The sequence below is a fragment of the Fundulus heteroclitus genome, chromosome 20 (assembly GCF_011125445.2).
Source record: "Fundulus heteroclitus isolate FHET01 chromosome 20, MU-UCD_Fhet_4.1, whole genome shotgun sequence".
Taxonomy (NCBI): domain Eukaryota; kingdom Metazoa; phylum Chordata; class Actinopteri; order Cyprinodontiformes; family Fundulidae; genus Fundulus; species Fundulus heteroclitus.
Window position 1 is genome coordinate 45,768,270 of NC_046380.1, and position 72,089 is coordinate 45,840,358.

General features: G+C 42.2%; 1 protein-coding gene across 2 annotated transcripts; it reads left to right on the plus strand.

The window, feature by feature from the left end:
• Positions 1-4,577: 4,577 nt before the first annotated feature.
• Positions 4,578-59,781, plus strand: phf2 (PHD finger protein 2). 2 transcript variants are annotated; one of them, XM_036151367.1, is made up of 22 exons: positions 4,578-5,098; positions 24,019-24,104; positions 27,361-27,475; positions 29,059-29,219; positions 31,204-31,345; positions 31,429-31,615; positions 31,703-31,865; positions 32,120-32,207; positions 33,281-33,387; positions 37,465-37,556; positions 37,633-37,722; positions 38,165-38,491; positions 41,242-41,358; positions 44,071-44,186; positions 44,362-44,540; positions 45,535-45,602; positions 49,153-49,322; positions 50,311-50,603; positions 54,822-54,917; positions 54,986-55,095; positions 55,169-55,484; positions 58,064-59,781. In XM_036151367.1, the coding sequence occupies exons 1-22, from the start codon at positions 5,001-5,003 to the stop codon at positions 58,150-58,152; spliced, it is 3,210 nt and encodes a 1,069-aa protein (XP_036007260.1). In that variant the 5' UTR covers positions 4,578-5,000; the 3' UTR covers positions 58,153-59,781. The 2 variants fall into 2 exon arrangements, with proteins under 2 accessions (XP_036007260.1, XP_036007261.1); XM_036151368.1 differs by having other exon boundaries at positions 4,579-5,098; positions 49,156-49,322.
• The last annotated feature ends 12,308 nt before the right edge of the window (positions 59,782-72,089 follow it).

Genomic DNA, 72,089 nt, shown 5'->3' on the forward strand with positions numbered 1-72,089 from the left:
TGTGGTTGTGACAGGATGACCTCCAGCACGGCAGCACCACAGGGAAGTGTGCTGGCACCGTTTCTGGTCTGCAGACTTCTCCATCAGCTCACCAGGTTACCACCTTCATAGTTTCTCTGATGACTCTCGTCACAGTTGAGGACGAGTCAGAGTACAGACAGGAGATCCAGAGCTTTGTGGACTGGTGCCAGCAGAACCTGTTAAATGCAGCAAAAACTAAAGAGCTGCTGGTGGACTTTTGCAGACGCAGACCCACATCTCCAACACAGCTGAACATTCTGGGAACTGATGTGGAGATATTGGACTCCCAGTACCTGTGTGTTCACCTGAACCATAAACTGGACTGGACTCACAACACTGATGCTCTTTACAGGAAAGGTCAGAGCAGACTCCACCCGCTGAGGAGGCTGAGGTCTTTTGGACTGCAGGGGGCGCTCCAGAAGACCTTCTTTGACTGCTGGCATCAGCCATCTTCTATTCTATGGTCTGTTGGAGCAGCAGCTGATCTGTAGCTGAGTAGAAGCGGCTGCATAAGCTCATTAGGCGGACCAGCTCTGTCCTGGGATGCATCCTGGACCCATTACAGGTGGTGGGAGAGAAAAATCACATCACTGATGGACAATGTCTCCCACCCCATGCATGGAGCTGTTGCAGAGCTGGAGAGCTCTTGCAGTGACAGACTGCTGCATCCCAGATGCTTTAAGGAGCGCTTCTGCAGGTCCTTCGTGCCCAGCTACTCAATAAGTGGTTACAACATGCTAATAGTTGCACGTCTTCTGATCTGATCAGGAATTGCTTACACTGTCCCTCAGATGCTGATGTCCATTTGCACACCTTTTAGCTACTCTGAGGGGATGCTGTACAATCATACATATTGCATATTTTTCTCACATCGTTGTGTAACTCGGCTGTTGTTTTCACCGTTTAACTTTAATATTAAATGTTTTACTTGAATATGCCATATTATCATAAACACAGTACTTACTGTGGTTGTATTTTTACTTTTTTGGCCTTTCTAGTTCATGCTATTGCTGTAGAACTAATGTTAGCTGTTTTTTCCCCATTACTGATTTAGTGTGCACATGTGTGTTTGCCACTGTCATGGCCGAATCTGCCCATTGTGGGACAATAAAGGAGTTTCTTTTCTAATTTATTTTTATTTTTTATAAAGAAGACTGCTAGTCTGATCATGGTCCAGCAGAGTCACTGACACCCTCCACAAAGACGGAATACAACAAACGATCATTGCTAAAGAAGCTGGCTGAGCACATTGCTGTTTCCAAGCAAATTAATGGAAAGTTAAGTGGAGGAATAAAATCTGCACAAATCTGCCTTGGGAGGAGTTTGGTGGAGATTCACATGGTGAGGACTTGCGCTGGAGTCAGCTTCACGAACCACCACACGCAGAAGGATCATGCACTATAACAGAGGCAATGCCAGTAGCATCTTAGCCAAGCTAAGCACTTTATTTTCTAAGGAGAAATCTAAATGCTTTGTATCAACAGTAGGTTCTCCTAAGCTGATCCTCACACTTTTCAGGCAGTGTAATGTATTTATCTTGTCTCTGCAAGAGTTGTCCTGATTACAGATGATTCAGAGTCTCTTTTCAGATGAAAGTAAAGTTTGTATTTCATTTGGAAATCAAGGTCCCAGAGTCTGGAGAACAGTGGAGAGGAGCAGAACCCATGTTGCCTGAAGTCCAGTGTCGAGTTTCCAGTCGGTGATGATTTGGGGTGCCATGGCATCTGGTGTTGGTCCACTGGGTTTTAGCAGGTTCAAAGTCAAAGCAGCTTCATGGAGATGCTGATTTCATTCTCCTGCAGGACTTGCCACTGTTCCACACTGCAAATAGAACCAATACCTGCTTTAATTAACATGGTAACTTCAGCCAACGAGCTTGACCAAAGCCTCAAAGACAAAGTTGAGAGACACTGGAAACCACAATGCAGGCGAGCTAAAGGCTGCTATAAGAGCAGCATGGGCTTCCTGAACACCTCAGCAGAACCACAGCCTGATCAGCTCCATGCAACACAGCATTGATGCAGTAAATCATGCAGAAAGAGGCCCAACCAGGTACTGGGTGCACTACTGTACGGTACGTGGAGCTAGAATCCTCAAAATGAAACCATATAGTGGAACTATATCACTCTGTGTGTTATCAGTCTATATCAGGGGTTAAAGTTCTCCATTGCTGCGACGGATTTCCGTCATTTGGAAAATGAGCGCAAAATGTTCCGTGTAGACTTTTTATTCAAGATTTTAAACAGACGCTGCGCTCAACCAATGAAATCTGGCAGAGCCAGGACATTAGCCAATCAGAAAGAGAGTAGGGCGGGTCTTTGCAAAGCGGAGATCTGCCCTGAGGTTTATCGGTGTTCAATAATTTTAACTTTTGGAAGAACATCTCAAACTGACCACAGATGCATGAATGAAAGTAGCGGTGGTCAAAGGTTCAGTGGATAGAACAGCTGACAACAACTTCCCTCGGTAAGTGTGTCTGTCGTTGCTCCACCAGCTAATTAATTAATTATTTCCACCTGTGGCCATGTCGCCTGTCAGTGTTTATTCCCTCCTTCCAGTACTTTAGCTGATAAACGCAGCGACTAACCAGGGATCTCCCCGTGATTCACTGTTACGTTTTATTTAAAACTGAAAGAGTAACGCTCTAGCTCGGCTAATTTAGCATGACACACTTTTTTTTGAAGAAGAAGAAGAAGGGTCGGAATGTGAAACGATGTCCCGGTTTGACTGGGTCTGATTCGGAAAAAGTAAAAAGAAATCATAAATATTATTCCACCCGCATTTTTCTGTAACAAAGAAGGCAGAGCTGCAGTCAGAGCTGCAGTCAGTCAGTATGCAGCAGCTTCCACCTCATGAGCCGCTGAACCAGGACACTAGTTAAATAAAATGATAAGGATTTTGATGCATACAGATTATTAAGGAACTACATCAAAAATAAAACAAATAAACTGCTGCTACAACATGGACTGGAGAACGGGTTCTAACTGTGTGAGACCAGAGAAAGGCGATTCTCAGAGTTTTTGTAGTTATTTGTTATTTTTACATGGAGTGGAGCGCGATGTGAAGAGACACTGTAGAAGCGAGTCGCACTAGAATCATGTGAAAAAGCCTGTGGATCTATGGACTCAACAATATTTAACTTAATGCAGAAGTTTAATAACATTTTTCTAATGAAAAATGTTCATCTTTAAAAACAAATTACGTTTTTTCTGATAAACTTTAAGCAATTTAATAAACTTTTTAAAAATGTAACCTCCCATCCATGGATTTTCTATACCTGCTTTTCTGTACAGGTGTTACGTCATGCCGTATCTGATTGGAAACACAGATGTAACACAGGGTGGTGGAGGAGCTGGTGACTCTCCAGCAGTCAATGAGCGAGAGGTGGGGACTCAGAGTCCATCCTGGACAGGTCACTGGGCTAAAATATTACCGTTTTTATAAACTTCAAAAAAGTTAATGCCTTTTTATAAACTCATGAGTTGTGATAATTAATTGTTGAGCAATAATGGGCAAAGCAGAGACTGATTATTGTAATGTGCGATCTGTGTCGTGTTGGTTTTGTGTCCCTCTTTGTCCATGGCTGTTGTTGGCCTTGTATGATCATAGGATTGATTTATATTGAATGTTACAGTGGAGTTAATGTACAGGTGTGAACAAGATGATGTAATGATGCAAGCTGCTGTCTTTTGAATTAGCTGCAGTTTATGGAGGGTTTTGAAATTGTAAAGTGGAAAGGTGAGTGGACTGTGGACCAGTTTGGCAAAAGTGTGAAGGAAGAACTTGCTTGATGCTGCAAATATGAAAGTTAACCAGGTGATGTTATGGATGTGGAAAGTGAAGGAGATTATGCAGAGGGCTGTCCTTGATGGTGCAAAGGCTCTGAAGCTGGAAGGTGGGAGAGATACAGGAATTGTCAATGGAACTGTCAGATTTGTTTAATATGCAATATAAGAAAATTAGGTTACTAAGGTGGCATGACGTCCACGGCCCGGGAATATATGGGCTGACTAGAAAATGTTTTCAGTAAAATTGATTGTTTTTGCTTTAACCCCTGGTCTATAGAACACAAGTTTTCCTTTTACAGTTTTTTTCATGTTTTATATTCATATTTATGACTTTTACATGAGAATGGATAGACGAGGAAATTAATTGACGTTTCAATGTACATTAGGGGACAATAACGGAATACATTGCACTAAACATAATTTAGATTTATTTTATGCAGACAGTACAACTCTGGTATTTGTACTTTCCTCTGTCATAAAAATGTAATGAACAGGTGAGATGAACTAAAAGCTAAAAACATGTTTAACCGTGGTCAGTTTCTTACGTCTACTACTATTGTAATAAAGCTACAGATTTAATTTTCATTGTAAAACAGGTCTATGATTATTGATCATTATAAATATAAATAATTTGTATTTATTCACACTTTATAAAAAAATATAAAGTGTGTGTAGCAACATTGTGAATGCATTAACTGAGTGGCATGTCTTTGTGTCTGCTCTGAACGGTTGGCTTGTGGTCCAGAACCAACCGAGCAGCTCGCTGATGTTCTGTGTTCCTGCAGGAGAACGGCAGCACACTTCTGCTCTCATTCATCACATTTGCAGCCGCTCCCTGACGTAACTTTCTCTTATCTCGTTTATTTAAGGCTGTGTTTCCCTCTGGCTGCTGCTGAGAGCGCCTCGGTGCCGTGCAGTCAGCAGGGGGCATGCACAGGGCTGTAATATTAATAAAAAAGAATGCATTTGAGGAAAAGCAGCTGAGACGAACCTCCGCCGCTTCAGCCGCTCCGCAGAAACGCAAGCACGGCTGCGGCGTGATGGAGCAGGGGGCTTAGCGTGCTTCATGTGTCCGGCGGGACTGCCCCTGGCTTTTTTCTGGGGAACATCATATTGGATCATATTGTTTGCAGGACGTTGTTCCTCCTGCAGCCCCCCCCCAGTCTATCCCGACGTAGTTGTGAATTGAACATGGCGACTGTACCAGTGTATTGCATCTGCAGATTACCTTACGACGTGACCCAGTTTATGATCGAGTGCGACGCCTGCAAGGACTGGTTCCACGGCAGGTAAGGCCAGACTGCTCACCGAGCTGTGTTTTTGTGTGTGGCGTTTGAGGGGGACAAACAAAAATGGCGAAGAGTCGGCTGCGTTTGACAGCTTTGTGGCTCTCCGTCGCCCGTCTACATCTGAGGAGAGGCCGCTTGGAGAAGAAGAAGAAGGCGGAGTTAAATAGAGCCGACCGGGGCTGGGACATTTTTTCCGCAAATACAACTAAACAGATTCCCGTGAATGAGAAACTATTTGAAGAAATAAATGTGTTTTGCTCGGGGCTTCGCTGCTTAACGTCCCCCAGTATGGCCAAACTAAACTCTGCCTTCCCCCCGTCAGCGGCGGTCAGCGGCGGGGGAAGCCTCGGCGGAGTGGCCGCTCATTCGGAGCTCATTTCCCCGCTCCCCCGCCGCTAGCAGAGCCTTTTGATCAGCCATATTGTGACTAAATGCTGCCACTCATGAAGCGCTCTCTGGCTCTGGTTCCCCTCGCCGTTCTAGCGGAGCGGGGCTGGAAATCACGACCCGAAACGGAGCTCACAGCCCCGGCTCTGAGCCTTCCTGCCAGGCGCCAGCTATGGCTGACTGCAGCCCGGGCTGGATGTTGTGACCGGTCACCGGGCAGAGCGGTGCCGCCGCTAGCGCCGACCGAGCCGCTAGCGCCGACCGAGCCGCCGCTGGGTTGTCTGTCCGACCCAGCGGAGCCCCGTCGGACCCTCCGCTCATCACTCCCGGTGGACACGAGTTGTGCGGAGTTGTGAAGCAGAAGCCCGGTCCCCACATGGCATTAACTGCCTCCGTCCCTTTCCTTTATCCACACGCCGCTCTGGCCGAGCACTGGCGGTGGTTCGGGTGGGATTCACACAGTTCGGCTTCAGTTTGGGCTTCCTGGCTTCATTAGATCATTTGTTTAAAGTGTTAGTTTGAGCCAGCAAGCCTTGGACAGTATTTACGCGCCTGAATGTTAACCCTTTAGTGCTCCCCTGGCCTGCCTGCCTGCCTGCCTGCCTGCCTGGGGCTTTATCACAGTCAGGAGCTGCTGCTGGGAAAGAACCGTGACCTGCTGTCAGGCATCAGCAGAAATAAAAGATTACCTTTGTTCAGAGCAACACTGACCTGTCAGAATTACACCAGCTAGATGCTGATCACGAAAAACTAAACGTTCACGTTCTCCCGTCAGGAAACTGGAGTAAAGCCATGATTTAAATGTCCTACATGGTTCTGATAACTGGCAGCATTTCTAAAGATGCTTTTCTGACATTCATACTTTTAAAGAGTGGGATGCAGTAACAGTAACAACAATTTGTGCCTTTCGTCTGAGCACCATGATCCACTGAGTGGATGCAAAGTTCCAGCAGTCTAAATAAAGTTCTCAGCAAGGAAGCAATATGTTAATCTGACCAAAGTTTGTCTGTCCAAAGTCTCCTACCTTGGCTGTCCACACCTATCTAAACACTAAAGTCATGATGAGCATGAGGTCCAGATACTGGACCATGTAGATCATACTGCTTCATTAGAGCCTATAAGGGGAGGTTTAGGACTCAGGCCTTGTTCACACACAGCCGGGTCTTAAAACAAATATCTCCCCCACATCGTTTTTAAAAATATGGTACACACGGTGTCATATTCAGAAAAGTTTGATTGGAGATGCAGTAGATTTTTTAGCACTGAATTGGTCCGGTTTAGTGTTGACTAGACTCATGCTGTCAGTCAGCACCTCTCTGATAGCATTCATTTTTCCTCCAATGCATGGTCAAGTTTATAACAAGACTATGTCAAAGACTGTGATACGCCAGACCCTAAAACTCTGTTTTGTCATGCAAGCACCGAAAAACTATTAAAACAATGTTTTTAGAAAACTTCAATGTTGGCCGGAGTTTTCAGAATTGTTTTTAGTGATGTAAAACAGAGTTTTTGTGTGGATTAAAGGCCAAAATGCACACAATTTGTTTTCCAAGACATCCAGCTATGTGTGGACAAGGCCTCAGTCATGGAGCAAAATAAATGAATGATACACTTTGACACTTAATAACACACAGGAGCAGAGGTATCACTGATGCAAAGGTACCCTCTGCATCAGTCAATGGATTTAGTTGAAAGGATGGAGGAGTTTGGGACACGGCATGTTTGCTTTCACACAGTCCAGCAGGAAATGCAGAAGAGCTGGAATAGCTCTGACCCACTGCAGTGTTAAAGGCATTTTTTAGTTTGTTTTAGAAGTTCTTAACTTTGTTGTTTTTAACATTTGAGAAATAATTATTGCCATTTTGAATGTCAATGATGATAAGAGGAAGTTGTCTCATAAATTAAGTTTATACAATAATTGTTCCTAGACTCACAATTATTTTCAGCAACATTTCAACTTCATGGCACATGTAGAATTTTGGATCTATGAATCATTTATAATTTAATGAAGTCAGAATTCCTGCTAGGTAAGTTGGAGGCTTCCCATTAACCCCTCCTTAAAATCAAATACAGCCTCTACATGTAAAAACTCTACAGGTAGCTCAAAGATTAATCTGTTTATTTCAATTTATATCCTATTCAGATGTGGCACATAGCAGTGAGCAACCTGTGCTTGTGAACACTTTTCACCAGCGTTTGAATCCATAACATGCTGGATAATACATCTTGTCAGCTTGTTTTGCTAATAGTAGTGAGCTTGTGACTTGTCATTGGAACATGGTTTAGTAAAGTGTGCCACCGTTTGGTGAGTCTGGCTGGGGTTCCTGAGGTAACTGGAGTGCAGCAGAATACCCTGACAGAATGTTTGCACCAGTTGCAGTGTGCCATCACTAGTGTAAGCTCCACCCCGGCCTCCCTCTGGCTGCTGTGTTCAAGTGGAGTGACTCAGAAAATCTCCCAACTGAGTGTAAAAAGTATGTTGTTCACTGGTTAAATAACTACCTACCCAGCTTATGTTTAAATTGACTAGTTTTCAGTGTTTTCTGATGTCCTGAACTGTAATCATTAATCCAGGTAGTCACAGCCTCAGGTAACTCATATTGCTTTAGCTAGGTGCAGCTAGAGCTTAAAATGTTTTTATGTAATCTAAAAAACTCAGCAGTTTGGTGGGGGATATGCAACACCATTTCAAATCACCTCAACAGGCTCTCTACGATGCAGAGAGCAGCAGCTCTACTTTGAGCTCCCCCCGGATAACAGAGCTCCTCATCCCATCTCTAAAGCTTAGCTCGGCTACTCTCAGGAGGAAGCTCATTTTGGCCGCTTCTATCCAGGATCTCATTCTTTCGGTCATGAGCCATACCTGATGACCATAGATGAAGGTCAAAATGTAGATGCTCTTTCTTTACCACAACAATTCAATTCAATTTTATTTATATAGAGACAATTCTCAACACATGTCATCTCAAGGCACTTTACAAAGTCAATTTCAATCAAATCATATAGACAGATTGGTCTAAAAGTTTCCTATCTAAGGAAACTCACTAAAATGCATTGAGCCTTAACAAGCAGCTTTCACTCCCTCTGAAAGAGCATATAGCCACAGAGGAGAGTTGTCTGTATTGTCAATGGCTTTGCAGCAATCCCTCATACTGAGCATGCATGTAGCGACAGTGGAGAGGAAAACTCCCCTTTAATAGGAAGAACACCTCCAGCAGAACCAGTCTCAGTGTGAACGACGAGCTACGAGCGACCAGGGGTTTGAGAAGACAGAGCAGAGACACAAAACAGCACATCAGCATAGATTAATCCAGGAATATTATGTTAGAAAGGGTAATGATGATTTGCCCCTTGGATGGTGTCACAGCTCACACAATGCCAGACCAGATGTACCTACTATAAAAAGAAAACAGATAGAGAGAACATGACGTTAAACGTTGAAATAACAGCAAACAATGCAAAACTGGAGAACAGTAGGAGAACTCAGCAGTGACAGAAATAGATCTTGATGTCCTCCAGCAGCCTAAGCCTATAACCGCAGCAGCGCTTGCATTACTGCATAAGCAGCTCCAATCAGTCTGTCCCTCTCTTGTTCCATCCCACCATAATTTATGAACAAGATACTTGAACTTCTCTGCTTGAGGCAGAGACTGATCCTCAACCCAGAGGGAGCAATCCACCTTTTCCACTTGAGGATTATGGCCTCAGATTTAGAGGAATTGACTCTCAACCCGGCCGCTTTGCACTCAGCAGTGAACCACTCCAGTGTACGCTGGAGGTCACACAATCTGCAAAAAGTAAAGATGCAATCCTGAAGTTCCCAAACTAGGCACCTTCTCTTGGTGACAATGCTTTGCCATCTGGTCCATGAACACCACAAACAGGATTGATGACAAGGCTTTGGTTTCCGGGGTAAACCAAAGCCTATGTGGGTGGTAGTGTTAGCGTAAGTATTGTGTGATGCAGCTCAAAGGAGGGGCGCTGCCAGGTACCGTAGTGTTCGTCAAGCTAATAACAACTAGCATGTTAGCTTGTGGAGGTTTTCTCCAAGACAGGGACTTTACTGAACGTCTTATGTTGCTCACAACCATTGAGAACATCAAGAATTTCAAGTAAACAAACAATGCTTAGCCTAGTGGGGGGATAGATTTTCTACAGGGCTAAAAAACTGTGAGATGTCCCAACACAAAGAAGTCAGCCCAGCTTTTATTCCTTACATGCATCTTTTTCTGTATTATGATTCATATTCTCTAAATGATGCTCTTTAAAATATTTTGTGATTCATTTGAGTACTTTTTATGTGAGTACTTTGTTTTTTTACACAGAGTATACTTTTATATTTGTAGAATATTTTGTTGCGGTACAAAGTACTACCACTTTGATGGACTGGTGACCGGTCATTAGTGTACCCCTCCTATCCAATGACATTACTAATCTCTTTTGGTACATTACTGTAGAGTCTAGGTGTGTGAACTCAAAGCCAAAGAGAAAAGACATCAGACCTCAGAGACACAGCTGTTGTGTCCTAACAATTTGGGAAGGTTATAAGGCCATTTTCAAACTATCTAACTTTTATCACTCTACAGTTAGAAAGGTTATTCACAAGTGGAAACGTTTATACAGCTCCCAAACTTTCCAAAAGTGAAAATTAGGATTACACATAATCAGGAAAAAATGGATTATAATATTTGACCAATTCTGCAAAAATATCTATTATATATGTTTGTTTAAGCAAAGGTTCGACAAGCAATACATACAGCTTATGTTGCGTCACTATGTAGTCAGTGAGGAGAACAAGGAGGCAGAGCTCTAGTTATTCAGATGCTGCAAAGGAAATAAGAGCACAGATGTACCAGCAACACTCAGGAGTTCTTATGTCTTATGTGACATTACAAACATGTACTTCTATTCCAGTGGCGTTTCTGGCATGATAAGCTAAGTGGGGCACATAAACCCAACACCTATTAGCAGCAACACACTTCTTTTCTTTTTTGTGATGCATACCACCTGACTTTGATCAATGTTAAACAGATACATTTGCATAAACCAACGCACTAGAAAATCCATTTTATATAAGCTAAGTGTAATTTAATTTTTATACATAAAATTACAAATAAACGCTCACTCATACTGTTAATTTATTGAATAGAAAAGACATCAATCATTCAATAAGCTAGCAAGGACAACCAATGCTAGATTAATATTTGCCTTTTCCATGTTTTCCTATGTTTTATTTTGTTTCTACTACCACTACTACTACTACTACTACTAATACCACTACTACTACTACTACTACTACCACTACTACTACTACTACTACTACTACCACTACTACTACTACTACTACCACCACTACCACTACTACTACTACCACCACTACCACTACTACTACTACCACTACAACTACTACTACTACCACCACTACTACTACTACTACTACCACTACTGCTACCACTACTACTACTACTACTACCACTACTACTACTACTACTACCACCACTACTACTACTACTACTAGTACTACTACTACTACCACTACTACTACTACTACTACCACTACTACTACTACTACTACTACTACCACTACTACCACTACTACTACTACTACTACTAATTTATTTATAAAGTACTTTAAAACATAAGCAGCTGCGACAAAGTTCTGTACAGGCAATAATCAATAGAATCTAAAACGGAAAGAAACAAAGATTACAATAGAAACATAATAAGGAATAAGAGCTTAAGTCTCAACATGTGTTTAAAGCCAAGAAATAAAAATGTGCCTTAAGGCGAGTTTTAAAAGTGGACAATAAAGGGACACTTCTAATATGGAACGGCAAAGCGTTCCATAACTTAGGAGTGGCAACACAAAAAGCTCTGTCTCCTCTGAGCTTAAGTTTAAGCTGGTCAGCTGACCTGAGACAACGAGCAGGAGAGTATGGGTGACGCAGCTGGGGCAAGACCGTGTAAAAACAAATTAAATAACCTTAAAATAATCTGTAAAATGCACAGGGAGCCTGTGGAAAGAAGCCAGGATAGGGGTGATGTGCTCCCACCTCTGAACTGTACGTAAAAGATGAGCAGCAGCGTTCTGGACCTACTGAAGACCCTTAAAGAAGGATTGGCTGAGTCCAATGTAGAGAGCATTACAGTAATCAAGTCGAATTGTAATAAAAGCATGAATTACTGCTTTGAAATGTTGTTTTAAGAGAATCTGCTTTATCTTTGGTTGCTGCCTAAGGTGATTAAAAACTGGACTTGACCACTGCTCCAACCTGGAGATCTAGTTTAAGGTCACTGTCTATTTTAAAACCCAATTGAAAGAGGTGAAAGAATGTCTCCTCTGTTACCTATTAGTTAGTTTTAGTGTTGAAGACCAAGGTTGTTGCTAAATAAACGGCTTGCGATGGCTTTGTTTTTGCATGGTGTCACTGAAAAGCCAGAGATTGTCTTTGTATTTACTAGGCACGCTGTTGAAGGTGTTGTAGACCACAGAATTATGAGTTGGGGGGGATCCATGGCTATAATGGCTAAAAACTGTAAAGTACATGTTACTAAATAAATACATGAACTAACTGCATTTAATAATAATAATAATAATAATAATAATAATAATAATAATAATAATAATAATAATAATAATAATAATAATAATAATAATAATTGAACTTTATTGATCTCACAATGGAGAAATTCACTCCTGCTTTTAACCCATCCCCTTAGTGAGCAGTGGGCTGCCACTGTGTGCCGCCCGGGGAGCAGTATGGGGTTAAGGGTCTTGCTCAGGGACCCAGAGAGCCAGTCTGTGGGAGTTGAACTCAGAACCTCCATGACCCAAGCACATTGCTTTAACCACTAGGCCACCACTCCCCAATAATGGTACAACTTATATCAAACAAGGAGCTAAATCTAAGCTGAATAAAAAACACAGCAAAACTCTTTACCAGAGTAGGAAAATATAACAGAGCATTATATTAGTATTAGTATTAGTGTTAATATTTCAGTTATTAATACTATATACAGCAAATATAATCTGTGCTTTGTTTTGAATAAAACTATATCCTTGTTTAATTTGTTCACTTTATATAATATTACATAACATACATATTGTTCAGAAAAACAAGAGTTAATTCATGGTACATTTGTGATCAATTGTTATGGTTCATTACTTTTTAATACAGCACCTTTAAACACATTTTAGAGCTTAAGAATCAGCACAGAGAAAATGGAAGAGAAGAGGGAGCCTCACTTTTTTGCACTCACTACTGTGTCCTACTGGCAACACTAGATACGTTATACTTTCCTGGTTTGTAGAGTAAAACTTTTTTTCATGTAGAATTGGACCTGCTGCAGGGATGAGAGGCAATAGGCCCGTTTACACTACACTTTTTTAACCGAGCCGAGACCAGTCCCAGTTCGGTAACTGAGATAACTCTCGTGTGTAAATGGTCAGCAAACATAACCGGACCGCGCTAACTGCAGACCAGTTTCTGAGCAGGTCTCAGACTGTTTTTTTTTTTATCCCGGTTATCTGATAAAGAGTGCATGAGCAGACCGCGTCATGCCCTTACAGCCAGCTGACTGTCTGCGGTTTTTCTGGCGTGTCTGGCTGCACGTCCCGATTCACACTCTATTCAGACAAATTTCAGACATTCATATAATACTAGCTTCCTTACCGTGCCACACGGTTTCCAGAGATGATTCTGCTTAGCAGTGTGGTGAACCTCAGCGTCTGTTGTTGTTTCCTGCGTCTGTAAATCCTTATTAGACGTTCGTTTGTCTTATCCACGTCCCAAAAGCCGACTCTGTCCAACCATAACATCCTGAATGTTACGGGCGCCGCCATTTTGATTTGCCCGGTCCCGCCTTCAATCCCAGAGAGTAGCAGTACCGCAGATCGTCACTAGGAGGCGAGGAGCAACCAAGGAACCGGGATAGTGTGGTGTGTAAACGGTCGTCTCGGCTTGGTTAACTGATCCAAGCTCAGACTGGTCTCGGCTCGGCTCGGTTTAACAAGGGTAGTGTAAACGGGGCTAATATGTGGTGATCTTGGGCCTTTTAAAATGTTTAGGTACTTTAAGAATAAATGCTTTGATTTTCATTGAACCAAGCACCAGATATTTTTTTAACATGTCGCAAATCCAGCTAGAAGTTCCCAGGAATGGTTCCTATTGTTAAGTCAGAGCTTTTAAGTCTACCTGTATATCTGCTGTCTGTTCCACATGATGACTCTGGTGATGCTTGTTAGAGTAAGCCTCCACCTCATTTCTTGCTGGGTGAATAAGGGTTTAGCTTTAACTTCCAATCAGCTCATTTTGAGTCTACATTCGGGTTTTTAATGCTAATTTCAGCCTGGGTTATGCAACTTCCACCTGTTCCTGTGCACCACACACACCAGGCTCCCCTCTCTGGTCGGCTCCTTGGCCGATTGTGTTCATGTTCTTTGGAATAAGCCGTTACCCCTATAGTAGCCCTGTTCGCGTAATGAACCTGGGCCTACATTTCCCCTATGTGAAATAGGGATTTGCGGGGACAGTCCCCATTTTGGATGACCAATTCCCAGCAAAAGCTGTCCCTGGAAATATCCTGAATTCAGTTTATCATGATGAAGTAAAACTGTTTAACACAGCAAAAGGTATTTACCTGGTCTTGCTGCTGTAGTAGAAGAGGTGAGCCGAACTCACCCTCCCCACCCCATCGGCAGAGACTCTGTCGGTGTCACATGTGCCCAAATAACCATTTTTAGTCTTCTTTTTCATTTGACTCATTGCAAGGTTAAGGTGGTGCAGGTAAGTATAATAAAACGGCCCATTTTGTTCCCTCTTCCCAGTCACTTGTAGCTAGTGCCTGGCCAGCAGTCCAAGTAACACAATGTTTGCAAGCTGACCATTAAATTACATGATAAAAGAGCTGTAGGTTCATGGGTATACAGCTTTCTATGAAATGTTTGCTATGAAGCGCAGATCCAGGGCCAGTTTGATTGACACATAGCATGTATGAATGAACGCTTCGATCTGACTTTGGATTAGATAAACAACCACAAAATGTGAATCAGTAATCATCAACACACAATATATGCAGGCGGAGAGAAGATGTGCCTTATTTTATAATCAGTTTAAGCTGCTCTGTGATCCAGTTATTTAACCTGGTGGATTACTTTGTCCTTAAAAATATTCAAGACAAACTTGCATATACAGTAATACAAACATTTGTATTCTTAGTTTTATTTGTTTTTATTTATTAAGATTTATTTAGTTTTTTATTCTTTACCGTTTCTCGCTGATTTCTTTGTGTTAATGTTGCAAACAACATATGGGACAGGGGTTAAAGGTCACACCTCTAGGAGGTATTTTCCTCTTCCAAGCATTTCTAAGCCAGTTGAAAAACAACCGTTCTAATTAAAGCAGCACAGTGTAAGTTTTGACCAAAATATTAGCTTAATTTGAGATATATTTAATGATTTTTTAGGTCAATGTACAAAGCTTGGCACGTATGGATGCCCAATGCAGGCTGCCTTTCTCAAAAACTCACCTATGTAACATGAGAGGTGTGGATCCGGCTCTGAATGGGTCGTTTGACCTAGAGCGCCACTTTACGGCAGTCTGAGCTCCCCTTAAACACAACAGCTAACCTAACCTGCTAGTACTTTTCTCATCCTCGAGTCAAAGTTTGTCATGGACATGGTTAATATTACAAAATTCAGCAACAATGGTTCACAAACCTGCATGTCAGCTATTCTCCTTTGTTGAAGTTCCTGCAGCCTTTCATAATCAAATGATTGAACCTGTGTGGCCTTGTCTTTACAACTAACTCCATGACTTCTCAATCTGCTGGTCCAATGTAGTCTGCTATCAGAATCCAAAACACTGTGGGAGACTGTTTAGTTTTGTGACTGTGCAGTGTTGCCAGTGGCCTATAAGCAAGGCAAGGCCAGGCAAGGCAAGTTTATTTATAAAGCCCTCTTCAGTAACAAGACAATTCAAAGTGCTTCAGGGGTGCCAAACCTGGAAATTATAGGCCTAATGCCCCTTAGTGGCTCAAAGTTAAACAGTGCTGCTTTAAAGTCGAGCAGGTCGGGGTGGAGTAGGACCGGCAAAATTGAGTAGGGCCAGTGGAGAAGGGGCTTATTGGTTCCTGAGCAAGACCCTTAGTCCCAGTTTTGCTCCCTGGGTGCTGTAACATGCCCACTGCTGATGTGTTAAATGTAGAAGACACATTTTATTGGAATGTACAATTTCAGTGGCAAACAAAGATTTCATTTTCTGCTTCTAAAAAATGCAGACGTCCTTTCAAGATCTGGTATTGGTTTTAAATGACTTAAAATTTTGATTGAGACATTTGGACCCATGTTCTTCAAGTTTAACATTCCCAAGCCTGCTTCTGAAACAGTGAAATTGAACCACTTCCACAGACTCTTTTCATCTTTATTTTATTTCTAAATGGATTTTGCTCCAAAAATGTGCTTGTGTATTCTGTAAACGTATATTGTTCCAGAAAATGTCATGTTTCCCAACAATTTCTTTGTAGAGGATTTCCTCTAAGTCCCTTAGTTAATGATGTAATGAGCTGCGCAGGCAGTGGAACATGTGGAGTCCCCAGGAGGGACACAAAGGGAAACATTTTGGGGAAACTCCCAGTTCTCTGGGTTTGAGAGCAGCGGCGCCAAAAGGGAGGAATGTGTCTGTGCAGGACGCAGCAGTTTACAGACAGCAGTATTGTGTGGTTAAAGAGTGATTAATGGAAGACGTGAGATGTAGAATGTTCTTCACTAAATGCTCATGAATATCCCTTTTTTTCAACATGGTGTCAAATCCATTCAGCTCTCTAAGTTTAGAATCTGCAGATTCAGGAAAAGCTTCCCTTTTGCTGCAGCTTAACAATAACCTAAACAGAGCTACAGAAATGATTGCATGTGCAGTAAGTAGCAGATATTTATAGGCCATGCACTGGTGCAGGCCCTCCGCTGTCCTCTCTGTCCGCTCAGGTTTACCTGCAGTGTACTGCATGCCCCTGGTCTGGCTGTTGTTCTGCTCACAATGCTGACAGTTTTTTTTTTTTCTTTTTAGGTGAGTAGTAGTTCAGTGGTGAGGATCTTCTCCTCACATCAAACCATCCTGGTCCTAAACCCACCGGTTGACTTGATGCGGTGTGTAGATTTTGGATGCTTCTCCCTGTGATCTGCTTCCAGTATACCCTCCTCATTCATTTTTAACTGCTCTCTGCTTGCCAAAGGGAAACATTGCCCCTCCATCTGAGAGCTTAACTCTCACATGAGATTATGACTTCCAACAAATTGAAATAATCTTGGAATAATGTCCAAGCCTGGGGTGATGTGGGGAAAGCAAAGTACACTCAAGTCACCTGGAATTGTTAGGGGACTTCAAAAGTTAGAGTCAGAAGAGCTACATTTCTGTCTGACCAGCTACAATAGTTTCTTGTTTTATCTGCATTAGGAGGCATGATCAGCAGGCCAGTAAAATTGCGTAAAGCTATAGTTGGTAATCCTGTTCAGAAACACTTTTTGTTATATATATTTTGTTGTCTTACCATCCTGGCAGTAGTCAATACATTATGTATTCAGAAAAACAAGGTTAAGAAAATGTATCTCTGTAGGACCTGCAAGCCTGTAAAAACTCTAACCAATCCTTGCCGTTCGATCCGAATGGCAGGGATTGGTTAGAGTTTTGGTCCTGCTCTCCACCCACTCTGTCCCTAAATTCCGGGGTTATCTATTGGTTGTCTCACATGCCAATCATTCTAACGTGCTCACGTAACGCCAACAGGTGTGTACGTTCCTTGTTAGTTTCCGCTTGCTGGCTGTGCATGTGCACTTCTAGTGTTTATGTATCTGCCGTTGTGCCCATTATGCACTGTTTTAAGTTATTTAATGTTTAATAAATAACTCTCGGTCTGTTAGATCATTTCCGATGAATATCAGCCCAAACAGCTGATGTCAGGACAAGAGTTGAAAGGGTGATTCAAGCACTGGCATTATTTTAACAGCAAATTGCACACATATAGAATAAATGAGTGACAACTTCTCTTGAAGTTCAAGAATTTATTAACAGAAATAAAATGAGCATCCAGAGAATACCACCGTAGAATGCTATCTATCTAAAGTAAAACTATATTTCAATCAACAAATCCTCTCTAATAGGCTAGTGAAACTCAAATAAACTACTAAGCAAAATGAACATAAAAAGAACTAACTACATACACACAAAAGAAACAAAAGAACAAATAAAATAGTTGCAAACCATCATTAGAATGATTTAGTGAATCCTGGTTCACTGAAGATCCAAGTTAGAGAACTAAAGTTATATTAGTTATAAAGATATATTCCACTATCTTTAAGTTATATTAAAGATAGTGGAATGAGGTTAAATTAATTAATTTAGAAAATATTTGGTTTCAACCCATTCACAATGCAAATCTGAGTTAAACAAAACATTATCTGAAAAAAAAACAACATTTTGAAGAATAATTTGTTCAGTAAAATCAATAACTTTATGACACTTGATTTTATTAATGCAATTATTTCTCCTAAACGATTAAGGCTCGAATTGGTAACTTAGGATTAAAGCATTAAGTTAATAACGATCAACCAGAAATTACGTGTCTGGGCACTTCCTGTGGGCAATGTTTATATCAGCTTGAGTTTAATTCTAACATTACACAAGCACCATTAAAATTAACATTAATGTTCCCTATTAATGCTGTGGTGCTCATAGCACTATTGAACGATGGCGGAGCTAAACGTACAAACATTATGTTCAAAAACGAACTGTAGTTGCATCTACTTGGGCCGTAGCACTAATGTTAGCTAATGGAAGCTAATAGCACTAAGGCTAGCGGACATTCGGGGCAAATTAAAAAGACTTTTCAGTTCTATTTGGTCATAATGAGCAGACCGAACAACACAAACATTAATATCCCAACGGTGTATAAAACCCTTCTGGAAATAAAGTTTGTTATAACCTTAAAGACACACTCAAACCACATCGACAATGCTTGGTTTACACAATGCTAGCGAAGGTGTTAGCTCGCTCAAGCTTTAAAAACACAATGAAACACATTACGTAAACCACTTTACTTTCCCTGCCTAACTCTGCCAAAGATGTCTGTGCCTCTGTGTCAGTTTGGTTGACTTTGGGCATCCAGTTGGATGAAGTTGGGCCAGGGTGAAGGCTGGCTGTCTGTGCAGCGAGCAGGTGGCTAGCTCGAAAGAGGAAAACAGCCGTCATTTGGGAAGCCAGGCCTGGTTGGGCGAGCTGTACATGGCTCCGGGGAGGAGCATGGACTATTTTCACAGCCTATCCACCTTATTTTCAACGGAAATAGGGAGTGTCACTACCCGATCCGTATCGGTAGCACGATCCGTTCCATCAGCTCATCTGCGCAAGCGCGAACAGAATAACTTCTGGGTCGGCAAAAAAGTTATGTAATTACAGTACTGAAAATACTTATTTCTATACTTAAATAATTAGAGAATGCTAAACTATATCGTATAGAAAATACTGTAGACTTTTCTGGAAGAAATTGATGCGTTTTACATTCTCTCCATTGTATTGCTTGACGTCGCCATCGGATATGCTCAGAAGTCCGGGAAGATATCATTGTTTAACGTTTATTTGTATTGTCTGAATGCACTCTATTAGTTTTATTATTTGTTCAAACAGGACTTGAAAAAATATTTTCATCCTTAATTATACGGTGAATTTTGTTATACATATAATCTTGTACTAAACATTTGTTTTATTAGAAATTTAAAATTATCGATTGAGATTTTAGCGCCCTCTGGTGTACACAACATAAACTAGAGAAGACCTCGTCATTATAGCAGCTGCATTGTTTATTTTTTTGTTCGCGCACGCGTAAATGAGCTGATGGAACGGATCGAGCTACCGGTATGGATCGGGTAGTGACAGGGAGACAGCGAGTTGACGTTTTTTTGTGTGAGACTTCCGGTCGGTCACTTCCTGTCACTGTTTAGCTGGCTAAAAAGCGATTCATGCAGCTACTTCGTACCAAATTACTCGTCATTATGATTTTGAGGAAGACTGGGAATGTTTGTACAGTTACAGGTTGTCATAATAACGGCTGGCATGGGTGGCTTGTCTCCTCAGTGTAGAAGTCTCTCCTCAAGGGTCCATAGGCAAAGAGAGCTGAGTGTGTTCTCCCCAATGCTCCCCAAGCAGTGGGCAAAATAGGGTGATAAAACTGGGGAGCTGGTCTTTGTACAGTGAGCCCCCCTGCTGTGAGAGGCAGTCCCTGGGTGCCTGTAAAAGTGTCACTTTTCATGTAGTTTCCAACTCAGTCCGTTTTATTCCACAGGGCAATTGCACAACACCGGTTAGCTTAGCGCTTAGCTTTAGTGTTAGCTGTTCATTGTAGCTCTGCTTCTCTCACTGTATACTTTGAACATGGCTGAGAGTCACAAGAAGCAAACTGTCTTACAAGTTTATGTGAAGAAGAGGAAAGCTTCAGTAGAAAGAAATAAGACCAGAGTGGATTTAGGAGATTTTCTTCAAGCAGGTCAAAAAGGTACTTGGGGAAACTTCCAGAAAAATCGCCAACTCTACCTTTAAGGGGCGATGGTTTGTAAAGAGTAAATCCACTGGGGTCTGGACAGAGGCCTCACTAACAACTAAACACAAGCTCCTCTGGCCATGGCCCCAGAACCACCCATCTGTGGATGGTTATCATTCTGTAGCAGCTGGTAGAGGTATACAGCCCGTCTCACCAGGAAGCTATTAGAGGAACATCAGGTGGGATTTAAGTCTGGGCGATATGGCTTAAAATAAAATCTCAGATTTTATTATACCAAATCCGATGAATCGATTTATTTTCAATTCCTCGTTTTCATTTCACAAAAAAAAAAAAAAAAAAAAATTAAACTTGCTTTTATGTCAAGCATTTCATCTGGGAGTTGTTACAAGCTGTGAAACATGCTTGTAAAACAAGATGGTATGCCCTGTCACTGTAAACAATGAAAATGTTTGCTGCTAGTGGTATTACACAATGAGCTAAGAACAGGCTTCACTCACTTGTGTAACTTCAAACTAACTTAAAAAAAGTAAATTAATAAATCTAAGTGTCTTGTGTTACGGTAAAAAGAATGTTTTCTCTTTTCAATTCTAACAATATATTTTCCTAAACATACACACACCTGTCCAACTGCTCGTTAATGCAAATTTCTTATTACCAAATCACATGGCAGCAACTCAATGCATTTAAGGATGTAGACATGGTGAAGATGATCTGCTGCTGTTCAAACCGAGCATCAGAATGGGGAAGAAATGTGATTTAAGTGACTTTGAATGTGGCATGGTTGTTGGTGCCAGACGGGCTGGTCTCAGTATTTCAGAAACTGCTGATCTACTGGGATTTTCACCCAAAACCAACGCTAGGGTTTACAGAGAATGGTCTGAAAAAGAGACAATATCTAGTGAGCGGCAGTTCTGGGCGCAAATGCCTTTTTGATGCCAGAGGTCAGAGGAGAATGGCCAGACTGGTTCTAGCTGATAGAAAGGCAACAGTAACTCAAATAACCCCTCGTTACAACCAAGGTATGCAGAAGAGCATCTCTGAACACTTAACACATCGAATCAGGCCTATAATACGGTGGGGGAAACTCTGCTCATAGATGTTGTCTGCCCCCCAGATATGAAACTGTTGCAGAGCTGGAGAGCCCTTCAGTGACAGACTGCTGTATCCTTGGTACACAAAGGAGTGCTATCACAGATCCTTACTCCCAGTTGCTGTATAAGAATAATACAAATTATTATTATCTTTATTTGTCATTGCAACATACGTTCCATTAAAATTCATCCTCTGCATTCAACAAACCCCTCCCAGGGGTTGGGCTGCCACTGCGCATTGACCAGGGAGTCATGTGAGGATAACAGTCTTGCTCAGGGATCCAGAGTCTGTGGGATTTAAACCCAGAACCTTGCAGCCTCTCCTCAATGCAAGAACTCCGTTCTTTAACCACCACTCCCCATAAAAGCTCTATTCACCTCAGATGGGCGGTGAATAGAGGTGAATTAAACATGCTATAACCACGTGGAGCAAACTGGTTCTCAACAGAATAAACTCACTGAGAGTCTTTTTTTTTTGCAGTATTATTGAATTGCTAACAAAGGTATAAAAAACATTTCTTCAGCCTTTGTTTCATTGGAATGCAAATAGAATTGAATCCTCATTTGGCCATTTTAACATACGCAGCATGATTAATTAGTATGTAAACAATCCATTGAGCCAGTTGTGTTTTATGCAAAAAGCATAGTATAGCTGATGTATAATATAGCCATCCATCCATTTTCTGACACGCTTATCCCTGCTGGGGTCATGAGGGGTGCTGGTGCCTATCTCCAGCTGTCAATGGGTGAGAGGCAGGGTACACCCTGGACAGGTCGCCAGTCTATCACAGGGCAACACAGAGACAGACAGGACAAACTATTCACACACACAGTCACACCTAAGGGGAATTTAGAGAGACCAATTAACCTAACAGTCATGTTTTTGGACTGTGGGAGGAAGCCAGAGTACCCAGAGAGAACCCATGCATGCACAGGGAGAACATGCAACCCCATGCAGAAAGACCCAGGGTGGACTCGAACCCAGTGTGCAGCCATAATAGTGTAGCCATAGTATTGCCAATAGTTTTTCATAGATTGTATGAAAAGATGCAAGGCATTCATTCCTCCTTTACTCTAATGCCTTTAATTGATTAGTTAAAATTTTGGGGTTCTGTGAAGTCAATCAGAGTTGACTTACCTGTAGTAGATTGATTTCCTCTCACTGTGAGCATGTTGGAAATGAAGTAAATCCTCATTTACACTGCTGACCTCAGCAGTTTAAACTGCTCAGATCAGACTGGGACAGCACTATGTTAGCAGGTTTTACAAAGACTCTTGCTACCTTTGGTGCTGATTGGCCCAGTTCAACACTGTCCCAGTTTCAGTGTGAGGGGACTCTGGTTGAACCTGCTGATTGTGTGAATCTGCGGGATCAGCTGCGACTCATCGGTGCGCTCCGATGAAATAAACTCTTTGATTTTTTGGTCAGTGGTGCAGCAGTATTGAAGCAGGGTTGATCCTGTGCTTTCCAGGTTCTGTAGTTCTTTGATGACCTCGTTACAGCATCCATCTGATTAGCCGGTTTCTGGGTCTTGTGCATATTGTTAATGAGTTGCTGTTGGATTTATGACAACAGAAAACATTTCCTTGGTTCTGCTCCCTCATAACAGGGCAGGGTCTCTTGCTGTTGGCCCCTTCTGTCTCCTTTATAAGTAATTAAAACTCCAGACATTGCTGAATAAATACCGCTTATTGCTGGTGTACATTTCTTTTCCATTGGCTCTTTGTTCAACATATATTTAAAAATGTTCAATATCTTAAAACCTTTGTTTAATTGAGTCAGTTTTAACCCTTGGTTCCTCACAGTGAGACCAACCTCCTTATTAAACTACTGCACATGTAATGGGTGACGCTATTCAGCCAAACACAGTGTTCCGATTTAAAACGTTTATCAAAGGGATTGAGTTTTGGCAGGTGAGGCAGGCAAACAGAACCAAACTTGACAGATGAAATAATGGCTGATGGTGCAGGCAGGCAGGGATGCAGCATGCAGACACAGGCGACTGTAACAGAAGAGTTAAGCTGGCTGAGCACACAGGAACAGGTAGAGGCAGGGCACATCACACTTGTTGAGATGAGACCAGGCGTTCTAGCAGGAATATGTAGACAGGTGACCAGAGTTCTCTAATTAGTGCAGCAGGTGGGAAAAGTCCAAAATAAACAAAAAAACCTAAGTCATGACAGCGTAGGATAGGCTGCGGGCCTTTTTAGTTTGCCACTCCTTTATGAAAATCGTCAGCTTAGTGCAGTTTGCTGCATCAGTGGTCAGTCCTTGTTTTTTCTTCGGCCTCTCCCTCTCTGCTCCCCTTTCTCTTTTTCACTTTTTCGCTCCATTTTACATGGTCTACAAGGGGTCCGACATGCGTGCTTTCACTGTGAAATCGGCAATAACACAGAAAAAAGACAAGAAGTTGCTTTCTTGAAAATGAATAAATTGGTGGAGCAGAGGTCTGAAAAGTTGCTGGCAACAGTGCTGTTATGACAGAGAGCGTTAGCCTCCTCAGAAAATGAGAGGGGCGTGTCTGTCTTTTCCCTCTCGTAACTGAAGGGCTCTCCATCTGTGGGCCTTTCAGGCAGGTAGCTACCTGAGTGAGCTACATGAACGGCATGGATTTAAAAAAAAAAATTAAGAACAACTAAAAACTCTGCACTCGCTGAGCGGGTTGGGCTGGGAAAAGCGGGCCAGGCCACCGGAAAAACTCCGGATACCCCCGATGGCCAGTCCGCCTCTGATATATCTGATGTCTGTTACTTTCTAGGTGTTGTTGCTGCTGCTGCTGCAGCATTTTACCTCAGCAGACTCATTCCACACATGTTCCAAACTAGAAAACATCAGGAAGAACAGAGGCTCTTTTGTGTCATCTGTTTGTTAACACGCTGCACTTCTGCTTTCAGCTGTGTTGGGGTGGATGAAGACGATGCTCCGGATATCGACATCTATCACTGCCCAAACTGTGAGAAGACCCACGGCAAATCTACGCGTGAGTAAACGCACTGATTCCTCTGGTCACTGGCAGTCAGTCGGGATGGAGCTCAGCATTTAAAGATGGAGTCTATCTCTTAAGACTAGGAAAAGCATCCGTCCGTCTGTCCGTTGTCTTCCGCTTATCCGGGGTCGGGTTGCGGGGGTAGCAGCTTCAGTAGGGAGGCCCAGACGTCACTTGGGCCAGCTCCTCCGGGGGAATCCCAAGGCGTTCCCAGGCCAGCCAAGAGACATAGTCCCTCCAGCGTGTCCTGGGTCTTCCCCTGGGCCTCCTCCCGGTGGGACGTGCCCGGAACACCTCACCGGGTAAATCGAGAGCTTCGCCTTTTGGCTCAGCTCTCTCTTCACCACAACGTATCGGTACAGCGCCCGCTTCATAGGAGACGCCGCACCAATCCGCCTGTCGATCTCCCGCTCCATCTTCCCCTCATTCGTGAACAAGACCCCAAGATACTTGAACTCCTCCACTAGGGGCAGCACATCCTCCCCAACCCGGAGAAGGCACTCTACCCTTTTCCGGTTCAAGACCATGGTCTTGGATTTGGAGGCACTGATTTTCATCCCGGCCGCTTCGCACTCGGCTGCGAACCGCTCCAGTGAGAGCTGTAGATCATGCCCTGATGAAGCCAATAGGACCACGTCATCCGCGAATAGCAGAGACGCAATCCTAAGGCCACCAAAACGGATCCCCTCAACACCTTGGCTGCGCCTAGAAATTCTGTCCATAAAAGTTATGAACAGAATCGGTGACAAAGGGCAACCTTGGCAGAGTCCAACTCTCACCGGAAACGAGTCCGACTTACTGCCGGCAATGCGGACCAGACTCTGACACCGGTCGTACAGAGACCTGACAGCCCTTATTAAAGGGTCCGGTACTCCATACTCCCGGAGTACCCTCCACAGGATCCCTCGGGGGACACGGTCGAATGCCTTCTCCAGATCCACAAAGCACATGTAGACTGGTTGGGCAAACTCCCATGCCCCCTCCAGAATCCTGCTGAGGGTATAGAGCTGGTCCAGTGTTCCACAGCCAGGACGAAAACCACACTGCTCTTCCTGAATCCAAGATTCGACTATCCGACGGACCCTCCTTTCCAGAACCCCTGAATAGACCTTACCAGGGAGGCTTAAGAGTGTGATTCCCCTGTAGTTGGAACACACCCTCCAGTCCCCCTTTTTAAATAGGGGGACCACCACCCCAGTCTGCCAATCCAGGGGAACTGCCCCCGATGTCCACGCAATGCTGCAGAGCCGCGTTAACCAACACAGCCCCACAACATCCAGAGCCTTAAGGTACTCAGGGCGAATCTCATCCACCCCTGGGGCCTTGCCACCGAGGAGCTTTTTAATAACCTTGGCAACCTCAGCACTAGAGATGGGAGAACCCGACCCAGAGTCCTCAGGCTCTGCTTCCGCAATGGAAGACGTGTTGGTGCGATTAAGGAGGTCTTCGAAGTATTCCGCCCACCGAAACACGACGTCCCGAGTTGAGGTCAGCAGCACACCACCCCCACTGTAAACAGTGTTGGTACCGCACTGCTTCCCCCTCCTGAGACGCCGGATAGTGGACCAGAATCGCTTCGTAGCCGTACGGAAGTCTTTCTCCATGGCCTCTCCGAACTCTTCCCACGCCCGAGTTTTTTCCTCGGCGACCAGCCGAGCCGCCCGCCGCTTCGACTGCCGGTACACATCAGCTGCTTCTTTTTTCTTTTTTTCTTTTTTTTTTCTTTTTTCTTTTTTCCCCGGAAACACATCAGCTACTTCCGGAGTTTCTTCTTCAGCTTGACGGCTTCCCTCACCGCCGGTGTGCACCAGCGTGTTTGAGGGTTGCCGCCGTGACATGCACCAACAACCTTGCGGCCACAGCTCCAACTAGCTGCCTCAACAACAGAGGCGCGGAACATGGTCCATTCAGACTCAATGTCCCCCGCCACCCTCGGGACGTGTTCAAAGTTCTCCCGGAGGTGGGAGTTAAAGCTCCGTCTCCTGATACGTTTGGGCCTGCCAGATCTGACCGGCTTCCTCTCCCCACCATCGGAGCCAACTCACCACCAGGTAGTGGTCGGTGGAGAGCTCCGCCCCTCTCTTCACCCTAGTGTCCAAGACATGCGGTCGCAGGTCAGATGAAACGACAACAAAGTCGATCATTAAACTACGGCCTAGGGTGTCCTGGTGCCAAGAGCACATGTGGACACCCTTATGCTTGAACATGGTGTTCATGATGGACAATCCATGACGAGCACAGAAGTCCAACAACAGAACACCACTCGAGTTCAGATCAGGTAGGCCGTTCCTCCCAACCACGCCCCTCCAGGTCCCATTGTCATTGCCCACGTGAGCGTTGAAGTCCCCCTGCAAAACGAGGGAGTCTCCAGGAGGGCCACTCTCCACTACCCCCTCCAAGGACTCCAAAAAGGGTGGGTAATCTGAACTCCTGTTTGGCGCATAGGCACAAACAACAGTCAGAACCCGTCCCCCCACATAAATGCGGAGGGAAGCCACCCTCTCATTCACTGTGGTAAATCCCAACGTGCAGGCACCGAGATGAGGGGCAACAAGTATGCCCACCCCAGCTCGGCGCCTCTCACCAGGGGCAACTCCAGAGTGGAAGAATGTCCAACCCCTCTCAAGGAGACTTGTTCCAGAGCCAGAGCCATGCGTCGAGGTGAGCCAGACTATCTATAGTCGGAACCTCTCAACCTTGCGCACTAGCTCAGGCTCCTTCCCCACCAGAGAGGTGACATTCCACATCCCAAGAGCCAGCTTCTGCAGCCAAGGGTCAGAACGCCAAGGTCCTTTGGCCACTCCGATAGGTGGTGAGCCCATTGGAAGGGGGACACATGTCACCTCTTCCGGCTGAGCCCGGCCGGGCTCCATGGGTAAAAGCCCGGCCACCAGGCGCTGGCCAACGTGCCTCACCTCCAGGCCTGGCTCCAGAGTTGGGCCCCGGTGACCCGCGTCCGGGCGAGGGAACACAAAATCCATTTATGTTCATCATAAGAGGCTTTTCGGGCTGCTGTTTGTCTGGTCCCTCACTTAGGACCTGTCTGCCTTGGGTGACCCTACCAGGGGCGTAAAGCCCCTGACAGCATAGCTCCTAGGATCATTGGGACACTCAAACCCCTCCACCACTATAAGGTGGCAGCCCAGGGAGGGGCAGGAAAAGAACAACCAGAACCAGGAAAGCATTTGTTTTTTTAAATCATGAATTCACTGTTATTCTGCTCGTTAATGAGTGTTTGGGACTTTTTTAGTGAAAAAGAAAAAGAACTGGAGCAAACATGACACGGGGCAAAGCACAGACATCCGAGCTGTTCAGAACGGCAGTCAAGTCTTCATCAAGGAGCTGCGCAGCCGAACATTTCCAAGGTAAGCGCCTCTTCTACCTGTTCATGTGTTTGGAGAGAAGGACCCTCAGACTCAGCTCATATTAACATGACAGAATGATAGTGTTTCATATCTTGGTGGAAGGTTCAGGAAACCAGACTGTAAATGAATCTTGATCACACTCCTTTCATGTTTTCTCACTGAAAGCCTTCACATCGCTTTCTTCCCACCTCTTCATGCAACAGGAGTTCCTGACAGGGTGAGCTGTTTGGAGGGGAATATTGGAACTAACAACCTGTGACTGCTGACTTTATGTTAGGGACCAGGGGGTCAGTGGTTATGGCCTAAAGCGGTCCTTAAGACTCAAACAATCATAGGGCCTTACAAGAGTTTGTATACTTTTGAACATTTGGTCTCTTTACATCCACAACCATCAAAGGTTGAATGTGACAGACCAAAACAAGGTAGCACAGGGATATAAAGGGCTACAGCCACAGACTGAAAACCACTCAACACTAGTCAGATTGGAATGAGACCATCTGGGAATATAAATATTCATTTCTCCTAAGTCTAGACTTTGATTAGGCCATTCTAACATGGATCTGCTTTGATGCAAACCATAGTACCGTATCTCAGGCTGTATGTTCAGGATGGTTGTCCTGTTGGAAGATGAACCTCCACCCCAGTCTCAGGTCTTCTTCAGCCTCTAACAGCTTTTCTTTCTGGATTGTTCTGGATTTAGCTCCCTCCATCTTTCTATCAACCCAGACTAGCTGTGTCCTGGCTGAAGAAAAGCATCCCTGACCGTGATGCATTTACGTGTTTTACTATGACAACAACATGTTCGGGGTGTTTTGCAGTATCATATATGGTGTAGGCCAAAAAATAGGATCCGGATCAAAGCTCCTTACCACAGTTACCCCGGTCATCTTGGCTGCTTCTGAGATTAAGGCTCTGGTGGACCTCCATGTCGTGCTAGGTTCACAGCTGGTCCACGTGTTCAGATGATGGATTGAACAGAGCACTGGGAGATTGTTGTAGAACCTAACCCTGCTTTTATCTTCTCCACAACATTCTCCCTGACCTGTCTGCTGGGTTCCTTGGTCTTCATGTTGCTTATTGTTCTCTAATGTTCTTAGAAATCTCTGAGGCCAGAAACAGATCAGCTGGATTTATACAGAGATTCAAGAACACACAGTTGGACTCAGGTGACTGATTAGGTAGCTTCTGAGGGCAGATAATACTAAATACAAATACACACCACATTTATAAAAATGTTGAAAACAGTGTATGTTCAATTTTCTATGTAACAATTATGCGCTGCTGTCACATAAAATCCTTATAAAAAATACATTGTGTTTGTAATATGACAAAATATGGTCAAGTTCAAGAGACACTGAAGCTTCTGGAACCACAGCTAACTGTGGATGAGAATGCATCTCATCCACTAGTTCATTCTGTTTTGTGAAACAGGTGGCCTCCTTTGTTGATCCACAGCAATGTCATTTTTCTCATAGTTGCACCACCACCAACAACGTCCACTTGGGGCGCTGTTGTCTGCCTTCCAGTAGTTGTAGAAATGACCTGAGTCCCTCTCTCTCTCTCTCTCTCTCTCTCTCTCTCAGTGCCGAAGACATCGTGGTGAAACTGAGCGGCAGTCAGCTGACCATGGACTACCTGGAGGAGAACGGCTTCAACGAACCCATCCTGGTTCAGAAGAAGGACGGTCTCGGCATTTCCATGCCTGCCCCTACCTTCTACATCAGTGATGTAGAGAACTATGTTGGTAAGAAGAAACTCAGCCTAAATAAAGCTACTTATAGCCACTGTTCCTACATGTCTGCTAGGCAATAGTGCTACCGACTGCGCCCTGTGCCGCCCCAGGTTGAACTAGGTCAGTTTAGATGACAGCACGGTTCATGTATCCTCCTGTTATATGGAAACCCTAAAGGCTATAAACTGGGGCTGCAACCATAGCAACGCTTCAAACTACACTTGTCATGCAGCAGAATACACAGCATGATCCCCAGCCCAGCCAGGCTGCACAGCAGTGACGTTCACTGCATGAGTGGAACAACTCGCTGGACCATGATCCCTGCACATTTGGGCCACTCCTGCTGAGTGTACACTAGCCCCGCTTTAGCAAAGGGAAATAACTTATCTGAAAGAGTGAAACATTAATTTCACTTACACTACATTTCATGTTATGCAGTGTGTCAAGATTTTGTTTACCGATAAACTCAGGATGCACACACGGGACTAAAAGTTTGAGAGTATTTATTACAAGGTTGATGGGTGGAGGTTTGATGAGGCCAGAGGAGCTGGTTGTACAGGAACGGAGAGAAGGTGATGGCAGGAGCTGACGGACCGGAGACAGAGAGTCCACCCTTGCTTGGTGTTGCTCGGCTAGTAGGCCTCGTAGCACTCAGGTTAGCAGTTCATAGAAGACACCAGGGCACAGAGCTGAGCTTCACCAGGGCGGCTAGTCAGGTTAGCCGAACTTGAGAGACACCAGGGCTCAGAGCTGAGCTTCTCCAGGGCGGCTAGTCAGGTTAGCAGAACTGAGAGACAACAGGGCACAGAGCAGAACTCCTCCAGGGCGGCTAGTCAGGTTAGCAGAACTTGAGAGACAACAGGGCACAGAGCAGAACCTCTCCAGGGACAAACAGAGAACAAACAGTCTTTAGAGTGACTGACTGGACTAACCTTAACAGGAGCAAAAACAAAGCTTCCAAGGTAAACGGGGACTGGCATGGAGAGGTGTGGAGTGATGATGACGGCCCAGTGCTGAACTAAAGACAGAGGGAGGTTTAAATAGAGAACTGACAGGTGACACCAGGGTCTGACTAATTAACCAGCAAATGATATCAGGTGTGACTGACTGCTGAGGAGGAGAAGTGAAAATTGACAGAAAATAACTGATGACTGAAAACTAACAATAAATAAAGTCAAACCTAACCCAAAAGAGATGAAAAAATGAAAGTAACAGAAAAACAAAGCCAAACCAAAACTCAACCATGACACAGTGTATGTGAAAATTTGCTTTTACTTTTCCCCGGCCAGGTCTCCCCAGAGTTAGCATGTGAGGGAGACTCTTTGTTAGCTTAAGCAACCTGTTGACATTCCACCGAGCGGACCCGATCACTCTTAACACTCCACACACGGCAGAATTATCTTATATTATCCTAAGAGACACGGTAATCGCCGCCTCTCGAAAAGAGGAGATCGGGGCGGAAATCGGGCTAAAAATCCTGCCGTGTGAACCAGCCTTTATTTGTAATAATCTTTCTGGGATTTAAACAAGAAAATGATGCGTAATCATACCAGCTGAAGGATTTTCATTTAAAGCGGATCATTCCTCTGCTGGTTCAAAGATAGCCATAACAATGTTAGTTACCTGATTGTCTTATCTGGCTTAACATGTTATGTGTGCACTGTGCTGAACTGCCAAGTAGAAATTGCTGTATGATGCTAAATAGAAACCGTTATCCATCCCGTAGGTTAAATAGAGCAGCAGGAGTAGGGCTATTACCAATAGTAAGATGCCATGCAGTGATGTCCCAGCTGGGAATCTGCTCTGCATGCAATTATTGCTGATTTCCAACAGAGGGAGCACATGTTCTCTCTGCACACTGATGACAGGTGTAATAACAGAAAGCCACCAGGGATGATTTGGCTCAACTAGCTCCATGAAACATTGGCCTTACAGTTGTTTTTTTCCTTTGTTTTGTATTTGCTGAGTTTTATTGTGTCTTCTACTGTACTCTCAGGTCCAGATGTCACCGTGGACGTCGTGGATGTGACCAAACAGACCGACAGCCAGATGAAACTCAAAGAGTTTGTCGACTATTACTACAGCACAAACAGGAAGAAGGTTTTAAACGTCATAAATCTCGAGTTCTCAGACACGAGGTACCAGCTCACTGGGACTGTGAAGTTTGGAAACGGTGATCTTACTGCAAATCTAAAACCCTTGTTCTCCTTGTGTTCCCCAGAATGAGCTCTATAGTGGAGAGTCCACAAATTGTCCGGCGGTTGTCCTGGGTAGAAAACTACTGGCCTGATGACGCCCTGCTCGGAAAGCCGAAAGTCACAAAGTATTGTCTCATCTGCGTAAAAGACAGCTACACTGACTTCCACATTGAGTGTGGCGGCGCCTCCGTGTGGTACCACGTCCTGAAGGTCAGTCAGGATGGGAACTCAGCTTCTGTAGCTTCCGTTTCTTATGCAATCAAAGCCATGATGCTGAAAATCTGGTCATGTTTGCAGGGAGAGAAGATCTTTTTCCTCATCAAGCCCACCTCTGCCAACCTGTCTCTGTACGAGCGCTGGAGATCGTCGTCCAATCACAGCGGGATGTTCTTTGCCGACCAGGTGGACAGGTGTTACAAATGCACCCTGAAGCAAGGCCAGACCCTGTTTGTCCCATCAGGTCAGACTCAGCTCCACCCAGCTCTTATGAGCACCTCATGACAGCACTATGAGGGACTTCAGGAACATGTTCTCTAAAAGCCTTTTAAAGTTTTCTGAATTTGAATACATTACCAGAGAAGGGTCATTGTTGGATTATTACTTATTTGATGAAAAATGAAACCCATATTATTATATTCTTTTTATTATCTGTCTTGAGTTCAGTCCTTTTAAGATCTTAAATGAGCTTTAATGTGTTGTTTCTTGCTGAATCAGGGTGGATCAATGCAGTCCTGACTCCAGTCGACTGCCTGGCTTTCTCCGGACACTTTGTTCATAACCTGAGCGTGGAAATGCAGATGAGGTTTGGCATTCTTTTTTTATGACACACATTCATCCATCTGTCACAAACATTAATAAAACAATCTATGAGCCAGCTAATGAATATCTGCAACTTAAATATCAGCCTCACCTGAGCTGATCCACTGCTGTGGCCATCTGGAAACAGCTCAGTGTTGCTCTGAGCTTCTCAATGGTAAAAGTGTGAACTATTACAGCTTCATGTTAATCAAAAATTAAAGAGAAGCCCCCCGGGTTTAACAGGATGTTTGTTAGTGGTTCAAAATGTCTCTGTCACCATTTCTCCTTATTGGCCTTAACTTTGTTTGAGAAAAGACAACCAGAAGAACGGTGTACAAGCTAACAGGTTGTGGGCCTTTAGCTTGTTAGCTAACTAGTCCATCACAGTCTAGTCCAGTGGTTCCCAAACTTTTCTTGGTGGCCCCCCCTTTCTTGCACCCCCCCTCCAACCAATCTTTTTGACAGCTGAACAAAGAAAAGCCAATTGCCGTAAAACATGTAACAATAAAATAAATTGCAATGTTCTTTAAATCACAAAACTACAGCTTTTACAGTCTAATTGTTTTAAGTTTAATTTTACTAAATGGATGCAACATTGCCATCAAGATATATCTTTTGAATAACCTCCCTGCAATTGCACTAAGCACCCCCTAGGAGGCGCACAGGGCAATACAGAGACACCTTGGGTCAAGGATACCAAACACACTTGTACCTCATTGTTAGGTTTTGGACTGTGGGTGGAGGCTGGACTATGAAGAAAGAACCCAACCACCCCCCCCCCCCCCCCCACCCCCCCCCCCCCCAAACACACACACACACACACACACACAGGCCAGGATTTAACCGGGACTTTCTAGCTGTTCCACACCCAACACATTTCTGGGCTAACATTGGTTACTTATTTAGGAAAAGTTGGATATCCCTTTTTCTTTGCTTAGTGGTTTCCCTTTGGCCTCTCTACCTGAACATTGCACATGTGCTGTTCCTGTCTGGAAGGGCCTTGCTAATTACAGTTAGTTGCGTGTAAGCTGTCAGTAACATGTGATGTTTAGCTGAAACGTGCTTTACTCTCCTCAGAGCGTATGAAATCGAGAAGAGGTTGAAGGTGAAGACTCTCACCCCGTTCCCCAACTTTGAGACAGCGTGCTGGTATGTGGGGCGGCACTTACTCGAGCGGTTCAAAGGTGAGCTCTTAATCAATTGGATGCATTTGTAAAAAGTATGTTTTGCAGCAGTTTGTGCCATGTTCACAGGAAACTTCCGTCCTGTTTAATTTGTCCTTTTTTCCAGAGGAATGCATGAAGCAGAAAAAACACAAACAGTGTCAGAAAAGATTTTTTTTTCTGCACCGCACATTCAGGGTCTGGCTGTGTGTCTGCTGTGCAGATGACTAGCTGGATGCTCTGATATTATTTCAGTCATTAAATCAACGAATGGGAGAGTGCACAGATGATTAGCATCAAAAGTTTCGGCCCTGTTAGAATCACTTGCTCCATTACAAGCCGGAGTATAAACTCTCCTCAGCTGGCCTGGACCCACTGTTTATGCTTGCTGCCTTGTCGGTGTATGACTTCCTGCGTATTAAAGCTCAACTGCTTTTCTGTGTACTGCACAGCACTTCAACCCCTTAAAGCTCTGCTGTTTTTACACCATCATTCATTTTATTCTCAGGCTCATGTTTTTCACCGCAGGGAAACGTCTTGAGAAGTTAGAACCTGTAGCTTTATTCCTCAATAATGTGTTGCTTCAGAGACACTGTTTTACTACTAATGTCCTCGCCAATATCTTTGCAAATCATGCAGCACATCTCAATGATCTGCTACAAACCATCCATCCACTGTCTGTAGTGTCTTTTCCTTGCGGGTTGCCAGGGAGAGATAAGAGAGAGCGGCAACCTCCAGCGGTCATCGGCCGAGAGGCGGGATACACCCTAGATCAGGGGTCACCACCCTTTCTGAAACTGAGAGCTACTTCATTAGTACTGTGTCATACAAAGGGCTACCAGCACTGACCATTCAACTAGAAGAGTCAGACCTCACCTTAATGTTACATGAAAAGTAAACATTTTCATGCTTTTATATATTTTAAAAAAAATCTATATAAATACAAGTGTGATTAAAAAAGGAAAAGTAACAAGATAAAATAACATTTTTGATGCAGCAGGTGGGTCGTGCTATATTTTGAACAGGACTGAGGGCACCACATTAGTCCATGACAGGGACACTAAGGACAAACGAACCATACATGCACACCTAAGGGGAATTTAGTCAGTCACGACTGTGAGAGGAAGCTAGAGTATCTGGAGAGAACCCACACATGCACAAAGAGAACTCCACGCAGAAAGACCCCAGGCCGGGATCTGAATTCAACAGTGATGCCAACTGCTCCACGCTGTGCCGCCATTTCTACAAACTATTGAATGTGGCCCATAAGAAATCTAATAAGGTTCTCCATACTTTTTCTAACCAGATAGGTCATTTTCTCCAATAAAGTATAAGACGATATTTCTTTCACCCACATACTTGGTTGGTGGTGAGTCCATTTTTATTTGGTAGAGCTTTGATTCGTCTCACCTGTGGAAGTCCAAAATCAATTAATATTTAATAAGCAAGGTTCTTTGGGTTGAGACCCAGTAGACAGGATTTTCCCAAACCCCCTCTACTGACACCTTATGATGCGGAGAAGTAGCAGCTCTACCTTGATCTCCCCCAGGTAACAGGGCTCCTCCCCCATCTCTAAGGCTGAGCCCAGCCACCCTCCTGAGGAAGCTCAGTTTGGCTGCTCAGGATCTCATTCTTTCTGTCATGGTCCACACCACATGACCATAGGTGAGGGTCAGAATGTAGATGGACCAGTAAATGGAGAGCTATGTTTTTTGACTCAGCTCTTTCTTCACCACAACAGACCGGAGAAGGACCCACATTACTGCAGATGTTTTCCTAAACTTTTAATCATGCCGTTTCTCATGTATCCTATCCTGTCTTCCATGCCTCAAATCTGTTAGTGCTAGACTTTTTGTCATAGGTGGTGAGCTCATTATAAAACACAGGAATTTGCTTCTTCTTTCCCCACAAGGTTTTCAAGGTGTGGGAGTTTTGGTTCAGATGTGTGAATGATTGTTATTTGGTTTGAATAGTGTTTCAGCTGCATGTACTTGGAAAAAAGGGCTTCTTGTGAATATTGCATTTTAGACAGAGTTCCTCATAATATGTAATAAAGGTGCCATTTGAATGAAGATCTTGAACCCCTTTACTTGCTCATATTTTAAAGCCTCCTTCAGCTCTGCCTGCTGACAAAGATTCATTTCCATAGACTGGTGAGAAAAATGGACGTTGTATCCTTAAAATGTTTGAACTTTGTACCAAATATCAATTTTATTTTAAGGAAATTGATTCTTTATTGATTGTTTTAGTTGTTTGAATTGCACTGTTCTAAGGTGAGACAGATGGGAGAAGGTGTTTAAATACATCCTTTTAAATAAAAAGGTTAAATCTGTCAGTATTTTATCTATTTTTTTATCAAAACTATTCTGTCCATACGGTGTATACAAAACCAGAAAATTTACTGTGCAACTTATCAAACTCCCCATTTTTCACGAGTGCAACATGATAGGGGTGGAGACTCGAGCCACATGGGGCCTGCTGTCCATGTTCCCACACCCCAAAAAGGTTCTGCCCTGATAATGAGTTGAGAACAAACAACATGAACTCCCCAGAGCAGGGCTACTCTCTTGCATCTGGGGGAGCGAGAACCCATTTCTGGCTTCACGCGGCGTATCTAACAGCCTTCAGCCACCGTGGGGCTATTGCTGCTCAACTGTTCCTCAGCTAGCATTAGCCGGTTCTCACTCTCCACTAGATGTGTCGTGTTGTCACCCACTTTCTGTCTGACCCCCACCAAACTCTTCTCTGGTCTGTTTACTGAATTGACGGTCATCAATGTTGTCCAGTGGAAAGCTAAACTCTGAGCGGAATCCCCTGAGTTCTGTTAGCACAGCTTGCTAGTCAGCCATGTTGCTAACGTTTTCACCTTGCTTCATTTGTGAAGAGGTCATTTTAAGCTTCTGCGAGGCACGTTGCCGGGCAAAAATGTCACAATCATTGATGGTAGTCAGTTTTGACATGTTATTGTCCGGTCTCCTGCAGCTTTTATTTATATCCCCGGTCCAACACACCCGAGTTAAATAATCAGGTCATTATCAGGACTCCAGTGAACTTGACTTCATGCTGAGGAGCTAATTCAGCCATTTGATTCAGGTGTGTTGAACCAGTGACATCTCTAAAAGCTGCAGGATGCCGGACCTCGAGGACTGGAATTAAAGACCCCTGCCCTAGCATGATGCTGTCACCTACGTGTGTCATTGTGGCAATGATATGCTCAGGGTGTCAATTATAAACCAGAATAAAAATTCTAATCTGGTCTTATCTGAGCAGAGGACCTTCCCACAGTTAGATCCTTCTCTGATTAATGCTCACTTTGCCCCGCCAGATTATTGGGACGTCCATGCCCTGGTAGGTCTGCAGGTGGTCCATCCTTTCTCCATATTCAGATGGTGGATTGATCAGAGCTCTGGAAGAAGTTCAAACCGTGGGACACTGCCATATAACCTGACCTGGCTTTAACCTTTCTTTATGACTATCATGTGTATGAATGACCTAGTAAAAGTCCAGACCTAAATCCAACTGAGAATGTGTGGCAAGACCTGAAGATGGATGTTCACCGAAGCTCTCCATCCAATCAGACTGAAGTTGATCTATTCTCTAAAGAACATGGGAAAAGATGTCCGCCTGGAGGCATTCAAAGCTAGTAGAGACATACCAGAAAAGACCTGTAGCTGGAACGGCAACCGGAGTGAGTTCTGACTTGGAGGCTGAGGATAAATACACACCACACTCTTCAGATTTTTGTTTGTTCTCCCTCCCAAGGATCTCATTTCGCTTCACAGTTTCCCTCTGCTAATCACAATAAATTACATTGGAAGTTTGTGGTTTCTACTATACAAAATGTGAAAAAGTGTAAACTTCTGCTATCATACCTCGCACCAAACATGTCAACCTTACAAACATGGGGATGTGTACAACCAGTGAATACAGCACTTCTTCGTGCCAACAGAGCCTGTGCCTCCATCGGCTCCTCAGTTCCATCCTCTTGATCATGAATTTAATCAAGTTACACTCAGGCATTTCTTTCATCTTCCTTCCAGTTCTGATCCCAACATGTTTAATATGCTGGCTAATTCAGTGCATTTTGCCCTTTGGCAGGTTTACACAAAGCAAATAAGCAACCAGCTCCTTACCTGATACATGGTGCCAAAATCATCAATGGAGCCTTCAGAGCGTGGACTAAAAAGCAGGTAGGAAGGGTCACTGTTACCAGTCTTCATTGTAGTACCACATTGCTGTGACACTGCTTTGTGCCGCTTGGTACAGGCTCTACTGGAACATGAAGATGAGCTGCCAGAAAACATGAAGCCATCACAGCTCATTAAGGACCTGGCCAAAGAGATCCGGCTGTCAGAGGTAAGTTAATTTGAGGTTATGAGTAGCATCAGAGAAGATTTGTAGTGTGGAGAGGACTGAGCCTTTACTATGTCTACACTCTGCCAGAGGACACATTTCACACACAGCACAATGTTTCCATCCGTGCAGAACCCAGTTCATCTCAAGTTCCTTTAAACACATTGAAACTAAACATTATAAAGCCTGTGGAGAAAAAGCTGTTGCCTTACAGTATTATTATAGGATTCACATGACAGCTCAAGATTTAAAGATAGTCTCTTTCCAATGTGTGTTTTAGGAAATATATGTTTAAAATTATTAAAAATATGTCAAAATTGATGTTGAGAATTTTAACAACATTCTCTTATCTGTCAGTGAACTTACAATTCAGTACTTGGAGCTGACTCTGTTTATTGAAGGGTGTAATCATGGCTTGCTCTTCTCATTTCTCTTTAAATCCCAGAATGCAACAAAAGCCATTAAGAGCGAACCAAGCATCAAGGTGCCTGTAGAGGAACCAGCATCTACCCACTCTGAGCCCGACGAGCCCTCCTCCCCAACACACATCCCGTCACCCAGCAGAGAGAAACCCAAGAAGAAAGCCCCCAAACCTCCCAAGCCCCCAAAGGTGCCCAAGACTCCAAAGCCTCCAAAGGTCAAAGACGGAGAAAAGAAGAAAGTGAAAAAGACAAAGGAGTTGTCTCCGCCTCCAAGGACTTCCAGCTTTGCTGCCCTCGAGTCTCACGCAAAAGAAATCTTGAGTAAAATGGACCAGCAAAAAAAGCCAAAGGTGAGCACATTTACAATCACATTAGCAGAAATAAGAGAAAAACACACACATTTTTGTTTCTTTTGTACTTCTGATAGTCTTAGTTTCTGAATGCTAGGCATTTACAGGAAAGAACCTTAATTTTACATTCACGTCACTACCAAAAGCATCACTGAAAACAGACAAATACAGTCAAATCCTCCAGGTGATGAGACAAACCACTGCAAAAATGGAATTTAAAGTAAGTAAAACAAAATTGGAGTGGATTTGTCCTTTGGAGTGTATTTGAGCAGGCAAGTCTAAATGATCTGCCAATGGAATAAGATTTTTGCACTTTGGAACAACTCATCTCCAACATCTTATTTCAAGTGCAGTATATATAATTATGATTTTTTTAGGTCGTCAAAATACTCATTCCATTGGCAGATAGTCTTATTTACCTGCTCAAATCAAGGACAATGTGCTTTCTGTTCCCTTTTTGCAGGGAGGCAGTTAGAAATAAAAGCCCACTGAAACAATCACAGCTCGTTGCTCCATACCTTTATTCATGTTATTTATGGAGGTTACATTTTAAAATAGAATAGATAACACTTTGTCTGATTAAACATTTAAGAGGAAAAAGCTCAGATTTTCTCATGTATAGGTCTCATACATTTTGCCAAAATGAATTTGGTTTATCTGCTGCTTTAAGGAGAGATGAGCCACTAAACGGAAGTTAGATCATGTTCAATAAGAAGCTGGTTTTTAACGTGATGGGCCAGTTAGACACTAGATACAGGATGTTTTTTTACAGTGGTAATGCCTTTAGACTTGATAAAATCACTAAAGACTTTGGACCTGAATGACCTAGTGATATTAGGCAAGTGGAGGCTTCACCCTGGACAGGTCCCCAGGACCACACACACACACACACACACACACACACACACACACACACACACACACACACACACACACACACACACACACACACCTAAAGTCATGTTTCTGGACTGTGGGAGGAAGCCGGAGAACCCCCACATGCCCAGGGAAAACAAAGAAACATAGGCTGGAATTTGTTATATGGGAGCTATTTATTTGAATTTCCTTTGTTTTCAACAGGAAAACTAGTTTCCACTTGCAAATTTTCAAAAGCCAATGAATCCAAGCTGGCAGATAGAAGACACAGAATCATGTCTAACAAAGTTCAATGGATCTCAAGCTTGCTTTTATAGTCATATAAATAGTTCTATGTGTTCTATGTGTTTTAATAGCCCGATGTCACTCATGAAACGCTATAAAAGCAGGTATGTACTATATGAGATGTTTATCAGATAAGTTGATTTTGTAAAGAAATCCATAATAATTTTGTTATGGTTCAGTTTGCACATTAAGTTCTCACTTTTCTGGCTATTCTGCTTCAGTTAATGGTTTCTGTAAAAAGCAACATCAGCTCTGATTTCCTGATGCTGTCAAAGCTCAGTTTCTGTTGCTGCTTGTTCTGGCAAACAAACTCACCTTTTGAAAAGAGGGTATTAACTCTAGTAATTAATTATTACTTTCTGATTAAATGATGTTTATTTTAAAAATTTTTGCACATGAACAACATGTCATAAAATTGCACATTATCTTTTAGAATAAATGTCAATACTTGGTTGTCCTTTCACATAACCCAAGTTCATTTTAGTGATGCTTGTACCACTAAACAACTGTTGTTTTGTCATTTTCACCAAAATACATAAATGTTGATAAAAGGCATTGCACAATGCTTTGCATAACAACACATTGCATTTTCTTCACTGATGTGCAATTTATTTGTTACATTCACGAAAGTTTAGAAAGTGTCCTTATCGGCTCAGAGAGCCAAAATGAGCCTCCCTTTTCAACCATTTACAGTGATGCGTGTTCAGTAGCTGACATACATTCTAGCTGGACAGTGGATATTGTTTAGACATACATGGCCTAATTATCTGAGCTGCATTTATAGCTTTGTAAAAGACTGTGGGAAAGTGGACGGTGGACATATAACTCAGTTCATTTCTCATTAGAGAACCTCTGGCCAACTTCTGCACTGTGCAATTACTATATTTTTAATATATGGAAAAGATATGCAAAACTTGTATGGAAAACACATATTAACATATGATTTACGTATATAACATATATAACATGAAATAAATGGAAAAGTGGCCACCTTCAATTGAAAAGCACATCGGCCTTATATGATGCACAATGTATGAAACAGACTGAAGATGATTGAATGCTGACATTCTTTTCTATTTTTCCCACATATGAGACATGTCTTGAGATTTTCGTGGAACTTGAGACTCACCTGTGTCTCGGTGCTAAATGCTAACAGGTAGCACTTAGATGTGGTTATTTTGCAGAATACATCCAAGCACAAAGTCTTAGTTGAAGAATGTAAGGGTTTACATTTTCACTTCCAACAGATTTGTCTGTTTTTCAGTTGAGCCATACAGGATAAATCTCACATGTGGTTAATAGGGTGGGATGACTTTTAAGATCGTCTGTACATTATCCTGAGTGGATGGAAACTGAATGAAAGGTTTGTGTGCAGGCAACTAACCAGGGAGAAGAAGTTCCTCCTCTGTTAGTTGATGTTCTTTAGGCTTGATGTTTGATCTGTGACAGTGAGAAACAATCTGCTGTAACATTTTACGGCTCCTATATCCAAGTGTTTCCAGGAGCTGCAGCTCTCTGCTGTTGTAACATCAGTGATTGGGGGTTTCTGTTAACACTTGTGTCTTTCCTGTAATACTTTAAACTTCCAGGTTGTTAAAAACGTCCTGAGTGTATGTGAGAAAGAACCATCAAAGCAGAACAACATGGACAAGTTTGAAATCAGAGAACAGAACAAAAACAAGACAGAAGCTAAATGGAAATACAAGGTAAGTCTTTTTTTTTCTTTGTGTGAAACTAATTTCTGATTATTAGACGCCAAAGTAAAAAGCATCTTGAAGTGGAACCAAACTTCTGCTGACGTTCTTTCAGAAAGTGCTCACATTTACACGAGGTTGAACAGACGAAAACCCCTGAATCATCTAAAAGCTATTTGCACACTTCAAAGCAACAATCAACAATAATGATATGGCCCAAGTCTTACATTTCAGCTCTGCAGTTCATCATCCACCCTCTCAGAGTTTACTTAATGGAATTAAGCCATGTCCATATCCAAACACCTTCCACTTAAGTACTCACACATGTCCACATGGAAAAATTGTTGTGTGATCATTGCTGAATAATTGGAGGAAGCTTTTGGGGAACAAAAGTGTAATTTTGTCAAACAGAAGACATTAGAGAACTTCACTTTCATGGAAAATGTAATGCCAGACTGCTGGGGAATGTTTGCAGCCTCTCTGCTTTCCCTCTGCTGCTTCACATCAGGCCAAACAGTTACAGATGGAGAGGAGATCGTGTTAGGGCTTTACCAAGGTTACTGCAGAACATTATTTCTTTCATCTTATTAAAAAAACCAAAAGAAACACAGACACACAACCCCCTGTGTGCCATATACCAGCTATTAATCCTCTCCAGAACGTTAAGGTTGATTAGAAAGAAAGCTTGCAATGATCATTCAGAATTACGCTCTCAGAGTACACAATGCTGGTGCCTGCCTTTAATTAGAGAAACAGAAATGTTTAAGAACAAACACTTGTTAGTAGATGGTTGATTACAGTGTGCTCAGCTTTTATGGAAGCCATTTTGGATTTGCTGTAGGACATCTGGATTAGCATAATCCAGATGTCACCATTCTCACCAGGTCAGAGAATGTTCTAAATGTGTATGATCTGGGGTGTTGGGCTCACCTGTATGCTCCACATCACATCCTAACAATCACTTTTAGTTCTGATCAAGAGTGTTAAATTCACACTAGGGCTGCACGATATCGGAAAACATGTCATTTCCATGGTATTGGGATAATAATTACAATGAACTCACATTTTCAAGGTCACTTTTCTTCCTTTTCCATCATGACATTCTCCTCACTTCTCTTTATGAGCATCAGCATCACAGCCAGTAAAAATATCCATCCAGCATAAGCATCGGGCCAGGAATGCGTCCATCCAACGGGCCAAATACAGTCAGACTCAGTGAATTAGAGTGATTCTTAAATATTGATTATCCACTTATAGCTAATGAAAACACATCATAATTAGCACAATTAAAACTTTGTCTGTGTCGAATTATTCGATATAAGATAAGATAAACTAAGATATAGCGTTATTGTCCCACAATAGGGACATTTGGGTGTGACAGTGTCAAAAACACTTAGACAGCGTTACACACTAGATTAGTAATGAATAGTAAGCTAATTTAAAGTTAGGTTCTAAAATAAAAGGAAATATCACACAGTTATTGATAACGCGGCATATTCAGATAGAATTAATTATTCAAGTTAAATAGAGATTTACAGAACGATGTGATAAAACTATGTTATATGTATGATTGTACAAGCAAACTGAGTTGTTTTGCATCAGAACAGTCCTTTGGGATTGAGATCTTGTACACATGGATATAGCGAGGACAGTTGCAATGTGCTATATTGCTATATTAATTACCACCAGCTAAACTTAGTAATAGTTTAACAGTAAACATGACTCTCTGCAGTACTGTTGTGTTCTCTGTTAAGTGACTTTACAGCCGGGCAGGCTCCCAGTGTTGTGCCTGGAAAACAGGGCTCTTTATTTTTATACAGACAGACTTGCTAACTCTTTTTTTTTTTTTTTTTTTTTTGACTTGCTAACTCTTGTAGCTCATTGCTTATCTTAGTTTTAAACCTTTACTTCACGCTACTCTGGTTTTAAAGCCATCCTAATCTGGATATTTAGCAGCCAAAAATATTACCAGTGGACTATGTCTGCTTCAGGGAAACCCTTCAGCCGTCTGATTGGACAGGACCCGGCGGGAGGATGGGCGAGCTATCGTAGGGTGTGGAGAAAGCTACGGTCTCTCCGGGACTTTCTCTGGCATCTAATTGAAAGGATTTTAAACTGCAGCAAAACTGTAGAACATATCTTAGCGGTTTTGACTTGTTATGAACCATGGATTTCTAGTAAAAAAAATGCAATTTCAGTTGTTATTTCAGGCTGGCAGAACAAGCTGTTAGCATTCACTGATGGAAACAGGCTGTTATCATACTCATATCTATATGCACACAATTATTCAGATTTTTATTATAGTTTTAGTGTTAGTTTTCAAGTGTTAGAGTGTTGGGTGGCGCTCTTTAGTTTCCATGCCATGAGTTCTGATCTATATCTGAACTCATGGCCAAGTCTGTCTTATAAACAAATCAAACTGCAGCTAATTTGTTAGCTGGCTAGCATTCTGCAGCAGTATGTGGGGGAGGGGTGACACGTGTTTGTTCCTACAACTGGAGCAAACTTCTGTCACTTTCCCTGGCATCTCATGTAGAGGACAGTAAACCAAAAGAACAGCATGGTACCTTGATAATAGTAACCGACCCATGTAATTAACGGGATTATAGAGACATTATGCCCAGTCTGTTGGGCATCCACTCTATGTATACTGCAAATGTCTGTCATACCATGAATCTGCAAGACTTCTGCTCCTTAAGAATCCTTCTGACTGGAACATTACAGAACAGTAAGCCGGATTCCTTGCTGAAAATGGAGGAGGAGTGCAAGTTTGACAGAACACCGCTGTCAGGCAACAAAGACAGATTCAGCTTTACTATGTCTCACAGGAAACTTGCCAGGTATGTACAACGTGGCTGCCATTGCCAAATGAAATGCTTTATTTTGGGCAGAGCCCTCTAATGTGGTGTATTATGGTAACTCTGCAGTATGCGAAAAGCAGCCATCAGAGCTAATGGGAGGGTTTCTCACTGTCAGTGCCTCACTCAGCTGATTGTCCTGTGGTTTCTGTTCTAGCTCCAAGATGCTGAAACCTCAGACCAACTCAAGTATTTTTGGATCGTTACAAAACCTAAAAGAGGACAAAACCAAGCCAGTGAGAGACGAATATGAGTACGTCTCAGATGAAGGCGAGCTGAAGATTGATGAGTTCCCCATCAGACGGAAAAAGAACATTGTTAAGAGAGATCTTTCCTGTGAGTGTTTTCAGATTATGGCTGTACTGTTTCACTTTGCTTAATCCATTAACTCTGGGTGGGTACAAATGTATTTTATAGCATCAACTTTAAATACTTTAAACTTGATTTGATACGACTTAAAGATCCATTTACTTTTGCTAGATATTAAAGACAAAAGTAGCCATAGCTTTTGGGGGGTATCAGTGTAGCAAAAAAAAAAAAAAAACACAATTATTGAGTCCATATCTTAAGGACTGATATTACTGTAGAGGACTGAAAACAGAACTTTAAAACCCTGCCTCATCTAGGAAAATATAAGTAATAAGAAAGATCTAAAGCATTTCCTGATGATGTCAAATGAACAAGAAGCAAATGCTTTTTACATGTGTTATTATATAAAGAGGCAATTATTCACATGCTTGTAAGAAAGAAATCTATGTGGGACAAAGTTAACAAAAATGCAAAACCAAAGACAATCTCTATTTCCAAGGCAAAATAAGTTCTGTTCACAGAACAAGAACTCAGTTCATAATTTTAACAATAAGATTGAAGGTCAAAAGGTCACCCAAACCCTTAAGGACCCACTGCCCCCTGAACGTCCTCTTCATCACTGCCATACATCAACAGTGTCTTCAGTCAGAGGTTTCTCCAGACCTGCTGTAACACTGACCTCTACAGGAGATCCTTCCTGCCTGCACCAATCAGCATCTATAATGACTCCTTGAAAAAAAATATTTCGTTTGGTTTTGAGATAATAAAGTAATTTGAAACTGAACTGAATTGAATAAGATTGAACTGAAAATAATAGCAACAGTAATGAATTTGTTTTTAGCTTAAACCATCACTAGGGTAGCAGAAATGGCTGGGGCCATGTTTGTGAGAGAACTGGGAAGGGGGAGGAGGTTGAGAAGGCCCTGTTACTCTCTGCTGACTCACTGTAGATTACAGGAATGTTTAGATAGCACCAGAACCTGTTTTAAACTGTTGCTCATGAATTAATTCTTCTTCCCAGTCTTGTCGGATATAAGAGAACCTCTCCAGCCAGCCAAAAAGCCAAAGTTCCAGCCTTTAGTGAGCAAGGTACGTATGACTAAACAGAACCTGAAACAGCTTCTGTGGATCTGTTGCTAGTTTCTGTCATGTAATATTTCAGAAGCTGTCACTTGACTGTAAACATGAATTTGCATCCAGTGTCGTTTCAATCTCAGTCATGTTCAGTTATTGGCTTACAATGCACTTTAAAAAGGGTGCAGATCACTGAGGGAAGCAGGCCTAAATGGAAAAGAATCAGTCCAGATGTTCTGGTGTTTGCCAGTAGGAGGTCATCATACTCACTCTAAACCTTGTGAAATATCAGACAATCAAAGTGTGAGTCTAGCCTGGGTTTTACATGATTTCTGCAGGGTCTTATTTCCGTTTTTTGGCCTTAAAAGGGTTAATTATTTTTATTTTCTACTGTAAAACAGTGTCTGCTCAGTCTTGTTCTTGCAGTTACAATGAAAACGTTCTTGCTTTGTCTACTACTAGCTCATAAAACAGTGTATGCTGGGTTTAAATGCATAAACTACAGATAAATTATTCTCTGGAATGACATCTAAAACTAAATGTATTATTTTCGCGCTATAAGTAAAAAAATGCATCATAAAGAGGAGAAAACCATATATAAGCCACACGGACTGCGTATTTATTTAGACATTTATTTTACACAATCCAAGACTAAAAACTGACATTTAATCTGGTAAACCAATATATTAAATTACACAGCTGCAGCCATAACCAGCTGAATAACATGAAACATACCTGGGAGGATGAATGGGGTAAATTAGCAACTCCAACCGGCAAGGTTCTTGCCAATGCATTTTAGCTTAATGGGCTATGATGCTGAAAGTTGTCAAACCTGTGCTTAAATTAGACCGTGAGCGTAACGGTGCTACATGCTAAGCTAACAGTATGTGCATCAACAAAGTTGTAACCGCCCAGACAACAGACCATTAAGCTAGCGCTAGCTGTTATTAGCTTCATGGGCACAGCCCAATAACAGGGTTCTGTAGCGCTCTGAGCTATCCCTTCGAGCTGCACCATGCAATGCTACACTGCATGAATCCATACTGAAACAACATACAAACGTGTTCAGTCTTTGTTGTCAATAAGTTAATGTTTCAATACATTTTTAAGTGGTACCGGAGCAGGATATAGTTTTCACATGCCTAGCGAGTCCTTTTTGCGGCTATAGATGTTAATGTTTACTACTTGGTTCATGCTGGTCAGTATGATTTACCATTTAAAATTGATATAAGTTGCAAACTGAACAAGGTCATAGACTTCCAGCTTACTATTTCTGTGAATCCACCATTTTTATTTTTCACCGCAATTTTGTTGTCCAAGCTGAAGGATGCCGAAGCTACAAGTGCATAAGTCAAACCCACACAATTCATTACACCGTCCCCAAGCAGACTACAAAAATGGCCAAACGGGGTAGAGTGGAACCTGCAGGGGGGTTGGGTGTGAAGTGCCTCCTTTAGATTTAAAGAGACAGCACCAAAATGAATTGCTCTCAGACACACCTCAGAACCAGGACAAAAGAGGCTGTGGTCCTCTGACCAAAAGTGTTACAGTTCCACGTTATAAAGACCACACCTGAATGATTTCAATGTGAAAATGAAGGCACTAAAATGCATATATCCATTTTAATAGTTCTCCTCAGCCTTTGCTGTCCCTCAGGAACCGCTCTGCCCCACATCTGAGTGCTCTGTGACTGTGACAGTCCTTTAATCAGGCTTGGAAACCTTTCCTTTTACCCAATGTTTTTAATCATCTCTTTTTAAACATTTTGTCCTGTTTTTCTTTGCTTTTAGTGCACTCTCTACCTTTATTGATGTACTTCATCTGCTTTTTATCGTTCCTGTTATTATATGAATTGTTTTATTGACTGTAGCGCCTTGAGATTATCTGTCATTGTAAAGTGCGTTATAAATCAAATTGTTACTATTATTATTATTCCCCACACTTAACTGTTCAGCACACTGTAAAGGGACTCAGAATCACTAAATGAGTGGTCGTCCTGAAGAACTCTGACATAGATCTGCCAAGTTCGATAAATGGGACAAGAAATATGCGTACAGAGGACAAGTCCCGCCTTTGATATGTGGCCATTGTTCTCACATCACAAGTTCTCACCACAGAGTTGGCTAATTATGCTCTTTGAAAGGTTCAAGGTCAGATACCTGGGCAGCAACAGGCCAGGGTCTCTGTTCCAGCAGTGCCATAAATCCTGACATGACAACAAATCAGGCTTTTCAACCTAAATCGTTCTCTAACTTGGCAAGAAAAACTGATGGAGATTCCAGGAGGTACTAGAACTTTACAACAGTTGTCAGCGTATGCCACACCCATCGGTGCTGCAGAATACTGCAGGCCACATGCTGGGGGAGATTCTCAGACAAGATGTCCTCACCCTGTGCAAGGAACACCAAGCAAGCCAGGAACCTATGGATAGAATATCTCTTGTTGTAGGTTCAATGTTTCGATGCACTTATTATACCACAGAGAGTCTGTCTGACCTGTCTGCATTTCCTCAAGAGGACGATGGCCCTGGGATCTGATCAACATGGTTATATTTGTACGAACGAGGCAGGCGAAAAGGAGAGGCTGTGATTTGGCTGCTAAGCTGTTGCAGTTGTTGGGCAAACGTCCCGATGTGTGAGACCATTACACAAGATGGCGTTGTGGGACAAAGACCACACATTTGGTTCATTCATTCAATTTCAATTCAATTAAATTTTATTTATATAGCGCCAAAGACCCTTCCTCAATGAGTTCCTCTGGTCTGTGGAGCTACGTTCAATAAACAGACTGTAAAAACTGGAAGTTAACTTACTCCAGTTATTTTTGAATATTCATACCTAACTTTAGGTGTTGGTTGTCTAACAAAGTCTTAGTTACCTTACTAAAACAGAAACCCTGACTTTAATTGTGCCAAAATTCAAATAGAATTTACCTTAACTGAAAATAATTAACCCCACTCTTGCCAGATGGATGTAGTTCTGCAGAGCTCCACACGGCTCCACACATCCATCTGGGATCTCTCCATTGCAGATGTATTTCAGAAGGACGGGCCTTATCAAAAATCCTTGCATATGATTGGATAAACCACCTGTCCGTCATCTTTACTGACTTGCTACAAGCTCTTGCCAAACCCAGTCGGGAGAAGAGTGAAAACATTGTTTCCACTAACAAAAGCCTTCAAAGCCATTCTCTGGTGTTCTTTTAAAGAATTAATATTCGGTAGATTGGACAACACCGATGAAATGTTACCGCTTGTTTCCTCCCTGCGAGCCGCCATTGTTCTCTGCGATCCCGATTGGCACATCCATTTTATGTGCCATTGAAATCACTCCCAATGTCAGCGATTCCAGATGGATGTGTAGACGCCGTGTGTCAGGTTAGAAAATAATGGCAGCAAAATAAAAAATAAAAATGGATAGAAGCCAAATGCACGTTACCTGAGGCTTCGCCCTGTTAAATTCTCTTATAAGTGAAAAGAGTGATACTGCAGTGAAGCAGTCTTTACACAGTTTAGCATGAATATTTCTCTTTCTCATCTTTCCTCCTTGTCCACTTCCTCCTCAAGCAGAGCATGGACTCCTCAGACGAAGAGACCTTGCACATAGACACGGAGGCCAAGCCCGAGCTCAAGAGTCGCAATTCTAAGGTGAAGAAAAAGAGTGGAAGTGCTGCAGGGATCCTGGACCTGCTGCAGGCCAGCAAACAAGTGGGTGGGATCGACTACAATACCAACAGGTAGGCCCACCCCAGCCAGGCTTACATATTTTCTTCGACCCCCCCCCCACACATATAACACATTTAACCCTCCCTTCTCATGGGCAGTGCTGCTTGCACAGCATTAATCTCGTAATGGTCCTCCTGAGACCCCCTTCTCTTCTCAGCAAATGGATTTGTGGCCTCCTTAACGAGCAGTCGCTAATGAGCCGCTCTGTGATTGAATGATAAAGTTGAATTTCATAGCTTTTCTCAGAGCTGAAAACCAACCGGCGGTTTACAAATATTCTGTCAGCAGTTTGTGTTAAATCAGTGTTTGTATCCCATCCCACACTAATCTATCAAAGCCTGCGTGGCTCCAGGCTCTTCCTTCTGCCTCACACTGTTTGCTGTTTTCCTTCACTTCTTGATGGTCTATTTCCACCACACTGAAAGCTACGATGGAGGAATGAAAGAGAGAAACAAAACATAGATGAAATATGTACATTTTTTGGACCGTTTGAGTGCTTTGAACAGGGAATGAAGTGATAGCTGGGTATTCTGGTGATGTTTGCTTCTGGTTTTGCCGTGCGGATCGGTGTCTGGCCGTCTTCTTAAAGTCATTAAGTTATGATCAGATTCTGACTTGATGTTCATATTTACCTACAGTGTATAAACACACACATAACCATTATGACTAAACTTGTTCTGTTTTACATCCGTTAGGAATAGCAACATTATTTCTGTTTGCTAAATGCCAAAACAACAAGAGAGAGAATATTTAGAGATTTGGTCTACTTTCCTTAAAGTAAGCAGTTTACGTAATTTAAACAATTTGGGAAAGCCCAGATGATGAGATTTTTATAGGTTCATAGGTTTGAGTTAATAGCGGCACACCATCCACCTTAGAATGTAGTTTGCCTTAAATTTTTTGTGCAGTGTATATCTGGTTGCAGGCATAATTTTGCTTTGACTCTCTTTGTCCGCTGACGAGCCGGCTGACGCTTGTGTTGTTCTGTGCTTCTTGCAGTCAGCCACCTGCATCTCCCAGCACGCAGGAGGCCATTCAGGGCATGCTGTCCATGGCCAACCTGTCCTCCTCGGAGACCTTGGAGCAGCCATGGAGCAACAGCCAGTCGAAGAGCAACTCGCACGGCTCACAGGCGCACAAGAAGAGCGGCGCTGGGGCCGGCGGGAGCAACAACAAGCGGCCGACTAAAAGACCGCCCAAGAAACCTCGAAAAAGCAGCAGCATCGAGAGCTTGGATTATGATGATGACGAGCAGGATCACATGGATGCATGTTTCAAGGACTCAGATTATGGTAAGCAGAAAAGAAGTGCCTGATTCTTGCTACTAATTTTGAAGTACAAGCAACTGTTCTCTGTGGAAGGTGGATGTCTTTTCCTCTGGGAACCAAAGCTTCTCTTCTTTGGCTCACAGCAGCATCGTTCCAGGTGTCTCCTCGGCTTTCCTGAGACTAAGTCTTGGAATCCTCAGTCTTCCTAGTGTAGCTTTGGTCTGGAATGCCAGGGCTTTTTGGTGCCATCTGGTAGCCATAAAAGGAAACGTTTAGTAACCAGATGATACACAGGCAAGACCAAATCATTCACTCTCTAGAGATTTCCAATGTAATTCTGTTATAGGTAGTGTTTTATAGAAAATTGACAGCACTTAAAATTCCAAATTCCGCATTTTTATTTCTGATTTTTAATTGCTGTGCTATTATATGTTCTCTAAGTATTGATATAGGATAAATCAGCTTCCCAGCTGATAGGCGATAGCCGGTCCAAACCTCTGCAGAGGGTAGCCACAACTTTCAGGCTACCATTTACAGAGGGTTACCTTTCTAGAAACCCAGCTGCTGAGGGTAAATATGGAAATAAATGGATTCTGCTGGGATTATATAACACTACCTGCTGCACAAAACAGCCAAGAAGAAAATGCAGACATGGATAATAACACCGGAGAATTCAGCAAATGTCAGTTCTCCCTGGCAGTGTCTGGGGGCAAAGCCAAAAGTAAGGCCTGTTCCCAGGGACATGAGGACCCGCAAAGAGATGCTAGACACAACCGAGCAGCTGGTGATACCTTTCATCACACTGTTTTCCAAACTTCAACAGCACCCTTCTCCATGCCGTCTGTGACCATCCTGAACGGAGGGACACCCCTCGCCTCAGCTGGACTTCACTAACCAGAGCCCCCCTCCAACTCATTACAATGCTAGAAAATAACTCAGGCAAATTTGAACAATTGTGGTGCTAGTTGCCTTAATTTTAAAGTGGACAGAGAGGAACTAGGGTTGAGAGAGAAGGGGAAGATGTGCAGCAAAGGTCCACAGGCCAGGAGGGGAACCCAGGATGTCTGCGTCGAGGAGTAGGGCGTATGAATATGCTTTGCGTGCACTGCCCCTACACCACCACTGAGTGGATGTCCGGGGTTTCTTATTAACGCTGTACTGGAGGTGTAGTGCAGTTTTCTTCACTACTTCACCATAAGTCATTTGATTAACGATTTTTCTGGATGTCTCCTTAAGTCCCTTTTTGAAGAACTGCGCATGCACAAGATCGTCTTACCTGGAATCGTGTGAAAAAATCTTCCAAATCCTCTCTGGTCTTTACTTTCTATTGAGGCCGTCCTCTTCTTCTCATAAACGTGTACATGGTTTGCTTCTTGCGACTCTCAGCCATGTTCAAAGCATACAGTGTGAGCAGCAGAGCTACATTGAATAGCTAACACCAAAGCTAATCGCTAAGCTAACAGCTAAGCTAACTGCAAACATAAACACAGGACTCTCAACTCTCACGCAGTGACCGTGTGACACACATATTTCCCTGACTTCACACACACACACACACGCCACACATGCCGTTTCTCACTCATGACAATAACAATGAGCCATCAGGGCTGTGGATGATCCATTCACAGCACTCTCCAGTCAGAGCCGGTTCAGGTACCGCATACACAGGAGGTGATGGGGGAGAGCAGCTGCTGGGTCATTCAGAACCAGTCATGGCTCCACGCTGGTTCAGAAAACAGATCCGCTAACCAGATGCAGTCTAAAACACCACTCAGTCTGTTTATAAGTTTCTTTTTATTCATTCCGAATTGTTTCTGAACTATATATGCTGTGTTTCTGTGCCTCAGCGCTCTTACTGCTCCTTTCCCCTCTCCTCTATTGGAACCCAGGGCAGCCAGTCTTCAAAACGTGAATCACTACGTTTGAATCCGTGGCAAAATGTCCCAATTAAAATTAATAGGAGAGTTAGTAGTTGGGTTTCATGCTCTTTTGTTTAATGATGCAGAACCAATGGTGCTGCAGTGGGCTTTCTGTGTGGCCTTGCGCTTGAATTCAGGTGCGCATAATTAAGTTACATGTAATTTAGATGTATACTTTTAAGGGTCCTTTTAAACGGGACCTGTAACATCAGGGACTGCAGCTCAGACCCATCATTCCTCCTCTTCCCTCTAAAGGAGTCCTTTACAGTCTATGCATTTTTTCCACTGTTTATTCTTCACGCGGCGCGCATCAATGGGGGGAAAAATCCATCCTCCTCACCACCTCAAAGAAGTTCATGGAGCTGAAAGGAGGGAAAAATCAGCAGCTGGATTATGGGTAAAGACGCAGCGTGAACCCCTGTGCGTCGCAGCTGAGGAACAAATGTCGAACCGTATAGGCTTGATGAAACTCATAGACTTACATTGATAAACAAACCCATAGATTAATAATAATCGGTAGTGTTTTCATTGTCTAATAATTCAGATTTTGCCTTTTATAATCAACTACAATGCTTTCTTGTTAAAGTCAGGATTGCGTTATGTCGTTGAGCTGTTTTTGAAGAATTGTCTCCCCTTTTTAAAAACAAATAATATTCTCAACTGAACATTATTTATACAATCTAAAAACTAGTAATTCAAAACAGAATAAAAAATTAAAGCCTGCATAATGTAAAATAAAATGCTGATCTGCAAAAACAAACAATTAAAACTTCAAAAGCTAACATCTCAAACTGGGAAAACAAGATCTGTTAGAAGAGAACATTAATCACAGAAAGTGAATCAATCAGCCTGATATGTAAAGCTACTTGAATCCAGAGTTTTGTGCAATGACAGAAAGTGTGGTTATCTCTTTGCACTCTTTGTTTTTTGGATGACTAATAAAAATTGATCTGCAGGCCTGAGCAAACGAGAGGGAGCGTGCTTATGGAGCAGGTCTGACACACACTGACAAGCAAGGTCATGCAGATATTTAAAAACAAATAAAATAATTTTATAATCAATTTGAATGTGAATCAGTAGCCAATGAATTGCTGCTAAAACTGGAGAAATGTGCTCTCGTTTTCTGGTACCGGTTAAAAGAAGAACCGCAGCATTGTGGACCAGCTGCAGTCAAGCCAAGAGTTTTCTGAAGCGCAGAGTAACGTGCAGTGCAGTAATCTAAGCAAGTTGTAATTAAAGCACTGATTAAAATCTTTAGTCAGCTGTCTCAGTTTGAAAAAGCTGGACCGGACCACAGATTTTAACTGTGCATCAAATTTAAGATTCTCAGGTCTTACACTCGTCAACACTGACGTCAAGGCGCCCTCACAACATTAACTTTGTTGACATCCATGATTTCTGCAATGCCTTTGAGAAGTTTCTTTTTAGAGCAACTATTTTCCTTTTTAGTGTCATAAAACTGTCTTCTGCCTAAAAAAAGTGTAACAATATTAAAATATTCTAGTTGGATCACTTTGCTATTCTTCCCTCTTTTTCACCCTTCACCCTGACCAATGTTGCTGTTGTTGAGTTTGGTCTGTGACAGACTTCAGCACCAGATGTTTACGTCTAATGTTGGTTCCACAGATGTAGTGAAAGGCCAGCATAGGACAGGAGCTCTGTGAGCTCAGGCTCCTGCACACAAATGACCGAGTTATTACACGGCACGGCTGATGTTCGCCGCTAACAGGTGCTGTTAAAAACAAGCAGATTCCCGATGGATCAGTTTGTGGCTCCTTACTCGTTAATGGGCCCAGGGAACCTTTCATTTGGAGTGGATGTTAGGAGTTAATGTTTATTTTTTGCGTGTCCTTTCCAAATGTTCCTCAGTGCCTTGCTGTGCTTTCTCTGTGAACCCCGTCCAAATGCAGCTGTTTGAACCCAGCCGCCTTGTCAAGAAGCCATTAACACTAGTTGTGAACTGTTGTTTTACTTGCTTTTTGAACTCCTAATTAGAGTCTAATTAGTTGTTCCTAGCACGAACATTCCTGCTGTGTAATCCTCGGGCTGGGACGGCGCTCCACTCTGTTCTGCCTCTGTAAACAGACCATTCTTTATCTTGATCACCTAGTTATCCGATATTTAAGTCTAGATTGGAATGATTGTGCCGTGAGCAGGCCGAGAGCAGGAAGCAGCCACAGCTGGTCAACAGCTGTCCCGCAGGCCACCGCTGGAAATATCTTCCATGTTAGAAAACCAAACTGAGCGGACTTACCCCACATCCTGTCAGGGAGAAGCTCTGATCCATGACAAGTGAGTCACATGTGACCTGTTTTGATTCTAGTTTACCCATCGTTGGAGTCTGAAGAGGACAACCCTGTCTTCAAATCGAGATCCAAAAAGAGGAAAAGCAGCGACGACACTCCTTACAGCCCCACAGGTAATCACTGCGTTGTTATACTGCTGGTTTTATCGATGTTCCAGATCCTAAAGTTGGTGTCGTTGCAGCACGAGTCGGACCTTCGGTTCCTCGGCACGAGCGACCAGCGAGAGAAGGGGCCCGCGTGGCCTCCATTGAGACGGGCCTGGCTGCAGCCGCAGCAAAGCTTTCTCACCAGGTGGGTCCGCCAGGACCATCATTCCAGATGAGTGCTAATCATGGAGGGATAATCAAACATCATGTCTCCACAGGAGGAGCAGCAGAGAACCAAGAAGAAGAAGAAAAACACCAAGAAGAAGAGCATAGTAGTGGAGGAGCTACCAAAACACTCTCAGGACAGTAGCTCCCCGGATCATAATGCGGACTCCCAGGACGGCAGCCTGACGGACCACGAGTTCAGCACCGGAACTGTCAAGTCACCAGGAGGGCCTCAGCCCATGGCGCCAGGCATCTTCCTCAGCCAGAGACGGCCGTCCGTGTCCTCTCCCAACAACAGCACCAACTCAACGAGCACCAACAGCAGCAGCACAGCCAAGGGGGACCGACTGGGCTCAGCAGATGCCAAAGGTCTGAAATCATCCTCTCACCTACTGTGTTCTATCATGTTTTCCTTGCTGTCTGAAATCAACTCAGAACAACTTCCTGGTTTAGGTCAAATTATCAAAATTATTGTCAGAATAATGGGAAATCATTTTATTATTTTCCTGAGAGTCAGAAGTTTACATACAGCTACATTTCTATGGCTTTAAAGTAGTGTTGCGCCGATGGCAGTTTTTGGCCCCGATACCGATACCATCTGTTTGAAACTGATGTGTGTATATGAAGAACTGCATACAGCTTAGGGTAGTAGAACTTTTTATTGCCTACCTGGAATGGGTGACAATAGTTGAATAAACTTTTGGCTCTCAAAGACCAAAATAGTGCAACATTCATGAACTTATAACATGTATAATAGTAGTGGGGGGGGGGAGAAGGCTGCGTTCAAGTGACATACAAACATCAACATGGTATCGGTGCCTATTTGTTGGTACTTGCTGATACTGATACCAGCATTTTAACGCTGGATCAGGGCCCGTCCCATACTGGTATCGCTATCGGTGCAACACTGCTTTAAACAAATTAAGAAAGTCAAAGTGACGGTGACAGCTTTGTAAGCTTGTGATGGGTTCATTTCAAAGGTTAAATGGAGACACTGCTGTGGATCTATTTTAGGGCAGCGCCTGAAGCACGCTGCTCCTTGTGTGACATCATGGAAAAAGCTACAAGTGTACCTCACTAAGCCCAGGTTCCACATCCTCCATGCTTGCTCCGTTCCGTTCCCATCCGACTGTCGGAGCAACTACGTTGTTATTTTAATGAATGAGAACGGTTCCACGTTCTCTGTGACTACTCCAGACGTCAGCGGACCCGCTCTCTGTCCTTCGCCATCAAATTACCGAACAACTCAACTTTTCGTTTTCGTTTTCTTTTCCGTTCCTGTTCGCTGGGCTCTGGCCGGGTCAAGCCCAATCATAGCAAACAGGAAAAAGAACGTTAACCACCTCTGGTTTATCAAAGTTAAAGTGTAAATAGAGATCGTTAACCTCAAATTAAATACATTTTTTAATATTCACAATAATATTTACTGTCTTATTTGAACATCAGATGAAAAATACTCTTTTTGCACCAAATAAGGAAGCAGATTAGTCATTTCAACATTTAATTTGAAATGTGGTAATCCTCTCCAAGCGTTCTGCTTGTAATGACGTTGATCACACATTGCTCTCCTCGGCCGCCAAGAAACTTTGGAGCGTAGTTAGCCGCAGTAGCAGCTGATGTTGTAGGCTTTGCTTTTCACGCACTCACAGAGGCGGTCTGGAACGGAACGGACACATACAGTCGAGAATGTGGGTAACGTTTTTTGCACGTCTGAAAATGAAGTGCACAAAATCTCAGGATCTTCTGTTTTGTGCACAAAAACATCTGGGTCCGAGTTGATATCTGGGAGAAAAAGCTGTGCTGCAGGTCCAGAGATGTTCAGTTTGAGTATAAAGCAGCTTGAGGAAGCCTTTCTGTCATTATTCATCATTATTAGTGTTAGAAGTGACAGAGAGAGCAGCTCTGTAGTTAAACAGGATTTTAACTCAAAGACAGCATGATTAGTGAGCTGACACTTAAACTCTTTATTAGTGCATTAGCATTACTAAGTGTTAAACATCAGCCTGTGTGGCTGTTCCCTGTAGAGGAATTAGACCCTTACATCACCTGTGAGATTTCTGCCAACATTGCTTTAATCCGACAAGTTTATGACGTAGAAAAGCGGCTGAGCCTCGCTGCTGTCCACTGACGTCTCCCTCCCTGCTACGGCCATGTGGCGGCCTGAATGGACCTGAACAAAGTACAAAGTACAGAACCCAGAAGCCAGCTTCTGACTTTCAGCGTAATGTCATCTGATTGTGGCCATTGTCACAAAGTGAACGAATCACAAACTTCGTTTTAAAGAACTGCTTATCAGTGTAGAGCAATGCAGGTTGGATTCTCTAGATCCCGTGGATTTGCAGAAGGATCCTAACCACGGGGGTTCTGACACCTAATCCCCAAAGTAGCAATGAAATCTGCCATTTTTTAGAACATTACACAGATCACAGGCTGGGTGTTAATAAATCTCTGTTCAGTGCCAAATTCTCCAGCTCAGAGTGAAGACGGCAAACGGTTTTAGGCGAGAGATACACATTCTTTACATGAGGTCTGGCTTCTTTAATGCAGCTTTAACCACACAGGATCATTGTGACTGGACAGCGCTTCATGTGGGAGCTTTCACCTCCACAGGAAGTATCATCTCACCGGCTTCCCTGTCCCTGCTAGAAGAGAAAAGGCATCCCCGCAGCATGATGCTGCCACCACCACCTTTCACTGTGGCTTCAGAGAGATGTTTTCCAAGTATACCAGAAATGTTGAAGGAATTTCAAATGGTCTGATCTGACCATGGAACCTTTTTCCACATGTTTGCTGTGTTCCCAACATCCCCTGGTGTACAGTGCAAACTTGGAACATTATTTTTTAAATCTAATCATGCGTTGAACTATCTACTGTGATCATTTTGTGTATTGTTTTAAGCTAGCTGGACATCTGACCTTACTTCTTGTTGTTCTTCCATCTCTCCACAGCTAAGCGGCTAAAGAAAGGCATGGCAACAGCCAAACAGAGACTTGGAAAGATCCTAAAGATCCATCGAAACGGAAAGCTCCTCCTGTAGCATGCAGCAGACTGTTTAAGAACTGGGTCACATGCCAGACTCACAACCTGCTCTCTAAATAAAGCCAACAAGGGGAGAATTAGGGAAAAAAACTAACTGAAACAATATGGGAGAGCAGGAAAATCATGCATTTTTCAATTTCTAAGAAGAACATCACTCAGATAGGTTTTTGCCTCTACTTATACTTTATAACTTTCAGATATTAAAGTGTACAGAAGCTATTATAAATATTTTTTAAGAGAACATGTCTCATTTTACTACAGCTGTCATTTTATCAGGGGTTGTTCAATAGAAGTACATTGCAGTCATTCCAAGATCTGTGAAAGTATCCCTTGCATGTATTGAGTTGCATGTGTGCTTTGGCTCGGGGTCTGTGGAGTTTTTATTCCTCCCAATGGATGCAGCTTATCATTGCCAAACTAAGATGAAAGCTTCTCGGGGCGTCGGACCGGATTGGCATCAACCCAAGCATTTATGTCTTTATGTTGACACTTAACCTTTGCAGAGCACTATCAGCGCGGTTATTTATTTATTCTGGTCGAATCATTAGATAGGAAATGAAAAGCAACTGTAAAGCACAAAGCACACGTCACGTCCACCATGCCCGGACCTTTCTCTGACACAAACATAGGACCCATGAGGACGCGGCAGATGGGACCGGGAACGCAGAGGAATTGGGCCACAACATGGGATCTGGTGCTGATAAGCCTCATCCATGACAGAGGGGCACTTACATGGGGATACTTTCTCTCTTCTCTTGCTTTACCAGGCAGCACCGCACACTTCAACTCATCTCTGTATTTTTATGGCTCCACTGTATAGAATGTAGCTTGTACATAGCCTTTGAACTTTTTGTATCCTTTTTGGCTTACCACTTAATTCGACATTTTTACTCGTTTTGCTCATTTTGAATAATTTAATTTTAAAGGTATCTATATATGTATATGAATTTATGATATTGTCCTTGTTTTGTATCTTTGGTTGCAGTGGTGCTGCCTGGAAAACAAAAGAAGACATTAGCAACATGTTATCGTCATATGGCCTTACATACACAAAGCTAACCGTATTGTGATTCTGTTTGAACAAGAAACAAAGCTTTGAGGAAAAACTGTAGAAAAGAGAAAAAAACACACACAAAGTTTCTATGACCAGCCACTTGTTCAACCTCTAGTATCCTGAAGGTTTCAGAATTATTTTACTAGCACCTTGTGAAGTGTTTCCGTGTCAGTGATGTAATTTATTAATGTTTGTAGCTTTTTTATACTTGTACAATTCTTAAGAGGTTTGCTTTTGAATATGTCATCAAAGTTGTGAAATAACCCTTTAATTTAGTTTTTCCATGTTGGGATGCGTGCGTGCGTGCGTGCGTGTTGAACACATCACATCAGACTCCACCTGTCGACCTCCGCCCTGTCCCATTAAACGTGTGACACGTGTTCCTCCGGCTGCGTGCGTCACGTTTCGGTCAGGACATTTGCTCCTCCGCTGTAGAGACATCTCATGTCCTCTCCGAAGGGACTTCTTTCTGTCAGGTTTTTATTTGTACAGTACATGTGTTGCTTTGTTGTGATTTATTTTTGTATGTCTGACTCATTAAATGCATCCGCTGTGCCCCAGCAGTGAATCATACTTGTTCTAGCTGTCTTCCCTTACTGCTCCTGACAGTATTAGTAAATATTTACAGACTTTTTAACATGAAGCTATCTTTTTTGTATTTAGATGTTTCTGTTTGAGATCATGGCTCGCTTTTCTAATATGTGGTAAAATGTCAAACTCCAGGAGCATACAGAAATGTTGTTGAATGATATTACTGTCCACTTTGTTTACTATTGCAAAAGAGTTCCTGTGCAAAAGCAAATTTGTGAAATGTCCATCTCGCCCTTGCATCGTGACTGCTTCTGTAAAACACATTATTTAGATCTTCTTCACTTTGGTTCCTGCTTTGAAGTGAAAATTGCAACTTTTCTGCAACGTTACAGTTGTGTGCATGTACACCAATCAGGCGTACAGGTAAATTGAATAACACTAGCGGGTTGTGTATTCACTCCTTGCAACTAGGAGTAGACATTGGTTTGAGGACATTAGGGTCAAACGTGGGAACTCAACAATTTACTAATTTAGGATCATGTGGGCCCTGAAAGTCATAATTTAATCTGAAATGGAACAGGTAACCAGTGCAAAAAAAACAAAAAAACAATTTATCTCCATCGCATTTCCTGAGATGGAGATTTTTGACCTGCAACGGTTCATACATAAGAACACGTCATTTAAAAGACATATCTAAAAGAACAGCGTTGCTAAAATACAATATTTAACACCTAAAACAGTTCCATAGAAGACATCATTAATAAAAAAATAAATAAAGTGAGACCAACCTCCCTGGAGAGGTGTTCCGGGCACGTCCCACCGGGAGGAGGCCCAGAGGAAGACCCAGGACACGCTGGAGGGACTATGTCTCTCTGCTGGGAACGCCTTGGGGTTCCTCCTGAGGAGCTGGCCCAAGTGGCCGGGGAGAGGGACGTCTGGGCCTCCCTACTGAAGCTGCTACCCCCGCGACCTGACCCCGGATAAGCGGAAGAAGACGGACGGACGGACGGAGACCAACAATGACATGAGCAGAAATTAACTAAAGTATTCCTTATTCAAAAAAGGTCACAGCAGAGGGAACGAAGGAATTTTCTTACCTGTTTGTCTTTAACGGGGCCTTTTAGTTTCCCGCCAGATTGCAGCAGCTGAAAGTAGGACTGCAAAGGATGAGCAGGATTTTAGCTTTCTTCCTCAAAGCCCTTTTATGTAAATCAAGAGGAAGTGCATTTGCTGAAGACCAATTATTTAACTGGCCTGTACCCGATGCAGCTTTTTCTTGTCTTTGACTTGATTTCCATGAAATGTATTAATACTTTGCCTAAGTGGTAAATATATATATATATATATATATATATATATATATATATATATATATATATATATATATATATATATATATATATATAAAGGGGTTCGAAACAGCTTTGCAGGATCCCTCATATTAGACCAGTATAGAGTCTGACATGATGTGGTTTATACCAGAGATGATGACTCAAGTTGCGCATCCATGCATCCATTTTCTGATTCGCTTAATCCCTCATGGGGTCGCAGGGTGCTGGTGCCTATGTCCAGTGTTCACTGGGTGAGAGGCAGGGGTTCACCTGGACAGGTAGCCAGTCTGTAGCAGGACAACACAGAGACAGATTCACGCACACACTCACGCCTAAGGACAATTTAGAGAGACCAATTAACCTAACAGTCATATTTTTGGACTGTGGGAGGAAGCCGGAGTACCCAGAGAGAACCCACGCATGCACAGGGAGAACATGCAAACTCCATGCAGAAAGACCCAGGGTTGGATTTGAACCCAGAACCTTCTTGCTGCAAGCAAGCACTGCGCCTCTGTGCAAGTTGCTCATATATAGCAAAAATAAAAGAATTGTGCCCTAAAGACTTGACTTGGCCTTCTGGTCTGAGATCCGAGTCTTAGTTCCAGTTTTATGTCATGTTATGAAGAGTGAAAGGAAGCCAGTGTGTGAGCTACACACTGCAGCTGCTACACACTGAGCTTGAATATCAGACAGTGATGTTGGTGGATGATTATGGGATGTTAATAGCTCATGACATTATGTTCATGTTAGCAGTAGATTCATGATGGTAACATAATAATGGATTAATTAGGAAACAAACTTAATTTATCCAGCAGTGTCTTATCAACCTAGCTTCCTATTTTGTTTAACACTCATTAATTAACACTTGTTAATTATGTTGAAATTTATACTTTAAATTTTAACTTTACTGTTTAGCGTATAGAACAAAGGTTTTTAATGTGTATTTAGAAAATAGTTTCTCAATATTATTAAAAGTTCTCCTGCTCAGTGTGAGGAGAAAATCCCTCCATACCAGATTTTGTGCAATATCTAATGAAGGAGAAGACGATACGAAGACAGGGATAAACAGCTGTGAATTGAGTCATTATAAAGACAAGAAATAAGAGAAACTCAACATTAACAGGATTTAATCTCTTTCTATTTTTGTCCGTATAGCCAAAATATCTATTTATGTTTCTAACTGGGTAAAAATAACATGGATCAATTTTCTAAAGAAATATAAAACAGGCTTTAACAGGTTTCTATTTAAAGATACTCATTAAATGTTCATGTAATAATTGAGGCCTGAGGACAAGCAGTACAGGTTGGGAATCCTAAACAGCAGCAACATTAGAGGTGAGCTGGATCTGCTGGATGTGGTGGACAAAATGGTCGTTTCAAGCCTTAGAGACTTCAGACTTGACACTGACTAGCGGCAAAAGACTAGAACCTTGACTTGGAAAAAAATGGCGTGAACATGTCTGGTTTATGCGGACACTGAAGGTTTGAAATGTAAGTTCTGACTTCTGGAGGTCCCCACTAAACTGTGCAGTCTGTTAGTGAGGATTATGGACCAACAGTGTCAAAGGCTTCTCAACGTTCCAACAAAACTGAATCAGTCAATTCCACAGTGTCTGCAGCCATCATGGTGTCGCTGGAGACTTTGAGCTAAGCAGTATTTTCCAGAAAACCCATTGGTACTTACTACAGGTTTTACATTCATCCAGAAAAAAATCTGTTGGTCAGCCACAACTTTTTGTAAAATAAAAGGTAATTTAGAATTAGGCCTGTCATTGTTGATAAACATCTGAGCTGACTTTCTTTAGAATGGTTTCGATAGCATCATATATAGAAAAAAGGGACATCAGAACAAATATGAAGAAATCCGCAAAGAAATCAGGAAAACAACTGTGGACCACAAATCTGGTTCAATAATTTAATTGTTGTTTTAATTGTTGGGTCCATTTTCCTGATGCCTGAAGGTTCCACATCCTATTCAATATTTATGCAAGTACAAACATCATGGAACGGCCATCCATCATAGCGTTCTGGGAGGGTTCTGTGTCTCAGAGGTTTCGGTTTGAAATGTGTGAATCAACCCCAGAACGAAAGCTAAAGACCAAGATGCTGAAGATACAGGGAAGGGAGAGTCTCTATCCAGAGTGAAACAAGTGCCATACCAACATGGGCTGAAAGACCACTCAGTGAGGAAGAAGCAATCACTCAGTAAGAAACAGAAAGAGTCCGAATATGGTTCTTAATGTCCTCAGTATCCTTAGTTACTGTGGACATTTCCTGTGTTCTGGTGAAACTAAAACCAAAGTGTTTGGCAGTAAGGACCACAGGTACCTCTGGAGGAAAGAGAAGGAAGTTTGGAAGCTTGAGAACACCTGCCCAAGCGTGCAGATTTCTGGCTAACTATTGTGAAAAGCTTGTGGACGGAAACCCAAAAATTTTAGGCAAGGCAAGGCAAATTTATTTATATAGCACAATTCAGTACAGAGACAATGCAAAGTGCTTTACATGAATAACATATAGGAAAATAAAACAGAATTAAAGCAAGTAGGAATAGAATGTAGAAACAAAAAAAAGAACATTAAAAATAGTGGTGTTTCAGTTAACTAGAACAGTCAAAGGCAATCCTAAACAAATGTGTTTTTAATCTTGATTTAAAGGAACTCAGGATTTCAGCACTTATACAGTTTTCTGGAAGTTTGTTCCAGATAAGTGGAACATAGAAACTAAATGATGCTTCTCCATGTTTGGTTCTGGTTCTGGTTCTGGTTCTGCAGAGCAGGCTGGAGCCAGAAGACCTGAGTGGTCTGGAGGGTTTATGCCCTGATAACAAGTCTGTGATGGATTTAGGTGCTAAGCCATTTAGGAATTTATAGACTAACAGAAGGATTTTAAAGTCTATTCTCTGAGATACAGGGAGCCATGGAAGGACTTTAGAACTGGGGTGATGTGTTCTACTTTCTTAGTCTTAGTGAGGACACGGGCAGCAGCGTTCTGGATCAGCTGCAGCTGTCTGATCCACTTTTTAGGAAGTCCTGTGAAAACACCGTTGCAGTAATCAATTCTACTAAATATAAACACATGGATTAGTTTTTCCAGATCCTGCTGAGACTGTAATGAGTTACTGATGAGATGAACCCAGTATTCAACCAAACACAAAAATATGATGCTCAAAATTTATTGAAAGAGCTGATGAGTGGCAGACATCCAGGCAACACTTGAACAGGGAAACGAACAGAACAGATTACTAAAAACGGAATCAAGGTGCTGAGAAACTCACCAAATGAGGGACTGCTCTCGTGGACGCATGAGAGATTAGAGGCGAAGAACCGACAGGTAGCTGAGGACTGAGTGAGGTTTAAATAAACGGACAAACAGCTGAGTGGAGTCAAACTAATTAATCTTAGGCAGGTGGGAGCAATTACAGATCTGACATGAACTGGAAAATAAACCTAAGACCGGGGATAATAATGAAACTAAACAAAGCACAGAACTAAAACAGGGACCAGATAACTAACTCAATAAAGGGGCTAAACTAGAATCCAAAAACGGAAATAAACCCAAAGGCGGAAAGAGCTACTTAACCTAATAATAAACATAAACCAGAACAGTACGTGACAGAGACATTAGTCCTTTAATCCTGGAAATGTTCCTCAGGTGATAGAAAGCCGACCTTGTAATTGTCTTTAGATGCTTTTGGAGGTTCAGGTCTGAGTCCATCACTACACCCAGGTTTCAGGCCTGATCAGTGGTTTCTAGCTGAAGCGACTGAAGCTGTGTGCTAACTTTTGATCTCTCCTCTATTGGTCCAAATATTATTACTTCAGTTTTGTTTTTATTCAATTGAAGTAATTTTTGGCACATCCAGGCATTGATTTCTTGTAGGTATTTACTCAGTGCCTGAACTGGTTCATAGTCACCTGGTGACATGGTGATGTAGAGCTGTGTGTCGTCTGCATAGTTATGGTAGCTGATGTTGTTGTTTTTATTATCTGAGCTAGAGGGAGCATGTAGATATTGAACAGGAGGGGACCCAGGATGGACCCTTGGGGAACCCCACATGTGATTATTGTCATCTCTGATGTAAAGTTACCTACTGATACAAAAAAGTCCCTGTCCTTTAAGTAGGATTTAAACCAGTGGAGAGCTGTACCAGAGAGGCCGACCCAGTTCTCCAGGCATTCTAACAGGATGGAGTGATCAACAGTATCAAATGCTGCACTGAGGTCCAATAGAACCAGCACGGTGGTTCTTCCACAGTCTGTATTTATATGGATGTCATTAAACACCTTGATAAGGGCGGTCTCTGTACTGTGGTGAGCACGGAAACCTGACTGGAAAACATCAAAGCGGCTGGTCGTTGTTAAGAAGGTGTTTAATTGTTGAAATACAGCTTTTTCAATGATCTTACTGATAAAGGGGAGGTTTGCGATGGGCCTGTAGTTCTGGAGTAGTAGTTTGTCTAAATTGTTCTTTTTCAGCAGTGGTTTGATAATTGCTGTTTTTAGAGACTGGGGGAAAACTCCTGACAGAAGGGACGTGTTTATTATCTGAGTCAAATCAGACGCTATGACAGGCAGAACGTTCTTAAAGAACGCTGTGGGTAGAACATCAAGGCAGCAGGAGGAGGAACTTAGCTGCTGAATGATCTCCTCTAAGCTTTTGGAGTTTATATGGCTGAATTGGGACATTTTGTCAGGATAAGTCCCAGTTGGATACAGCTTTGGTTCTAGAGTTGATATGAAAGTACAAACTGATCCTCTAATTTTTAGGATCTAATTTTTAGGATTAAAGAAGTTAGCACATTAATTGCAGGCCCTGGTGGAGTGGAGTTCAGAAGCCACTGACACAGGAGGATTTGTTAGCCTGTCAACTGTGGCAAATAAGACACAAGCATTATTAATGTTCTTCTTAATGATCTCAGAGAAGAAAGATTCTCTTGCATTTTTCAGTTGTAAGTTATATCTGTTAAGTCTCTCTTTATAGATGTCGTAGTGAACCTGGAGTCTGTTCTTTCTCCACCTGCGTTCAGCTTTCCCTTTTTTCACCTCTAACTGCTGGAGCATTTCTCCAAGGAGATTTTTTCTTCCCGGAAACAACCTTCACTTTAACTGGAGCAATGCAGTCAATGATGTCTGAGACTTTAGACTGAAAGTTATCTACTAGCTCATCTACTGAGTTGCAGCCCAAGGTTGAAGTATCAGAGTAAGCTTGAATAAAAGTTTCTGTGGCATTGTCCTTAAAGGTGCGTTTTCTTACGATGTCCCTTTGGCTAAATGAGTCACTGGAAATGATACATTCAAAGGTAACGGAGAAGTGATCAGATAGGGCAACATCAGTTACATTGACCTGTGAAATGTTTAGACCTTTAGTGATGATTAAGTCTAAAATATGTCCCTGTTTGTGTGTTGGCTGTTTAACGTGTTGACTTAAACCAAAGTTTCTAAGTGTGTCATCACACAGTTCTTTTGCATTTCTGTCTTCAGGGTTGTCAACGTGAAAGTTGAAGCCTCCCACAATAATTAAACAGTCATAATCGACACATATCACAGACAAGAGGTCACTAAAATCCTTAAAAAAGTTTGATGTGGACTTAGGAGGCCTGTACACATTCAGAAACATAGTTCGTACCGGGCTCTTTACCTGGAGAGCCAAATGTTCAAAAGAGTCAAATTTTCCCAAAAACACCTTTTTACACTTTAGTGAATTATTAAACAATGTTTCCACTCCTCCACCTTTCCTTTGCTGTCTGCTCTCACAAAGAAAATTGTAGTTTGGAGGAGTCGACTCCAACAGAATAACTTCTTCATTAGATTCATGTAACCATGTTTCTGTTAAAAACATTACATCAAGATTATTGTCAATAATGAAGTCATTAATTAAAAGGGATTTTCCTGACAGAGATCTAATGTTTAATAAACCCAATTTATATGACTTAGTGGTTGATGATGTCTCTGTGGCAGGTTGCATCTGACACTTTATGACTTTTAAGTACGATTGATTATTCCTGTTTGTTTTCCTTTTGCTTTTCTTATTTCTGCCACGTATCATAACAGATATTCCATATCTGTTTTACCAACAGTATGTCACACAGTTTAAAAGACAATTCTACCAAATACTTAGGAACCTGTTAGTCTGATGGTTAGTAATCAGAAATAATTCTGACCTAAACTGACCCACAACAGGAAGGATGTATTCTGATTTAGGGTCAGTTTGTAACGTGTAAGCGGTTTAAATTGTATATGTGAAGCATAGATGGAGGCAGTTATATGGTGACTAAAAGTACTTTAACAATAAGAACTCTGAGCTAATGTCAGTTATAGCACTGATAGCAGGGAATCGTGTTTGGCGTAATTCAAGTGTTCTCAAATCTGTTCAGACATTACTGAACGGGGAGAGCTCTTGGCCACTAGATGGAGCCCAATAAATATTTCAGCAAAGCTTGATGGATGCATAAATAAAGCAATAATGTGGGAGCAGCTCATTCACTTTCTTGAAAAAGACATTTGCAATTTCTCTGTGGAAGCAAAATGAGAAAAAAAGGAACTTGAGCTGGGTTAGTCAGAGGGGTTCTCAATATCTCTGAATTTCATTTAATCCGGGTGGAGAAAACATTTGGCAGCAGCTTCTACTGGCAGTTTAAGGTCTGGGCTCTATGGAGAACAGTCAGAGCGTCGGCTGCTGTTGAAATCAACTAAAACTAGAGTTTCATTTTAGAAGGAAGTTCATAATAGTTGGTTAAGCTTTATGATTTGTTTGATTTCAATAGTGTGTGGAAGAAAGAACACAAATCTGTAAAATGGTATCTACGGTCACATTGAATGAATATGAATATTATTGAAAAGTTCATTCCTAGCAGTAACTTCCTTTAATACGTGAACTATTATACAGATTAATTCCACACAGGCTGATGTTTTCAAGCCTTTATGATTATGAGGATTTTCTTCTTACAGCTATGAAAACAACATTTAAGATTAGGATATTACATCAGACCAATAAAAAAACTGTTTTGATACAAAAACATGGGCGTAATGAAACACATGATTAACACCTACTTATGGGCTTTTATTTTCAAAAGGTAAAAAGAAGCCAGGTCAGACCACATGTTCTAATTTATTGAATCTGACCGTATGACTCTACTCCACCATCATAATTGTCTCTGTGCAAAAGTGAAGGGAAAATAGACAACGCTCTGTCCTTTTTTGCTGTGTCTTCATGCAAATGTTAACCACCCTAAAGCTGTTTTTATTTTAAAAATTTCTTTTATGTTTTCTTTACAATCACATCCAGGTTTTAAAATCTCTGAAATGGAAGGAAAAAGTTTTAGAACAAATGTTGACATAAATGAGGAGCGTGAAAGAAAATTAGTAACAGCACATTTAGAATTTCAGTCTCCGGCTTAAATAAGTCCTTTAACTCACCGTTTGTGTAATTTAAGATGTATCACACTAATAGGGAAGTTATTCCTCGCATTCATTGTTGTTGTCTTTTAATTTCACACTAATAACACATCTGGACAAAGTTGATGGCACACAAATAAAGCAGGCAGTAATCTTCATGGACGTTTCATGCCCCATGGTGGTGTTTTATTTAATCAATCCACCATCTGTGTGTGTGTGTGTGTGTGTGTGTGTGTGTGTGTGTGTGTGTGTGTGTGTGTGTGTGTGTGGCTGTTAAAGGTCGTGACCTTGTTTCCACCTTGCTCGGAATCAAAGTGAATTGTTGTTGTTAGCTAATTATTAACACAAGAATGGAAAGTGCTCTAATGCTGCGGACACCATCTCACTGAGATTATTATCTCAAAGCACGAGTAGGGCACACACACACACACACACACACACACACACACACACACACACACACACACACACACACACACACACACACACACACACACAAAATGCAAAACGATAAAGCAAAATAAAGTGGTACAGGACATTTACAGGATGAATATTAATTGGTATTTGTTTTTAATGTATCAGAAATTTCAACACAAATAATTTACAAAAAAGAGTAATATTGATAATTAAATAAGTTGCTTATTCAGTTGCTTAATAAGGATGGAATTAAATTTGTTGTGGGTAGAAAAAAAACATTGTGTTATTTTTGACCAAGACATGTCATTTAAATCTCATATTAAACAGGTTTCCAGAGTTTAGAAACATTCTGTCCAGGAGTGATGCTGAAAAACTAGTCCATGCATTTGTTACTTCAAGGCTGGACTATTGTAATTCTTTACTATCAGGAAGTCCACAAAATGCAGTTCAAAGCCTTCAGCTGATCCAAAATGCTGCAGCAAGAGTTCTGATGAAAATCAACCAGAGGGATCATATTTCTCCAATTTTAGCTTCCCTTTAATGGCTTCCTGTTAAATCAAGAATAGAATTTAAAATTCTCCTTCTAACGTATAAAGCCCTTAATAATCAAGCTCCATCATATATCAGAGCTCTGATTACCCCGTATGTTCCTAACAGAGCACTTCGCTCTCAGACTGCAGGTCTGCTGGTGGTTCCTAGAGTCTCTAAAAGTAGAATGGGAGGCAGATCCTTTAGCTATCAGGCTCCTCTCCTGTGGAACCAACAATTTCATGTTTCATGCTCCCCTTCTGTAGATGATACACAGGTCTATCGCTCTACAAAATATAGCTGTTGAAGAAGCTATTGCAAACTAACTGTTAGCTTAGATTTTGCTACAAAACTTATAGATGTAAGTGCCTTTCTCTCCTAGATAAAAAAAACACTTTCATGACACACTGATGCTGTAAGTCAATGACTCAATGCAATTTGCTGGGTTTCCACTGGTAGAAAAGCTTTTAACCAAATTACATAATAAACTGAACTGGACTGCATCGTTTGATAGCTATGATAAAATTGGAATGTCTATATATTATTGGGAATCTGGCTCAATAATTCAAATGAATAGATTTTTTTACTGTAAAATGCTTTGAAACCACATGTTGCGAATTAGCATTAAATAAATAAACTGAATTGAACAAAATTGGTTATTATCATCTATTTATTATTATTATTATTATTATTATTATTATTATTATTATTATCTATTATCTATTATCTATTATTATTATTATTATTATTATTATTATTATTATTATTATTATCAGCAGTACTACTACTGCTACTAATAAAAATAATAATGGTAGTAGTAATGATAGCATTAATATTATTATAGCAGTAATTATTTCTTTGCTTATACATCAAGAAGAAGAAGCTCACTGATGTAGACAACAATATTGCCCCAGAAGTGACTGTTCACTGGTTGATGTAAAAACAGACTAGGAGGCGATTACCCCGTAAACACAGATATTGTTCAACTGGCTGAATACTTCATCAGCCAGTTCTGGTCCTTCTAAGGCCAAGTGGGATCACAATTTAAATGTCAGAGTTTGAACAACAATACCTGCAGAGTGTTACAGTCTAAGTGCATTCAGGGCCGTGCCGCGCTGCCTTAGCATTCACAGATGTGAACGGGGCCGCCCTTGGCTGCTTTAACGCCTGATGCCGCTGTGCGGGGGTCTCAGGTGGTCAGGAGAAACGTGCCATATCACAGATGTTCTAATTACTCAGGAATGTCAGCTTTAGTTTTGTCTTTGTGTGGTCCTACACACACAACAGTCCCCTTTCCTCACACTACCACCATTATCCCTTTTTGCGTAGTATTTTACTCATCCCATTGTTCTGGGTTCAGGCTGGCCCTCTGCTTAAAGCACACTGATTCCTGAGCCAACGGGCTGGTGCAGCTATGGCAGCCCGGCTGTGAGCTCCTAACTCAGTTTGAGTTGATCCTGAATCTGCAGTAAGTCTCCGTTCTTCCATGGTTTAACTCTGTCAGCCTGCAGGAACTCCCCGCTGCTATTTTACTCACATCTTAGAGTTGCAGAGAGAAGTTTAGTTTTTGCCCATATGCAGCCCAAGTGTTAATATTTCCTAAATCCTTTGCTGAAGCAGAAAAGAATGGCTCAAAATGGGAAAACTGATGGGAGTTTTATTGTTGCAGATGCATGAAGATGGTCCAGATGAACACAGATTGTTTTATCCAGTTAATCTAATTTGAACTTAAAATAAGAAGCAGATGAGGCGTTGTTTTTCTGAGTGGGTGGGTTGTTGTCAGGTGGCCGTTGGCTCCTACCATGTTTTGGGCAGGCTCTGGGCTGCAGGGACTAAACTTGGTTCTAGTGGGAATCCCCTGCTTGACCCCTGTAGGTTTAAATGTGAGAAGATGAAGCATCAAGTCACGTGTTCGCCTCTTTAGCGAAGTGTGTCCCAGCAGTGGTTAGACTCCATAACCATCACGACCCCCAACAAACACAAGTTAACATTCCTGCTGTTCTTTTCACGAGTTTTCCTATTCTTGTAAATAGGATATTTTTACACAAATTTACTGAAGCATACTTGGTGGTTTATCGTTTCAGTTTTTTTACTTGGAATATATAATCTGCATGAGCTGCTTTTCACAACTGATAGTTTTTCTTGTGTTGTATATTTGAATTCACGTGCAGTCTCTAATCAGTATACATTTTTATCAGTACTGATTAAATCTGTATGCTTCAGTTTGCCTGTCACCTTCCTGCTGATAACCCTGGCAGGGTGCTGATTCCCCACTGATGGACAATAAAGGATAATTGTATTGCATTTACCCCAAGAATTTTGATTATTTCATAAAGTCACTGTCCAGTTTTCTTTCCTTTTTTTCAAACTGAAGTCTTAATTGACCATCTGGGAATTTTGTTTCAGGACTTTCTGACCGCCTACAAGTGATCTGACGAGTGACCAAGGAGTCGGACAATAATTAGGGCAAAAATAATCAGACAGTAAGGGACGCTTTAAGTCCCCCCTTGAGACACTGTGTAAACCACAGAGTTCTTTGGTGGAAATGGAAAAGCTTTGCTGCATTTCTACATGAATATTCTTTGAAAAGGTCACAATTTGAACACAAGTTATAAGTGGAGGATTTCAAAACCTCCAGATCTCCGTTGTTGGGTACACAGGAAACATACAGCTGACCTGC

Excerpts from the sequence above, each read along its gene's own strand:
- phf2 (XM_036151367.1), top strand. The coding sequence starts at position 5,001 with ATGGCGACTGTACCAGTGTATTGCATCTGCAGATTACCTTACGACGTG. Across the intron at positions 31,346-31,428 it reads CTCGAGTTCTCAGACACGAG|AATGAGCTCTATAGTGGAGA; the intron begins GTACCAGCTCAC and ends TGTGTTCCCCAG. Across the intron at positions 33,388-37,464 it reads CTTACTCGAGCGGTTCAAAG|GTTTACACAAAGCAAATAAG; the intron begins GTGAGCTCTTAA and ends GCCCTTTGGCAG.